Source organism: Hordeum vulgare, chromosome 2H, assembly GCF_904849725.1.
Source record: "Hordeum vulgare subsp. vulgare chromosome 2H, MorexV3_pseudomolecules_assembly, whole genome shotgun sequence".
Lineage (NCBI taxonomy): Eukaryota > Viridiplantae > Streptophyta > Magnoliopsida > Poales > Poaceae > Hordeum > Hordeum vulgare.
The window spans coordinates 505,412,697-505,484,785 of record NC_058519.1 but is presented as its reverse complement, the minus strand read 5'-3'; the positions used below and the strand labels follow the sequence as shown (position 1 = coordinate 505,484,785).

The following is a 72,089-nucleotide window of genomic DNA, read 5'->3' as shown; positions in this document are numbered from 1 at the left end:
GGGGGAGAACATTCAATGAACCTTACAAAATATATAAGGGGGAGAAAAGACAAATTCCAGGAACCCTTACAAAAGAGAGAAGTAACCACAATCCTCTATTTTCTCTCAATGAGCCCTTACCCTCTAATCTTTTTTTTGGTAATCAATGCCAAAGGGGGAATATCATCAAAGCTTCCATTCAGTGATCCTATTTATAGGGGAGAGATGCTATAAAATAAATTTCAAGAATCTTGTACAAAAGAGGGAGCAACAACACTAAGGGGAGATACTTGTATCAAACCCTACACATTAAGGGAGAGAGAGACAAATACCATTTTAATTGACTCTATTGGTTTGAACTTATTTTCCCCAGCTACCCCCAATATCTACATGCTATGATTGAGGGGTAGAGGAAATTTTACATACTCACTTTTAGGGGAGAAAAAGAAAGTTCTTGTTCCTTGGAGACATATTCTTTCATCAAATCCTATCGTTACTATGTCTTCAATTTCTTGGTACTTTTGAATTTCTTTGCATCTTTACAATAGGGTACTCTTGTGTTATCTAACATTTGTTTTCCCAAGTGTACTCCTATGTCAAGACACTCAAGATCCTCAAGGTAAGTATATGCATCATATCCTTGTTCATGATGACCTTCTTGCACATACTGTTTGCAAGAGGGAGTCGTAAACATGGAGTCCTTCATTCACATATGTTTGATGCATATAGCCAAGATTCCTATGACTTGTCTTGTACTTCTACCTTGTGTGTGCCCATGCATTCCAAAGCAATTATCCTTTAAAGGGATTGCACACATTTAGGGAGAGCTTGTACTAGTCATATTTCCTTCAAAGCTGTCATATCCTTATGAGTACCTTTATTTGAAGCTTTGATTGTATGTTGTCATCAATTACCAAAAAGGGGGAGATTGAAAGCACATATGCTCCCTTGGTGATTTTTATAATTCAAGACAACATACATTGTCTCTTGGCCTAACACTTTTACCTAGATATTTCAGAAAAAATCCATAGAGAGCATTGGCTAAAGGTTTATGTGGAGACACCCTTGGATGCAAGAAAGGAATAATATTGGCTCTAGCTTCAAGGTGGAGAACTCGTCATTTTCTATTTGTGAGAAATCACTTTTGAGTCCATAGGAAAATCAATACTATTAAAAGGGGGTGAGGTAGTAAAATGAACTGATTGCTCAAATGCTCAAAGTTAGCCACCAAAAAACTCAGACATTTTCCCGCATATCCACTCTATCAAGTTCCACATACACAAATTGGGTGTCACCAACATTCCCATATCGGGACCCACCAAGTTTGATCCTCAGATAGAATCATAGCCATTCCCACCAAATCTGTGCAACCAAAACTGCATCGGTGCTACCGAGTTCAGTGTGACCAACATTCTGTTGCCAAAATACACAAAATCGGAATTTCTGAGTTTGAGTATCGGTGCAACCGAGTTTGGCCATATGACCGTTAGTCACCTTTTCGGTGCCACCAAGTTCTATATATCGGTCTCACCGAGATTCAAAAGTTCACACTTTTAGTACTTATCGGTACCATCCAGTTTCCAACTTTGGTGTCACCGAGTTTGCTCTTTTTTGTGTAAAGGTTGGATTTTGGTTGCTGCCTATATATAACCCTTAACCCACCTCTCATTCATGGGAAAAGCACTCAGAACACACACACGCTTCATTTCAAGATCCATTTTCTAAGAGATAACCACCTACTCATGTGTTGAGACCAAGGTATTCCAATCCAATCATTTGAAACTTGATCTCTAGCCTCCCCAAACTGCTTTCCACCAAATCAACCTCTCCTACCCATGCATATTCTGTGAGAGAGTGATTTGTGTTGAGGAGACTATATTTAGAAGCACGAGAGCAAGGAGTTCATTGATCTACCACATTTATTACCTTTTGGAGGGTGGTGCCTCCTAGATTGGTTAGGTGTCGCTTGGGAGCCTCCTACTTCGTGTTGTAGAGTTGAACCAAGATGTTTACAAGGGCAAGGAGATCACCTACTTCGTGAAGATCTACCGTGAGTAAGGCTAGTCGTGTGTGGACGTAAGCCGTGGTGGGATAGACAAGGCCGCTTCTTTGTGGACCCTCCGTGGGTGGTGTTGGAGCATATATCTCCATATGTGGTTTTGGTACTTGATGACAATTCCTATGGACTAATGGTTGCCTTAAGTTACATTTATAGGATTTGTCCATAGGCACTTCTTGAAGTCCATCTGTTGGGTTCAAGGAGTTTATATGATGACCAAGATGGTATTCAAGGTATTATCCAAAGAATGGTCATAGAGACACATGGTTGATCAAGATCTCAGACAAAGAGTAAATCAAGATGATCAACACACAAAGCGTACAAGATGTACCAAGAGGGATCAAGTGATCCCATGGTATGGATTTGTCCATAGGCACTTCTTGAAGTCCATCTGTTGGGTTCAAGGAGTTTATATGATGACCAAGATGGTATTCAAGGTATTATCCAAAGAATGGTCATAGAGACACATGGTTGATCAAGATCTCAGACAAAGAGTAAATCAAGATGATCAACACACAAAGCGTACAAGATGTACCGAGAGGGATCAAGTGATCCCATGGTATGGTAAGCATTGTCCATTACGTGTTTGTGTACTAACCCATGGTCTTCGTGAGAGTTCTATGTGGGGGTTAGGTGTGTTTCCATGGGCTTGCGTCAAAGGTAAGATCTCATACAACCCATGGAGTATGACGTCAAGTTGTGATCGTCATCAAGATTGCGATATGCAAGTTCAAGTGGATCAGCACGAAGATAGCATGCTTGAAGCTTGCCGTCCATTGTGGTGGCAATGGACTTGTGAAGATATGCTGAAGAGTGGCTCACCCATAGTGAGTATGGGGGAGCAATCAACTAGTCTTCATCAAGCCAACACAATCAAGAAAGGTGGTCCATCTTGAGGAAGCCAAGATCATCATCATCTAGCTCAAGAGGACGAGGTGCAAGGTATAGGTTTGCCCTTGATAGGTTTTTTGGTTAGGATAGATTGCTGTTCTATCAAGGGGGGCTCTCAAGTGAGTAGCTTGATCGTATCGTTCGTTGAGAGCTCAAACCATTTGCATCCTTGCATCATACTTCTTGGTTCTTGTTTGGTGTTTCTCTTTGTGAGTTTTAGAGCTTATGGTCATCTTCGTGACAAGCTCGAGTTCATCGAAAACGGAGTCCATATGCATCTACTATGATGTTTTCGATGTTGGAGTTTTTTCCGGTTCTTCATTCATAGAGATCTCACATCTCTATATCTTTGGCATATTCATAACCGCGTGGTCTTAAGATTCGGAGCTTTTGCCGGTTCTTCATTCATCGAGATCTTTTGCCGGTTCTTCATTCATAGAGATCTCACATCTCTATATCGATTCGGAGCTCGTATGCGAAAGTTATGGCTGTTTCAGTGGCGAGCGGTAGTACCGCTGGACCAAGCGGTAGTACCGCTAGAGTTGGCGGTAGTACCGCTGGCCCTAGCGGTAGTACCGCTGGCTCGCGGTAGTACCGCTCCAGGAGCTTAGTACCGCCTGCCTAGCGGTTGTTCGTGGACGGACCTTTTTGCGAAGACTTTCTTGGCGGTGGTAGTGCCTTTGCACTACCAGGGGCCCAGCGGTAGTACCGCTGGGGCCAGCGGTAGTACCGCTAGCTGGCGGTAGTACCGCTGGAGTGCCAGCGGTAGTACCGCTGCAGCCAGCGGTAGTACCGCTGGAGCTCGGGCAGAGAGTGGGGGTAACGTTCTGATTCTTTCCCCCACTATATAAAGGGGGTCTTCTTCCCCCTTGGCCTTATCCATCCGTTGAGCTCTTGTTCTATCTCCATTGTTGACATTCTTAGAGCTTGATTACTCTCTATCCCTCCAATGATTCTTGCTTGTTCTTGAGGGAAAAGAGAGAGGAGATCTAGATCTACATCGCCACCAATCACTCTCTCCTCTATGTGAGGGGAACCCCTTGGATCTTGATCTTGGAGTTCTTTGTGAGCTCCTTGTTCTTCCTCTCATATTTCTCCATAGCTTTCGTTGTTGTGGAGGGATTTGAGTGTGAGGGACTTGACCACTTCGTGTGTTCTTGCCATTGCATTAGTTGCATCGGTTTGAGTTCTCCACGGTGATACGTGGAAGTGAGAAGTTGAGAAGCTTACTACCTTTGGTACTTAGTACCCTTGATATTGTTCTTCGTGGATGCTTTGGCGTCCTAGAAGCTTGGTGGTGTCTCGGAGCTCAATCATTGTGGTGTGAAGCTCCGGGAAGCGTCGGGGTCTCCAATTAGGTTGTGGAGATTGCCCCGAGCAATTTGTACGGGTACCGGTAACCGCCCCCAAGGGTTGCCACGTGTACGGGTTCGGTGACCGCCCCCAAGGGTTGCCACGTGTACGGGTTCGGTGACCGCCCCCAAGGGTTGCCATTTGTACGGGTTCGGTGACCGCCCTCAAGGGTCCCTTAGTGGAATCACGGCATCTTGCATTGTGCGAGGGCGTGAGGAGATTACGGTGGCCTTAGTGGCATCTTGGGGAGCATTGTGCCTCCACACCGCTCTAACGGAGATTAGCATCCGCAAGGGTGTGAACTTCGGGATACATCATCGTCTCCCCGTGCCTCGGTTATCTCTTACCCGAACCCTTTACTTATGCACTTTACTTTGTGATAGACATATTGTTTATTGTAATATATCTTGCTATCACTTAGTTGTTTATCTTGCTTAGCATAAGTTGTTGGTGCACATAGGTGAGCCTAGTTGTTTGTAGGTTTTGTGCTTGACATATTAAACATTAGTTTTATTCCGCATCTGTTCAAGCCTAAACCTTAACTATTTTAAAGCGCCTATTCACCCCCCCCCCTCTAGGCGACATCCACGTCCTTTTCAGGTGGAGCCCTCTGTGGACTCTCGCAGTCGTTACCCTCCATGGGTTGAAGTCTCCACTAACATGGACGTACGATAGCGCCACCTATCGGAACCATGCCAAAAATCGTCGTGTCAACCTCATGCATTTGATCTCCCTACCTTACGCCTCTACATTACACTTGCATGTTTTACTTTCCTCCGCTATACTCTTAGAACTGCATGTGTAGGGTGACATAGACTTGTTACAACTGCTAGATTTCTGCCCTCCTAGAAATCAGGTTAGGCTAGAATTTTTTATCTTGACAAGTAATGTATTCACTCCCCCTCTAGACACATATTATACCGATCCTTCACCATTCTTTTAGTTCAAATAAATACGGTACTATGAGAAAGTGCACTAATTGTAGATCCATTAACAACATAAATGTGAGATATCGACAGTCTATACCTAGGTTCGATGACATGCTTCATGAACTGTGTGGTTCCAGCATATTTTCTAAAATTGATTTGCGAAGTGGATACCACCAAATAAGAATAAGAGAGGATGATGAATGGAAAAATGCATTCAAAACAAAATTTGGCTTGTATGATTGGTTGGTTGTGCCTTTTGGATTCGCTAGTGCATGTCATACTTTCATGAGATTGATGAGTCATCCGCTTAGGTCCTTCATTGGAAACTTTGTATGGGTTTACTTTGACGACATGTTGATTTACAACAAAACTTTGGAGGATCATGTTGGACATATAAAATGTGTGATTCATGTCCTACAAGAGGAAAGGTTTTATGCTAATGTGGAAAAGTGCACATTTTGCACAAATAAGGTTGTGTTTCTTGGCTTTGTTATTTGACGTAAAGATGTGGAGGTTGATGAGAAAAACATCAAGGTTATTTGTGAATGGATGCATCCACAAAATGTGAACCAAGTACATAGCTTCCTCAGACTTGAAGAGAAGTTCAGCACCATTGTTGCACCAATGAATGAGTTAATGAAGAACGTCACTCCATTCAAATGGGGTGATGCTCAAGACAAGTCCCTCCAAGAACTGAAGATGAGGTTATCATCAGCCTCATTGCTTTTGCTTCCTGATATTTGTAAGACATTTGCAATTAAAAAGATAAAATATCTCCACCCAAATATACCACACAATCAGCAAGAGTGGATTAGTGAATTGTGTGAGTGCACTCGATGTGAGGTTGAGGTCACCCAACATGAGATTAGAGAGATGAGTGAGCCATAACATATTATACCAAATGACCGAAGTGAGAGGATTAGTGAGCTGTGTAAGTCCACCAAATGTGAGCTTGAGGTGTTTCCACACAATACCAAAGAGATGAGTGATCCAACCCATAAAAGGGGAGAGGATAATTCAATTACTAACCATTCACAAAGCTCTCTTTCTTTTAAGTATGTGCAGATGCAAAAATCATACTTATTTGCCCTCCTACCAAGATGGGGGGATGAGATCCATGAACAAGTATGGCGCACGTGGTGTACCATCAAACAAACATCATGTGGGGTAAGTGACCTTCAAAGAGGCATGGAAGTACTCACAAAGGTAAAAGAAAAGAGATCATTCATATTGAAACACCTAGATGTATGCACTTATGAACTCCTGAAGCATTGGCGTGATGAAACCAGGGAAGGGATATTTTCGATGTCATCCATCCAACACTACCCTTTTGTTAGTAATAACAAAACCATCAAGAAGCCAACAAATTTAAAAACTGGATATGTTGATTCAACTTTTCCTTGGCCAAGACATTTTTATATTACCCTAGTGATATTATTTTGTATGCCGAAGGAAGTCAGGGGCAACTTTTCTTCAAGAGAGGGAGGATGATATGAACATGGATGTGCCTAATTATAAGTCTGTTCTCCATGGAAATGTTAGTTGGAAGGAATTACTAAGTCGAACCAAATATTTGAAGTTCGCAAAGGTGAAAGCTAAACTTATGCATTTGACAAAATATTCGCATTGCTTCTTTTTATTGGCCTATTTTATTTTGTGTGATGACCAGCTAGAGTCGAGGACGACTCGATTTAGGAAGGGTGGGATGATGATGACATGAAAACCATTGAACCCTTGGAGTCGAGGATGACTCCTTTTCAAGAGGGGGAGAATGATGAGGACATGACAACCATTGATACACCCCCTGTAATCAAATGAGAAATGATAATAATTTGTGTCAAAGAAGTATATTACCAGGTGAACGCTAACTTAAGTCCATACTATTATCTTGAACACATGGCAGCACTTTCATCTCCTTTGTTGTTGGTTGAACTCACGTGTAATATCAAAGAAGGTCAAACACTTTCAGTCTGCGAAAAAATTATTTTATGGCGATGAAACAAAGTTAGGAGTTCATGAGGAAATAAGTTGTTTGTTCAAGAAACATTGTTCTGTTTCTGACGAAACAATGTTTTGCACAAGTTTGGCTACCCCAACTTGCGAAACATTTCCAGAACTCGAGTTTGCTACTGAAGGAAACATTGTTCGACTGAACAATGTTTGGTCAAGAACTGCCAACCACCTCCTACCATATATTTCCAGAAGCTACCTCATTAAGCCTTGAAGCCATTTAGTCAAAACAAAGTTGGTTTCGTTTCCCACCTAAGCTAGTTCCCAAAGCTAGTTTGCTTTCACATCTATCAAGGGGGTTGTCCCTAAAAAATAGGCTAGATCTTCCCTTCTTTGAGGACATTTTCCATTTCTATCAAAAACCAAAGACATAGACTCCTCCTTAGACTAGAGAGCTCTTGTTATCCTTACTCTTGTGATTCCTTGAGAAGTTGCTCCTAATTCTTGCTACACGATTAGATCGTGTTGTGTGGGTTAGAGTTAGTGGTTTCCTTCCGGATTGCACCAATACCGTGCTCCACGAATTGAGCATGGTTGTGTGCGTTAGTACTGGGGGTTGTGGATCAGCGAATGTTCGGATTGCACGGTTCGGTGAGCATCCTCCTCGTCGGGTCATAATCTCTTATCTTCTGTTTTTGACTGCTTGCAGCTAGTTCTCCCATCCATTTATCGATCCTATGTCGTGAAGGTCGGACCTCCCCTTGTACAGCCTCTACTCCATAGGTTGTGTCGTATCACGGCAAGATTGTGCGAATTACGAGCGTGCCCGCACGAGCCCAGCCACGAGCCTCCTCCTTGATAGTCAAGGAGAAGCTAGGGATGAACGGCCTATCATTGTCAAAGACGCATGCGTTGCACCTATTTCCAGAGCCATCAAGCAGTGAGGAGGACAAGCGAAGCGAAGCCGCGGCGCAAGCAAAGCAGTGTGCCCATAGAGGAGGAAGCGAGTGAGTTGATGAAGGGGATGACCTCGGATGGGATGGTAAATGGGAGGCGACACAAACTAAGGATCTCATGCCAAACCTGCCTGGAGAACGGGCATCCGGTGAGCAGGTGTGGCATTGTCTCTAGTGCCTCGTCGTAGTGGGAACACGTCGACTCATGTGGTAGGCCACGACAGGCGAGGCGCTCAGCGGTCCAACACCGATCCCTAAGAGCAAGCCACAATAATATCTTGACACAAAGAGGTGCCTAGGTTCTCCATGTTAATCGCCAATGAGGCGCCTCGATGGAACCATGGAAGAGGGCTTGGTAACGGGAGCTCGCGGCGTAGACGCCAGACGGGGTCCACCCCCACCAGATCGAGTCACGTAGGTCTGACAGCGCTATGTGTCGCATTCGTCGCCAAAGATGGACGTAGGGAAGCAGGACAACGGGGCCAAGAGAGCCAAAGACTTACCACAGCGAGGAGTGGTGGGATAAGGGTTCACGAATGCTGGTGAGATTGTGTTGGCGTAAAGGTACCTTCTTCAAAACCAGAGGGGCGACCTCCTCGATAGACTTGTCGTCTAGCCAATGATCCACCCAGAACCTGCAGGTACGACCATCTCCAAGTGTCCAAGACATGAAGGCCCTAAAGATAGCCTAGACATCGGGGAAAGTTGGCATGCGGAGGTGATGCCATGGTCTTGAGGGGTTCGTAGCTTGCATCCACATCCATCTAGTCCCCAGGGCGATGCCGGCACGCTGGAAGTCTAGGATGCCAATGTCGCGAAGGGCGTGGGGCGTCAAACCATGGCCTAGTTGACGAGACAGTGCCCTATATGGGCCTCCTTCCCCCCATGCCAAAGTAAGGAGCGGACAAGGTGGTTGAGCTGCCTCGGGATGTGTCGGGTAAGGGCCATGGCCAAAAGAATGTGGAGTGGCATGGTGCCGAGGACGTGGAGAGCAAGAGTCGGCCTCCCATCCCTCGACAATATGGATGCCCACCAGGGCAACAACGTCTGCTTGAGCTTGTCGATGTAGGGATCTAGCACACAGGACGAGACATTCCTCATGGAGAGTGGCAGGACAAGATACTTCGTGGGGAAGTCCACCACCGGGCACTCCAGGTCACAAAGGATGGCGGCACAATCATCGGTGGAGCACTGAATAGGGGAGGTTGAACACTTTCTCAAAAATAGTGTGCAGGCCGAAGGAAACACGTAGACCCGAAGAAGCTCACGCACAACTGCAAGTTTCTACTCCTCGGGGTGGCAAAACATGACCACATCATCAGCATAGAGGGAGATGCTAGTGGCCATATGGCGCGGCATTAGTCGCTGGAGGACATCATCAGTGATAGCACGCTGAAGGAAACTGTTGAGGATGTCAATCGCGAGCATGAATAGCATGGGGGAAATGGGCTCGCCCTAGCGAAGCCCTTTTCGATGCACCACGGGTGGTCCGACATTGCCATAGCGGAGGATCCGCATACTTGTCGTGCCCATAAAGATGGACAACCACCCTCTCCAAGTGGCCCAAAGCCGAGGTGGCATGGGACATCGAGGAGGAAAGGCCAGGACAGCGAGTGGAAAGCGCGAGCGATGTCGAGCTTGGTCATAACGTGAGCAATCTTGAGATTGTGAAGGCATCTTGCCATCTGCTTGACTAGGAGGAAGTTGTCCTGGATGCATCTGCGAGCGATGAACACGCTTTGGTTCGTTGAATTCATCTCGCTGAGATGCGGCATGAGGCGCAAGGACAACACTTTCGCCACAAGCTTGGCGATGAGGTGTATAAGGCTGATGGGTTCATACGTCTCCAATGTGTCTATAATTTTTTATTGTTCCATGCTATTATATTATCTGTTTTGGATGTTTTATATTCATTAATATGTTGTTTTATATTATTTTAGGGACCAACCTATTAATCTAGAGCCTAGTGCCAGTTTCTGTTTTTTCCACATTTTTGAGTATTGCAGATAAGGAATATTAAACAGAATCCAAACGGAGTAAAATCTCTGAAATGATTTTTCTTGGACCAAAAGAAACCCAGAAGAGTTGGAGTAGGGGGCAGGGCACCTGCCGGGAGGCCACAATCCTGTAGGGCGTGCCCTAGGGGGTGGGTCGCGCCCCATGGCTTGTGGATCCCCTGTAGGTGTGCTAACCCTATTCTTCGGCCTATAAATTCTCAAATATTCCCGTATCGCAAGAAGGAGCCACCGAAAATACTTTTCCGCCACCGAGAGCCTATATTCCCGTGAGATCCAATCTGTGAGCCTTTTTCGTTAATATCCCGGAGAGGGAATTGATCACGGAGGGAATCTACATCAACTCCATTGCCCCTCCGATGATGCGTGAGTAGTTCACCACAGACCTACGGGTCCATAGGTAGTAGCTAGATGGCTTCTTCTCTCTCTTTGATCTTCAATACCATGTTGAAAGTGCGTTATATCGACTAGAGGGGGTGAATAGGCGATTTTTAGAGTTTCATTGCTGAGGAAATTCCTCAATGATGAATTAAGTGCAGCGGAAATAGCACAGGATCATATGTGCAAAAACTACTACAACAGATTACTAAGTGAAGATTGTGAGAATCGGTTTGCATAGTGAGTAGGTATAAAGAACGCGGGTGAAGATTAGCTCGAGAGAAGAATTTGAGGTTGAGGAAATTCAGAGAAAGTCTTCAGACAAATTCTTCAAACAACACAAATGAAAGTCTTCAACATACAATTTTGAAGAAACGAAAGAGTTGAAGAAATAGAACTCGTATCACGATGAAGACAGTTGTTGATGACTCAGTTCCAACTGATGTGACAGTCGTACGTCTGGTTTGGAGTGGCTTGGTATTGAAACCAAGGGACACACAGTCCCTACCGTATTATCCTTGAGCTAAGGACACACAGTCCTCGCCCAACACTAGTGGTAAGTCTTCAGGGCAGACTTCCGAACCCTCACAAACTCGGTCACCCGGCGATTCACAACTAACTGTTGGATGCTCTAGACCATGACGCCTAACCGTCTCGAGGATGCACAGTCCTCAAACATAAAAGGCTTCAGTTCCACACAGGAACAAATTCTTCAGTGATGCTCAATCACTTGGTTTTTGGTTTGTGGTTTGGTGTTTGGGGTATTTCCTCACTTGATGATTTACTCTCGACGACTCTCGGGAATTTGGGTTGCACTAAATGACAAGTGTTGGTTTCTCTCGGAGCAGCCAACCACCTAGTGGTTGTGGGGGCGGCTATTTATAGCCTGGGAGCATACCGACATGATTTGACATAAATGCCCTTAAATAATGTGACCGTTGGTGTGGATAAGATAAGTGAGGTGGCGCGTGTTGCAGCAACGGTCGGAACTTTCAACTGTGAAAGTCCTCATGTCTTTCATATTCCTCACTTGAGGCTTTTGTAGGTTTAGGCTTGGGTTGAGCATCATGAGGAAATTCATTTCGTAGTATTACTTCGAACCCCTTTAACAGTATGGTGTTCCTATGACTCAAGAGTAAAAAAAAAACTTAACAGAAAGAGTAAGTCTTCACGCAGTTTTTTTTCAAGACACACCGAATTCCTCATCTTCAATATCTTCATGAGGAATATCAATTTCATCGCAATTTCTTCGCGACCAAAGTCTTCAAGATTAGCCCAATTTCTTCAGCCGAAGACATACATTTTTAGGGGTCGATATTCATCGTATAACTCAAACTCCTGAGCGACTTATAGAGCCTATGTACACTTACAAACATATTAGTCAATTAACTTATAAGTCTTCAAACCACCAAAATCAATAAGGGCACTAGATGCACTTATAATCTCCCCCTTTTTGGTGGTTGATGAAAATTAGGTTAAGTTTTCAATGGGGATAAATATATGAAGTGTAAAAACTGAGTTTGAGGAATTTGAAATCAAGATACCGAGAGACTCCCCCTGAAGCTATGCATATTTTGAGGGATTTGCTTTGTACAGCAGATGCACATTGATGATTTATATCATGGAGACCTCCCCCTGTATCTTGTAAATCATGCATACATTTGACATATAACATGAGGAATTGAAAATGCATGATGAAAAATGGTGTCTGATGAATTTCAGCATGCCTGCATTAATAGACTTTGAGGAATGAGCATGCGAAGAAAAACGTTCAAAAGAGTCAGAGCACCATCGGGCTTAAGTTACAACTCATTATATCAAAACACCTCAGAAGAACCAAGAGTTTGTAACTTAATAATGTTTATAAGCCCCAAACTAAAACCTGTTTGAAGACTAACTCTCAGATTTCTCCCCCTTTGTCATCAAGTGACGAAAAGGGACAAAACTGAGGACTAACGCCCTTTGAAGAAATTCACTTCTTGGCTGACGAAGATGCTTGAGGATTCTTGGGGACACGCTTCTTCCTTGGACCAGTTGTTGTGCCTTCTGGTTCTTCATCAGATTCATCTGTGCGAAATGAAGAAAATGAACTGTCCTCCAAGTCAGGAACTGGAATGGGCTTGAATTTCTTCGATGGAGGCCATGACCAGTCAAAGTCGTGAGTAAACTCCATTTCCTCAAATTCCTCTTGAGTCTTCAGATGAGCCAAGGTGGCCCAGGTTCGATCAAACACCTCATGAAGATAATAGTGATTTTTCTAGCTCTCTGTTATTCATCACTCTGGGGGCAGTTGGGCTTGGTGGATCTTGGGTAGCACTGTCATCATATGAAGAATATGACTCTGCTTTGCGAAACTGGCCATCAAGGGGCCGATTTCCTTCATCAATCACATATTTGCCTTTGCCTTGAACAGGCTCAAATGATTTCTTGATGACTCTGATTGGCGGCAGATATCCGATGTGATTCGGAAAATCAGCTTGGTAGTTGATGCCTGACCTGTTTCTGATGAATCTCATGATCCACGGTGCATAAATCTTCATTTCAAAAGGCGACAGGGCATTATCAGCCAAAGTCCTCAAGAAGAAATCATGAAGGTTCATTGGTATGCCATGGATGACATTGAAAAGGATATTCTTCATGATGCCTACGACATCTTCTTCATCATCGTGCCCTTTGATAGGAGCAATGACATTGGACAGGATTCTGTAGACTGTTCTTGGTTCATACTTCAAGTCTTGCACCAGAAAGCGAGTCCTGTAGGCAGGAGTTCGTTGATGCGTGGAGTAATAGTAGTAGATGCAGAATCGTTTCGGTCTACTTGACACGGATGTGATGGCTATATGCATAATCATTGCCTTGGATATCTTCATAGTTATTCTCTTTTCTATCAATTGCTCGACAGTAATTTGTTCACCCACCGTATTATTTTTCCTTTATGAGAGAAGCCTCTAGTGGAACCTATGGGCCCCGGGTCTATTTTCCATATTATACTTTCAGATCTATAAACCAAAAATACCAAAAATATCTTGTTGCAATTTATTTACTTTTGTTTCCGCAATCTTTTATATCTATCTCTATCAGATCTCATCCTTGCAAATAACTCTCAAGGGATTGACAACCCCTTTTTCGCGTTGGGTGCAAGTGTTTGATTGTTTGTGTAGGTACTACGATTGGGGCCTTGCTTGTTACTCCTACTGGATTGATACCTTGGTTCTCAACAAACTGAGCGAAATACTTATCTACTTTGCTGCATCACCCTTTCCTCTTCAAGGGAAAACCAAAGCAAGCTCAAGAAGTAGCATGGGTCGATAGTCAGAGATCCTGATATAAACGGCACATGCAATACACACGTGACTACGCTACCGATAAAGAACACCGGAGGAACTAAACACACCCCGTGCTAAGACCTAGCACACCTAAGCTCCACAACAACGCCCCCAAGAGGGAAAATGGCGCAGAGCGTCGTCGTTGCCTAGTCCACACTGGACAAAGGTCTTCACCTGAAGCCCCGACATGAAGAGAAGAACCACCACGACATCTTCAAGAATAATGTGGCACCCTCGGGTATCGCCGTCATCGGCACCAAGGCACAAAGATATCGCTCGGTAACTCATTCGTATCACTACGAGGTCGTTGAGCGAAGTGTGACGATGCTACAACTCGAGATCCGGATCATCATGTCGCCCCTCCGAGAAAGAGGACATGTCTGAGCTATCGGTCGCAACACCTCTCGTCCCCCTACAACCTGGGAGGAGAGCCACCATCACCGCAATGGATCCCGTCGGGGAGCAATCATGCAAACCACCATTCGGAGCCGTTGCCCCGACATCCATGTCACCAGATAGTGTATGTCGCTCACCGCACAATGCACTTAACTAGGGTAGGAGAACATACGGCACTTCATCTACTTCTAGCCCAGCATCAGACCCCAAATCTAGGTAGGCGCCTCCACCGTAGAAGGAACCCACACCTGCGTCCCTAGCCAATAACGGTGGACTGGAGGGGACACAACTCTAAGACTACCGACGGCCACCGACATGCTAGCCCCGGGCCCTTGGCGAGGCAAGCTAACACGATGCCATGTTCATGGTCTCCAACACCAATCTACGCATCGACGCAACACTACCACGACCACCCTCATCGAGCACCATAATCGCGAGGACTTCCCGGGCCGAGCCCGACCACTCCTACCCGAAGCATATGCTCCGGTCCGCCATGGCCCTGACCTGACCTGCCCAAGCATGAACCCTAGATTCGAGCCTACCACCGACACAAATCCAGGAAAGGAATGTGCCACCGCCACCCCGCGCTGTTGGGGAACGTCGCATGGGAAACAAAAAATTTCCTACGTGCACGAAGACCTATCATGGTGATGTACATCTACGAGAGGGGATGTGTGATCTACGTACCCTTGTAGACCGTACAGCAGAAGCGTTAGTGAATGCGGTTGATGTAGTGGAACGTCCTCACATCCCTTGATCCGCCCCGCGAACCGTCCCGCGATCAGTCCCACGATCTAGTGCCGAACGGACGGCACCTCCGCGTTCAGCACACGTACAACTCGACGATGATCTCGGCCTTCTTGATCCAGCAAGAGAGACGGAGAGGTAGAAGAGTTCTCTGGCAGCGTGACGACGCTCCGGAGGTTGGTGATGATCTTGTCTCAGCAGGGCTCCGCCCGAGCTCCGCAGAAACGCGATCTAGAGGAAAAACCGTGGAGGTATGTGGTCGGGCTGCCGTGGAAAAGTCGTCTCAAATCAGCCCTAAAACCTCCGTATATATAGGGGGAAGAGGGGGAGCCTTGCCTTGGGGCTCAAGGAGCCCCAAGGGGGTCGGCCGAGCCAAGGGGGGAAGGTCTCCCCCCCCCCAAACCGAGTCCAACTTGGTTTGGTGGGTGGAGTCCTTCTTCCCTTTCCCACCTCCTCCTCTTTTTTCTTTTCTCTTTGATTTTCTTCCTATGGCGCATAGGGGCCTTCTTGGGCTGTCCCACCAGCCCACTAAGGGCTGGTGTGCCACCCCCAAGGCCTATGGGCTTCCCCGGGGTGGGTTGCCCCCCCCCCCCCCGGTGAACTCCCGGAACCCATTCGTCATTCCCGGTAACTCCGAAAACCTTCCGGTAATCAAATGAGGTCATCCTATATATCAATCTTCGTTTCCGGACCATTCTAGAAACCCTCGTGACGTCCGTGATCTCATCCTGGACTCCGAACAACATTCGGTAACCAACCATATAACTCAAATACGCATAAAACAACGTCGAACCTTAAGTGTGCAGACCCTGCGGGTTCGAGAACTATGTAGACATGACCCGAGAGACTCCTCGGTCAATATCCAATAGCGGGACCTGGATGCCCATATTGGATCCTACATATTCTACGAAGATCTTATCGTTTGAACCTCAGTGCCAAGGATTCATATAATCCCGTATGTCATTCCCTTTGTCCTTCGGTATGTTACTTGCCCGAGATGCGATCGTCAGTATCTGCATACCTATTTCAATCTCATTTACCGGCAAGTCTCTTTACTCGTTCCGTAATACAAGATCCCGCAACTTACACTAAGTCACATTGCTTGCAAGCCTTGTGTGTGATGTTGTATTACCGAGTGGGCCCCGAGATACCTCTCCGTCACACGGAGTGACAAATCCCAATCTTGATCCATACTAACTCAACGAACACCTTCGGAGATACCTGTAGAGCATCTTTATAGTCACCCAGTTACGTTGCAACGTTTGATACACACAAAGTATTCCTCCGGTGTTAGTGAGTTATATGATCTCATGGTCATAGGAACAAATACTTTACACGCAGAAAAACAGTAGCAACAAAATGACACGATCAACATGCTTCGTCTATTAGTTTGTGTCTAGTCCATCACGTGATTCTCCTAATGACGTGATACAGTTATCAAGCAACAACACCTTGTTCATAATCAGAAGACACTGACTATATTTGATCAACTGGCTAGCCAACTAGAGGCTTGCTAGGGACAGTGTTTTGTCTATGTATCCACACATGTAAATGAGTCTTCATTTAATACAATTATAGGATGGATAATAAACGATTATCTTGATACAGGAATTATAATAATAACTATATTTATTATTGCCTCTAGGGCATAATTCCAACAGTCTCCCACTTGCACTAGAGTCAATAATCTAGCCCTCACATCATCATGCGAATTACATTGTAATAAATCTAATACCCATACAGTTCTGGTGTTGATCATGCTTTGGCCGTGGAAGAGGTTTAGTCAGCGGGTCTGCTACATTCAGATCCGTGTGCACTTTGCATATATTTACGTCCTCCCCTTTGACGTAGTCGCGGATGAGGTTGAAGCGTCGTTTGATGTGTCTGGACTTCTTGTGAAACCGTGGTTCCTTTGCTAAGGCAATGGCACCCGTGTTGTCCCAGAACAAGGTTATTGGATTCAGTGTGCTTGGCACCACTCCAAGATCCGTCATGAACTGCTTCATCCAGACACCCTCCTTAGCCGCCTCCAAGGCAGCCATGTACTCCGCTTCACATGTAGAATCTGCTATGACGCTTTGCTTGGAACTGCACCAGCTTACCGCACCCCCATTAAGAATAAATATGTATCCGGTTTGCGACTTAGAGTCGTCCGGATCTGTGTCACAGCTTGCATCGACGTAACCTTTTACGGCGAGCTCTTCGTCACCTCCATACACGAGAAACATCTCCTTAGTCCTTTTCAGGTACTTCAGGATATTCTTGACCGCCGTCCAGTGATCCACTCCTGGATTACTCTGGAACCTACCTGCCATACTTATGGCCACGCTAACGTCCGGTCTAGTGCACAGCATTGCATACATGATAGAACCTATGGCTGAAGCATAGGGGACGGAGCGCATGTGCTCTCTATCCTCATCAGTTGCTGGGCACTGAGTCTTACTCAATCTCGTACCTTGTAAAACTGGCAAGAACCCTTTCTTGGACTGTTCCATTTTGAACCTCTTCAAAACTTTATCAAGGTATGTGCTTTGTTAAAGGCCTATCAGGCGTTTTGATCTATCCCTATAGATCTTAATGCCTAGAATGTAAGCAGCTTCTCCTAGGTCCTTCATAGAGAAACTTTTATTCAAGTAATCCTTTATGCTCTCCAAAAACTCTACGTTGTTTCCAATCAACAATATGTCATCCACATATAATATTAGAAACGCCACAGAGCTCCCACTCACTTTCTTGTAAATACAAGATTCTCCAACCACTTGTATAAACCCAAATGCTTTGATCACCTCATCAAAGCGTTTGTTCCAACTCCGAGATGCTTGCACCAGTCCATAAATGGATCACTAGAGCTTGCACACTTTGTTAGCATTCTTAGGATCGACAAAACCTTCGGGTTGCATCATATACAATTCTTCCTTAAGGAAACCGTTAAGGAACGCCGTTTTGACATCCATCTGCCAGATTTCATAATCGAAAAATGCAGCTATTGCTAACATGATTCTGACGGACTTAAGCATCGCTACGGGTGAGAATGTCTCATCGTAGTCAACTCCTTGAACTTGTGAAAAACCCTTTGCCACAAGTCGAGCTTTATAAACGGTCACATTGCTGTCAGCGTCCGTCTTCCTCTTAAAGATCCATTTGTTCTGAATAGCCTTGCGGCCCTCAAGCAGTACTTCCAAAGTCCACACTTTGTTCTCATACATGGATCCTATCTCGGACTTCATGGCTTCTAGCCATTTGTTGGAATCTGGGCCCACCATTGCTTCATCATAATTTGCAGGTTCATTGTTGTCCAACAACATGATTGATAAGACGGGATTACCGTACCACTCTGGAGCAGCACGTGGTCTCGTCGACCTGCGTGGTTCGACAGAAACTTGAACCGGAGTGTCATGATCATCATCATTAACTTCCTCCTCAACCGGCGTCGCAACGACAGAGGTTTCCCCTTGCCCTGCGCCACCATCCAGAGGGATGAGAGGTTCGAAAACCTCGTCAAGTTCTATCTTCCTCCCACTCAATTCTCTCGAGAGAAACTCCTTCTCGAGAAAAGCTCCGTTTTTAGCAACAAACACTTTGCCCTCGGATTTGAGATAGAAGGTGTACCCAACTGTCTCTTTTGGGTAACCTATGAAGACGCACTTTTCCGCTTTGGGTTCCAGCTTTTCAGGCTGAAGCTTTTTGACATAAGCATCACATCCCCAAACTTTAAGAAACGACAACTTTGGCCTTTTGCCATACCACAGTTCGTATGGTGTCGTCTCAACGGATTTTGATGGTGCCCTATCTAAAGTGAATGCAGCTGTTTCTAATGCATAACCCCAAAACGATAACGGCAAATCGGTAACAGACATCATAGATCGCACCATCTCTAATAAAGCACGATTACGACGTTCGGACACACCATTACGCTGTGGTGTTCCAGGCGGTGTCAACTGTGAAACAATTCCACATTGTCTTAAGTGAGCACCAAACTCGAAACTCAGATATTCACCCCCACGATCAGACCGTAGGAACTTGATCTTCTTGTTACGATGATTTTCAACTTCACTCTGAAATTGCTTGAACTTTTCAAATGTTTCAGACTTGTGCTTCATTAAGTAGACATAACCACATCTGCTCAAATCGTCAGTGAAGGTGAGAAAATAACGATATCCGCCGCGTGCCTCTACGCTCATCGGACCACACACATCGGTATGTATGATTTCCAACAAGTCACTTGCACGCTCCATTGTTCCGGAGAACGGAGTTTTAGTCATCTTGCCCATGAGGCATGGTTCGCATGTGTCAAGTGAATCAAAGTCAAGTGACTCCAAAAGTCCATCGGCATGGAGTTTCTTCATGCGCTTTACACCAATATGACCTAAGCGGCAGTGCCACAAAAATATGGCACTATCATTGTTAACTCTAACTCTTTTGGTCTCAATGTTATGTATGTGTGTATCGCTATCAAGATTCAATATGAACAATCCTCTCACATTGGGTGCATGACCATAAAAGATGTTACTCATAGAAATAGAACAACCATTATTCTCTGACTTAAAAGAGTAACCGTCTCGCAATAAACAAGATCCAGATATAATGTTCATGCTCAACGCAGGCACTAAATAACAATGATTCAAGTTCATAACTAATCCTGATGGTAACTGAAGTGAAACTGTGCCGACGGCGATTGCATCAACCTTGGAACCATTTCCTATGCGCATCGTCACTTCATCTTTCGCCAGCCTTCGTCTATTTCGCAGTTCCTGTTTCGAGTTGCAAATATGAGCAACAGAACCGGTATCGAATACCCAGGCACTACTACGAGAGCCGGTTAAGTACACATCAATAACATGTATATCAAATATACCTGATTTTTCTTTGGCCGCCTTCTAATCTGCCAGATACTTGGGGCAATTGCGCTTCCAGTGACCCATACCCTTGCAATAGTAACACTTTGTTTCAGGCTTAGGTCCAGCTTTGGGTTTCTTCGTCGGATTGGCAACAGGCTTGCCGCTCTTCTTTGAATTTCCCTTCTTGCCTTTTCCGTTTCTCTTGAAACTAGTGGTCTTATTCACCATCAACACTTGATGCTCTTTACGGAGTTCAGACTCTGCGACTTTTAGCATCGCAAACAACTCGCCGGGTGACTTGTTCATCCCTTGCATGTTGTAGTTCAACACAAAGCCTTTATAGCTTGGCGGCAGTGATTGAAGGATTCTGTCAGTGATAGCCTCTTGCGGGAGTTCAATCCCGAGCTCAGCTAGACGGTTTGAGTACCCAGACATTTTGAGCACATGTTCACTGACACACGAGTTCTCCTCCATCTTGCAAGCATAGAATTTATCGGAGGTCTCAAACCTCTCGATCCGGGCGTTCTTCTGAAAGATAACCTTCAACTCCTGGAACATCTCAAATGCTCCATGACGCTCAAAGCGGCGTTGAAGTCCCGGTTCTAAGCCATACAAGACTGCACATTGAACTACTGAGTAGTCCTCCTTACGTGCTAACCAAGCGTTCTTAACATCCTGATCAGCCGTAGCGGGTGGTTCATCTCCTAGCGCAGCATTAAGGACATAATCCTTCTTCCCAGCTTGTAAGATTAGCTTAAGATTACGAGCCCAGTCTACAAAGTTGCTTCCATCATCTTTCAACTTAGCTTTCTCTAGGAACGTATTAAAATTCAGGGTGACTGTCGCGTGAGCCATGATCTACAACACTAATATATTCAAAGTGGACTTAGACTATGTTCAAGATAATTAGAGTTTAACTTAATCAAATTATTTGCTAAACTCCCACTCAAAAAGTACATCTCTCTAGTCATTTGACTGGTTCATGATCCACTTACACTAGCTCAAGTCCGATCATCACGTGAGTTGAGCATAGTTTCAGTGGTAAGCATCCCTATGCTAATCATATCATCTATATGATTCATGATCGACCTTTCGGTCTCATGTGTTCCAAGGCCATGTCTGCACATGCTAGGCTCGTCAAGCTTAACCCGAGTGTTCCGCGTGCGCAACTGTTTTGCACCCGTTGTATGTGAACGTTGAGTCTATCACACCCGATCATCACGTGGTGTCTCGAAACGACGAACTGTAGCAACGGTGCACAGTCGGGGAGAACACAATTTCGTCTTGAAATTTTAGTGAGAGATCACCTCATAATGCTACCGTCGTTCTAAGCAAAATAAGGTGCATAAAAGGATTAACATCACATGCAATTCATAAGTGACATGATATGGCCATCATCACGTGCTCCTTGATCTCCATCACCAAAGCACCGGAACGATCTTCTTGTCACCGGCGCCACACCATGATCTCCATCAACGTGTCGCCATCGGGGTTGTCGTGCTACTCATGCTATTACTACTAAAGCTACATCCTAGCAAAATAGTAAACGCATCTGCAAGCACAAACGTTAGTATAAAGACAACCCTATGGCTCCTGCCGGTTGCCGTACCATCGACGTGCAAGTCGATATTATCTATTACAACATGATCATCTCATACATCCAATATATCACATCACATCGTTGGCCATATCACATCACAAGCATACCCCGCAAAAACAAGTTAGACGTCCTCTAATTTTGTTGTTCCATATTTTACGTGGTGACCATGGGTATCTAGTAGGATCGCATCTTACTTACGCAAACACCACAACGGAGATATATGAGTTGCTATTTAACCTCATCCAAGGACCTCCTCGGTCAAATCCGATTCAACTAAAGTTGGAGAAACTGACACTTGCCAGTCATCTTTGAGCAACGGGGTTACTCGTAGCGATGAAACCAGTCTCTCATAAGCGTACGAGTAATGTCGGTCCAAGCCGCTTCAATCCAACAATACCGCGGAATCAAGAAAAGACTAAGGAGGGCAGCAAAACGCACATCACCGCCCACAAAAACTTTTGTGTTCTACTCGAGAAGACATCTACGCATGAACCTAGCTCATGATGCCACTGTTGGGGAACGTCGCATGGGAAACAAAAAATTTCCTACGCGCACGAAGACCTATCATGGTGATGTCCATCTACGAGAGGGGATGTGTGATCTACGTACCCTTGTAGACCGTACAGCAGAAGCGTTAGTGAACGCGGTTGATGTAGTGGAACGTCCTCACGTCCCTCGATCCGCCCCGCGAACCGTCCCGTGATCAGTCCCACGATCTAGTGCCGAACGGACGGCACCTCCGCGTTCAGCACACGTACAGCTCGACGATGATCTCGGCCTTCTTGATCCAGCAAGAGAGACGGAGAGGTAGAAGAGTTCTCCGGCAGCGTGACGGCGCTTCGGAGGTTGGTGATGATCTTGTCTCAGCAGGGCTCCGCCCGAGCTCCGCAGAAATGTGATCTAGAGGAAAAACCGTGGAGGTATGTGGTCGGGCTGCCGTGGAAAAGTCGTCTCAAATCAGCCCTAAAACCTCCGTATATATAGGGGGGAGAGGGGGAGCCTTGCCTTGGGGATCAAGGAGCCCCAAGGGGGTCGGCCGAGCCAAGGGGGGAAGGTCTCCCCCCCCCAAACCGAGTCCAACTTGGTTTGGTGGGTGGAGTCCTTCTTCCCTTTCCCACCTCCTCCTTTTTTTCTTTTCTCTTTGATTTTCTTCCTATGGCGCATAGGGCCTTCTTGGGCTGTCCCACCAGCCCACTAAGGGCTGGTGTGCCACCCCCAAGGCCTATGGGCTTCCCCGGGATGGGTTGCCCCCCCCCCCCCCCGGTGAACTCCCGGAACCCATTCGTCATTCCCGGTAACTCCGAAAACCTTCCGGTAAGCAAATGAGGTCATCCTATATATCAATCTTTGTTTCCGGACCATTCCGGAAACCCTCGTGACGTCCGTGATCTCATCCTGGACTCCGAACAACATTCGGTAACCAACCATATAACTCAAATACGCATAAAACAACGTCGAACCTTAAGTGTGCAGACCCTGCGGGTTCGAGAACTATGTAGACATGACCCGAGAGACTCCTCGGTCAAAATCCAATAGCGGGACCTGGATGCCCATATTGGATCCTACATATTCTACGAAGATCTTATCGTTTGAACCTCGGTGCCAAGGATTCATATAATCCCGTATGTCATTCCCTTTGTCCTTCGGTATGTTACTTGCCCGAGATTCGATCGTCAGTATCCGCATACCTATTTCAAACTCGTTTACCGGCAAGTCTCTTTACTCGTTCCGTAATAGAATATCCCGCAACTTACACTAAGTCACATTGCTTGCAAGGCTTGTGTGTGATGTTGTATTACCGAGTGGGCCCCGAGATACCTCTCCGTCACACGGAGTGACAAATCCCAGTCTTGATCCATACTAACTCAACGAACACCTTCGGAGATACCTGTAGAGCATCTTTATAGTCACCCAGTTACGTTGCGACGTTTGATACACACAAAGTATTCCTCCGGTGTTAGTGAGTTATATGATCTCATGGTCATAGGAACAAATACTTGACACGCAGAAAAACAGTAGCAACAAAATGACACGATCAACATGCTACGTCTATTAGTTTGGGTCTAGTCCATCACGTGATTCTCCTAATGATGTGATCCAGTTATCAAGCAACAACACCTTGTTCATAATCAAAAGACACTGACTATCTTTGATCAACTGGCTAGCCAACTAGAGGCTTTCTAGGGACAGTGTTTTGTCTATGTATCCACACATGTAAATGAGTCTTCATTTAATACAATTATAGCATGGATAATAAACGATTATCTTGATACAGGAATTATAATAATAACTATATTTATTATTGCCTCTAGGGCATAATTCCAACACGCGCCGCCTGCAAATTTGCAACTACCACGCCGCCCCAGCATCACAGGCCTACACCGCCCCTGCCCGACATGAGGCGCCACCACCCAGGCAGGACAGAGGCCACAAGCTCTTGCCACCACACCCACGAGGGGAACCGAGGCAGCCAGCCAAGGCCACTTGGGCCCGCGCTGCCTATCGGTCAAGACGATTGTCGCGGCCAGGCATGCACCACCCTCCACGCCATTCCCGGCCCATGACGCGAGTCAGGCCACCCGCGCCAGATCGGCCGAATCTGGCCGTGCGTCCACCCACACGCCACCACCCTAGACGGGAGCCATCGCAACCGCTGGGCCTACGGTAGCCCAGCGCCGGATCCAACAGGCAGAGGACAGGAAAGGGCCTTGCAGCCGCCACCCCCACCAGGCTTTGCCTATCAGTGCATGTCGACGGTAGCGAGGAAGGCGGAGCTGACCGGCCAGTGGCTAGGTTGCCCCTGATGACACGTGTGTCGCATGAGGGGAGGAAGTCGTCATAGAATAAATACAACATCCATAAGCGGAGCATGTACAACTGTACAACAAGTACTCCCTTCGTTCACAAATATAAGATGTCCTGGCTTTCTAAAATAATATGTACATGTTTCAGTGTATTTGTTCACTCATTTCAATGTCACACCCCTAGCTTAATTTTGCCTTGTCATTGCATTTCATGCATGCATTCTTAAACACATTTGAATTTGAAATGGGGAGTTATCAAGCCTCACGAATCATTCTTGACAAAAATGACCAAGTTAAAATTGCCTCAAATATCTCTAAGAAAATGTTCTTGTTGTTCTGTGAAAATATTGGCAGGAGTAAAAACTTAAACCAATATTTTTCGGATTATAGATGTATTTATCTTGGGCCTTTGAGTTATATCAATAAGTATTGCATTGGGTTTATAAATGCTATAAATAATTTTATAGATCCAATAATTTTGAAAGTTGGTAAGTGGTTCTAAATATTTTTTAGCAAACCACCTAAATATTTACATAATGTTTTAAATTTATTTGGTATTTTTGCTAAATCAAACAAATAAAAGAAAATAGAAAACATAAACAATAAATAGAAAAGAGAGGGAGAAGAATTACCTCGCGCTTACCTGTGCAACCCAACAGAACCGGCCCAGCCCACCACAACCTCCCGTGGTCGTTGTCTTCCCTGAGCAGCTCCGCAACAGCAGCACGGCGACCGCGGCGACCTCCTGCTTGCCATGCAGGAGGCGCCCCCGAGCCTATCTTCGTGCCCATGAGACGCCCCGCAACCTCCCTCACTCTCTGCTCCCTCTGGACCTCTCCACCTCTCGATCTCTAGGATCACCGAGACCCACCGGAGAGTGTCGGCGTCGCAACCGTGGCCATCATCGCCCCCTCGCCGCGCTTCCATGTCCATATGACCGGTCATGCTCCGCCTCATCTTCATGCCCAAGGAAACAAGACGGGAAGCCCTTCATCGTCGTCATCGTCGCTATTCTCATCTCAGGCCACCGAACCTTTTTCCCGTCGATTTTCCATCGCCTGAGCCTCCCCGACCGCGTTGAGTACTCCGATGACACCGCTGTGAGCACCCACGTTTATCCCCCACCTCCTCTCACCGCGTTCGCCCTCTAGGTCATAGCTCCGCCATGGCCGAGAGCTCAAGGTCGTCGCGTTTGTCACCGACGTAGCTCCGGTGACATTTGGGTCCCGTGCGCGTGCCCGTTGGGATCGTATGCGAGTGTGCTCGTAGTTGCCCTCCCGTGCGCCACAACACCAAAACCGCCGAGTCCCGAGCTCCGGTCGTCGCTGAGCTCGTCGCTGGGGTCAATTCCGACTGCCCCATGACCAAACGTCGCATCCACTAGATGTGGGCGAGTGAGGGCTCCATTCAGGTACCCTCAATGCGCAAAATTGTTGCCCCTAGCTCAACTCCGGCAAGTCGCCGCCACTCTGTTTCGTTGTCGCTGACCAGCTCCGGTGTGCTGACGTGGCCCCGTAATTAGGGGCTAACCCCCCTGCTAATTTTTTCCTAAACCACACGCTTACAGTGGCCCCTCCAAGCGGGTCAAACCTTAGTCAGCATGGGATTAATCCCCACTTAGCCTCTGGGTCACTGACAAGTGGGCCCCACTAGTCAGGTTTGACCTGGACCCAGCTTGTTGACCTACTCACAGCACCTAGACGCAATGCTGATGCAATAAACCCTTTTATGGATTAAATCTAATTCTAATAATTCCAAAAAATGTTAGAAACTTTGAAAAATCATAGAAATTCAATCATAACTCACATTAAAATAAATTATCTATGAAAAATTATCAGAAAAATCCAAGGAATCTATTTATACCATGTTCGTGCATGTTTGAACAAGTTAACATCACCAAGTAGGGAGAGTGATGATTAGGACAATTTGATAAAATATTGTTGGAGTTGGAATTTGGTATATAATTTAAATCCACTTCAGTTAATGTGACTAACTATTGCACTAGGTCAATTCAACGCTTTAACATGTCATAGCATGCATCATTTGTTGCACTGCATTGAATGTGCTCCTTTTTTGTTTTGTCGGTTTTGTTCCTCCTCGGTAGACGATGGTTGTGACGTTGTGGTCGTTAACACCAATAAAGACTCATTGATATCTTCAGAACTGTCACGCAAGCAACCCCCCCCCCCCTTGAGTATTCTGATATAGTCCCACTCTCTCGCTCCTGCTCTCTTTTAAATGCATTAGGACAACAACGATTCAATAATTACTTATCCTCGGTAGTTGAACCCATTCCCTTTGCATGACCTGTCCTTGTCACGGTAAATAGTTAAAACCACTTAGCATGAGTAGCAACTTCTTGAGCCTTGTTGTGCTTACTCATCCATGCTTTCTTACTATGCATGCTATACTTAGAGTTGTGTCGGGTATGATCCATTTGGGTGATGAATTGGAATGATAGTGTCCTAATGATGAATTGGAATGATTATGTTGTGATATGGCTCATAGCAACTGGGTTTCGTGCTTATCAGAGCCTACGTTGTTGTTACACGGACATGTGCGGGTCAGGTGCTCGAGCATGTGGTGCATAGCGCATGTGGCCCGTCGTGGCACATGGCATGACACATGTGCCAGACTAGACGCAGATACATGTTCCACGAGGGAACATTGTTGATGGGACTAGGACATCGGTTCCTCTGAGTGTGGGTGAATGAATCCGATTTGGTAAAGATAGCGATGAGAGGCCATGTAGGAGTACATGGTGGGTTGTCTCGTTGGGACTGTCCTTAAGAATAGAGTTATGTGTATGTTATCCAAGACAACTACTACCACACATTGGGCCCTAAAATATGACCCCGTTTGACTTATTAATCATTTTGATCTCTGTCCAGGAGTTGCAACTAGTTTCTGGATTTGTAGGAAAAGTGTTGGCGGTCGTGTTTATCTCTTCCCGACGGGGTAGGCTTTAGTGCGGTAGATACACAGTGGCACGGTGTACCAAGTGGCACCCGAATGGTGGGCTTATGGAACCCTGCACACATCGTTTGAGGCTGTAGAGGAAACTTTGGCCGGACTTCTGTGCGAATTAGTCTCAAATAGGCGATAAAATTGGACTAGGGTCTTGTGTGGTTAACGTCGTGGTCTACATCCACGTCGGGCTTCCGCTTGAAGGTTGTCGAGATACATGACGTGTATATGACGCAAAATGGTGGAAACATGTGTGAAGAAGTACACCCATGCAGGGTTATGAATCTGTTCGAATAGTCGCGTCCTCGGATATGGACCACTTGCAAAGCTTATGTGGTACATAGACAACTTGAATGGATACTCTAAAATGCACAAGATAAGTGTGAGTGATATGGATGGCCTTTTCGTAGGGAGACGGGAGTGGGTCCATGGTGGTGTATTGATTTGGTGAATATGTGGACTCGTGTGCGCTATGCCACCTCAATGATATTGCTTGTAGTCGTAATACATATTAGCCAAAGTCAAAGTTGGCTTGGTGCAATAAACTCCACAATCCCCTTTGTTGAAAATGATGCATATGTAGATAGTTCAGATGTAAGTCTTGTTGAGTATCTTTGTACTCGCGGTTGCTTAATTATGTTTTTGCAGAGGAGACTTTAGTATCGCTATTGGTTTTCTACGTGAAGTTTGATGTTGACCGAATTAGCTTGGGAATCCCAGAAAGAGGTCTGGCTCCTTTGGTAGGGTCATTTTAGATTTTCACGCTCCTTCTGCCACTTTTAGTAGATGTTTGTACCTAGACATGTTATGCTTCCGCTTGATGCTTGTATGGCTTGAGTGTTGGGTCATGTGACCCATCTTTGTAATATCACACTATGTTGACTCTTATGAGTCTTTAATAAATGCTTGAGTCGTAGAGTTGTGTTGTGATGTCATGTTGTATCTACACATATCGTGCATATTGTGTGAATGTTTTGGAATGCATTGGATGTGTGGGATTCCACACCAAGTTGTGTGCCTTTAGTAGCCTTCTTTACGGTGAAATGCCTCTTTGTGCTTCCACTAAGCCTTGGTAGTTTGCTACTGCTCTGGACACATTGTTTGGCCGGCGTGTATCCTTCTTTGTTGTTGTGTCTGTCCCCACGGGGAAATATCACGCGGTGTAATGGAGTCCACGTAGCTTGCTATGACTCGTCTACACACGCTGATGACCGATACCTGCATTGTTGGGTTACGCATACATGTCCGTGTACGGTTGTGCCAATTGGGTCCATAACTAGTCATGTGGACCCGGGTTCTCTGACATATGATTGCTAACGATACATTCATATACGTGAGACAAAAGACGCAAACCGTCCCGGCCAAGGTAAGGTGGCAGCCGTGGAGTTTACGATGTGTGAGGCCGCAAAGTGATGTGATGTGTTACATGCTGGATTAGTATGGCTTAGGATCAGGGTCCCGACAGCTTTGGTATCAGAGCTTGACTGCGTGTAGGATAACCAAGCCAAACTGGTCGATGTTGAGTCTAACAACTCTTTAGTTATATAAGGGAATTGATTTTGGAAGGGAATGTAAGACTCTTTTTACTCCTTTCCTTGTGTCATTCTAATTCTGAGTCACCCTCTTCTTTATTCTACGGGATTTCAGAAATAAGCTTTCTCATCTAGTATCTATCAGGATGACGATTTACTATGTTGGATGCCTATCGGAAACTTGTCTTCCTTGATCGATGTCTCCATAAGAATTCAGTTGTTATGTTGTCAGTTTCTTGCAGGTTGCCTCATATTTCATGCCCGTACAGCCGTTATGATGTCCAAGTTATCCAAGGTTTATAAATAATCTAATGCATTTTCAATCCTCTCATCCCGAGTTAATGTCTTTTGACCACACAAAGCACACTAATTATTGTGTTGAGGTACTCTAATACCTCGACGTATTTGTTGAAGTGTTAGGTAACCATGTTATCTCAGAAACCACCCAATAGTATAGTTGTGATTGTGTTTTCAGTGTGATAACTCTCGCCATCGTTATTAAAAGCATCCTCTAATGTTACTTAGTCAGTAAGTATTCTATTCCGGGGTTCTTGAACCCGAGAATCATTCAGCTCACTCCTGTTGATAGAGTTTGCTCATTCCTTTAGGATGTTTAGTAACTTTGTAATAGACTTCAAGGTTCGTGGTATATCGTTCTTCCAATACCATGAAATACCATGGCAGAAGTTCTTCGTCAACTAAATGATCACAATATGAGTGCTCGTGATGAGTTCTCTATTCCATAATTATGACTCTGCTAATCCTTCCTTCTTGCATGGGTTATCCGGCAGAATTATGTTGAACTCGTTCGACATGCTAATCTATGCATCTACAACTCAGAAAAATTGTGTGCTCTTGAGTTGCCCCTCTTCAGTTGTATTCTGACCTTCACCTATCAGTGGATAGTCAAGGGTAGCTGATCATTCGTGTTCATCGATGATTTTTATTCTTGTGGTCCATCAAGCCATTCTATTCCAGAATGACTAGGAGAAGCAAACTCCAGTACCTCATCCATACTGAGGATTGGGAAAAGCAGTTGTATTCCGCAGATCAAAATGTCAATTCAGCTTTTGTTCTGTTTCACCCTGAAGTATTACCCTCTTTATGTCATGAATGTCATGAGAATTGCACAACCTCTTACGAATTCTTGATACAGTGGTACTTTTCAGTATCATTATTCATTCCTCATGTATCTGTGTGGTTGTAACCGGAATATCGACAAGTGAATCATGATGTGTGAAATCAATACTCCTAGCAACCGTGTTGCTTAGAAGTTAATGGACAATAAATTCATTCTTAGTGTGTTGGTTATTGAATCACCACTCTAAGATTGATCGTGCGACCTAGTCCATACTTCCTGGTGCGCTCTTCGATCAGTGAGTTAGGATTGTATCAAATCCTTGCTCTTTTGATACCCTCGTCTTTCCCTGAAAAGCAAGATTGTTCTCGAGCTTAATAACATATCGGTGGTTCGTGATTTTCCAAATATCTTCTCGGAAGTATTACCAGGTTGTTACTTGACCGTTATGTTGAGCTTGTGATCAACTTGGTTTTCCTATAAACCACCTCTTCTCCAAGAATCTGGGTTGGATACCCGTGAGCTAATTGGTTAAGCTAAACAACAACTTCGAGAGTTGGAAGATAAAAGCTTTGCCTAACTGTCGGTGCTTACTCACAACATATGCCATGGGTAGGCTAAAGATGGTGGGAACCGAAGTGACACCAATGGGTGCTAGGGACGACGTTGGTACAAGCATGGAATGCACGATGTACCCAGGTTCGGGGCTCTCCGTAGAGATAATACCCCTAGTCCTGTCGGAATGTATAATGCACAAGTGAGGCTACAATGTGCTCCTGGAGCTGTTCTACGGAGGAGGAAGAAGGAGCAGCCGGCTCGCGTCTACCTCTCCTCTATGAGTGTGTGTATGAAGGATTGACCAACCCTTTGCATGGAGGGGGTCGGGGTGTTTATAGACGAACCCACCAACCTACAATAAGGATAAAAGTACATGAGTGGGACCCGGCTGGCAGCCTCGCTGGCTGGCCAATGGGTCCACGGTGGTCTTGTCTTGTTGCTGGAGGGGCCCGCCGGCTGCGAGGTCCCATCTGGCTATGGGACCCGCCGGCTAGCCAATGAGTCTCTCGCGTAGAGCTGACGCAGGACACGTGTTTGTACGTCCGGCGTCGTCTTGCGAGATTCGTCATGGGTGGCCAGTACGGCCGTCTCCATTGTTCCCACGCCGAGTGTGGTAATGGAGTGGGAGTCTGACGGGCCGATACTATACACGATGATGGATCGGAGCCGGGGTAGGTCAGCGGCATGGCCGCCGACGCTGTACGTGTCGTGCGCCCCAAACCTGTACTTGTGCTGACGAGTATGCAGCTTTGATCGTAGGGTCCCGTCATGACCTACGATCTGATGTGACTTGGGCTCCCTGGCCAGCCAGCGGCCTCGTAGGAGTACATGGTGAATGAATCCGATTTGGTAAAGGTAGCAATGAGAGGCCATGTAGGAGTACATGGTGGGTTGTCTCATTGGAATCGTCCTTAAGACCTGAGTTTTATGTATGTTATCCAAGACAACTACTACCACACAATGGGCCCTGAAATATGACCCCGCTCGACTTATTAATCGCCTTAATCTTTGTCCAGTAGTTGCAACTAGTTTCTCGTGTTTGTAAGAAACGTGTTGGCGACCGTGTTTAGTTGTGCCCAACGGGGTAGGCTTCAATGCGGTAGATACACAGTGGCACAGTGTACCAAGTGGCACCCGGATGGTGGGCTTGTGGAACCCTGTGCACATCGTTTGAGGCCATAGAGGAAACTTTGGTCGGACTTCCTTGCGGGTTAGTCTCAAATAGGCGATGAACCTGGACTAGGGTCTTGTGTGGTTAACGGTCGTGGTCTATATCCATGTCGGGCTTCCGCTTGAAGGTTGCCGAGATACATGACGTGCATATGACGCTAAGTGGTGGAAACATGTGTGAAGGAGTAGACCCCTGCAGTGTTATGAATCTGTTCGAATAGTCTCGTCCTCGGATATGGACTACTTGGAAAGCTTATATGGTACATAAACAACTTGAAATGGATACTCTAAAATGCGCAAGATAAGTGTGACTGTTGTATATGTCCTTCTCGTAGGGAGACGGGAGTGGATCCATAGTGGTGTATTGATTTGGTGAATATGTGGCCTCGTGTGCGCTATCCAACCTCAAAGATACTGCTTGTAGTTGTAGTACAGGTTAGCCAAGAGTCAAAGCTGGCTTGCTCCAATGAACTCCACAATCCCCTTTGTTGAAAATGATGCATATGTAGATAGTTCTGGTGTAAGTCTTGATGGGTACTTTCGTACTCACGGATGCTTAATTATGTTTTTTTGTAGAGGAGACTTTAGTCTCGCTATTGGTTTTCTAGACGAAGTTCGATGTTGACCGGGTTAGCTTGGGAATCCGAGACAGAGGTCTGGCTTCTTTTGGTAGGGTCATTGTAGATTTTCAAGCCCCTTCAGCCACTTTTAGTAGATGTCTATACCCTGACATGCTATGCTTCCGCTTGATGCTTGTATGATTTGAGTGTTGGGTCATGTGACACCTCTTTGTAATATCACACTATGTTGACTCTTATGAGTCTTTAATAAATGTTTGAGTTGTAGAGTTGTGTTGTGATGTCATGTTGTATGTACATATATCGTGCATATTGTGTGTATGTTTGGATTCAATACTTAGTTGTGTGCCTTTAGTGACCTTTACGGGAAATGCCTCTTTGTGCTTCCATTGAGCCTTGATAGCTTGCTATTGCTCTGAATAAATTGATTGACCGGCATGTATTCTTTTTTGCTGTTGTGTTTGTTTCCATGGAAAAATGTCACACGGTGTAATGGAGTTCATGTAACTTGCCACGACTCGTCTACACACACTGATGACCGACACCTGCATTGTTGGGTTATGTATGCATGTCCCTGTACGGTTGTGCCACTTGGATCCATAACTAGTCATGTCGACTCGACTTCTCTGGCATATGATTGCCAGCGACACATTCATATACGTGAGCCAAAAGACGCAAACGGTCCCAGCCAAGATAAGGTGGCAGCCGTGCAGTTTACCTTGCGTAAGGCCGTAAAATGATGTGATATATTACATGCTAGTTTCGTATGGCTTAGGATCAGGTCCCGACATTCAATTTGTATTTGATCTGTACTGAAATTTCCAAAACATCTCACATCTATGGACTCCAGAAGAGTTTAGAACAAGAATGTGATTTTGTGCAACCGGGATATAAACCACTCCCCCGTGTTTTGGAGGTATGTTACCACGTGAAACAGTCCCAATAAACGGTGTGTGAGGACGAGCAGAGGACAAAGAGAGAGTCCCATTCTACTTTCTTGATATTCGCCGTAACATATATACTCCCTTCGTTCAAAAATATTTGTCGTAGGAATGAATGTATCTAGATGTAGATTAGTTTTAGATACATTTATTTTTATCAATTTGTACGACAAGTAATTTCGGACGGAGGGAGTAATAACACCCAAGGGATAACAACGTCCTGGTGCTTTTATTCAGTCCAGCCGTGTACATCAAGTTGTAACTTGTAACTCATGTATGTGGAGACCTAGTATACTCATCACCACATCGCGCTTGCTCCCCGGTCGCTCCCGCGGGTGACCACCGGCAGCGTCACACCCACCGCCACCGCCTCCCCTCGCTATCGCCGGACGGTGTTGCCGGGCAAACCTCGTGTGGCTCGACGACGGCGGGGTTCCTTCCTCCTCCTGCTTGGAGACGTGCGGCACGAGTCGTGCCCTTCAATAGGAGCTCGGGCAACGCGCATGCCGGCTCAAGACATCACGGCGTGGCAACGCAAGAGGGACACGGATCCTCGCACGCCGTCGTGCCGCTGGCTTCCTATCCGGGGCATGGGCGCGGATCTGCGCGGGGGAGCTTTCCTGGGTCCGCGGGCGCGGCGGGCGAGCTGATGTGTGACAAGGGCGTGGGATGCGGCAGGAGTGCAGGGGTCTGGCGCGTGTGGTGGCTCGCGGGGCGCGGTCGATCTACGATCCGGGACGGCGACAGCGCAAGGGGGCGGTGCAGATGCACAGCCACGGTGCGGGGTGGCCCAGCCAACGCGGATCTGCCGGTTGTGGCGCGCTTCACGGCGTGGGGAGGTGGGCGTTGTCGCTCGGTGTGCGGGATGGCGCTGACGGGCGCGGGGAGGCGCGAGTAGGGCGACATGGCGTAGCTACGTTAGGGAGGCCACGGATCTGGCGGTGAGGCAGTCGTACGAGGTGGTGGTGGTCTAGCTGCGCAGGGGGGCTCTGCGGGCGCGCGCAGGTCGCGTCGTGGGCGCAAATCTGGTGCTTCGGAGCGGGTCGAAGGCCCAAGATGGCGCGGTGAGGTGGCCTGTTGTGACATGGTGAAGGACTGACGTGGTGCTGGTGCTCAGGCGGCGTTGCTGCCCTGACTGAGCTCATGGTGGAGGGGCTTGAGCGACCTATACGACGCTCGAGCGGTGGCTTCGGCCGTGAGGGGCGCAGCTGGGGTGTGTCTGCGTGGTCTATCATCGCGTGGACGCCCCTCCGGGGTGCGCAGATCGAAGCCCCATGGCGATGAGAATGCGCGCTCCGACGACGTGTGATGCGGATCTGGTCTTCGGCCGTCGGTGATCCCTGCGAGGTGCGGTTGGCTAGAGCGGGTCTTGGTGCTTCTTCCTCGATGGGCAGCTTCGATGGTGGTGATGTTTGATAGGCTTGATGTGGGATGATGTGCGGTCAAGGTGGTGTGGAGCTTGGTGAAAACAATGTCTTGGCTTCGTGTCGTGACCAGCGATGACGGTGGTTGTGGTCGTCGTTGACCTTCATGAAAGCATCGCTACTTTGTTCTTCCATCCCTCGTGCGCGGATATAGCCATTTAGGCCTCTGCAGGGAAAACCTTGATCTATGATCGGACAATGACGACACCTTGATGTCGTATTCCCTCTTGAAGGCTTTGTCTTCGGAACTTAGCGTCGACGAGCGGGACCTGTGGATGACAGTTGATGGCTAGTGTGGCGTCCAATTTTTTGTGGGAACGACAATGATGGAAGCAATGTCAGCAATGGTTGCAGTAGTCGGCTCTTCTTCAACGTGTCTATGATTTTGCCTCAATTTGTTTGCTACTATAAAATCAAAGTTGCAGCGACAGAACCCTGTGATACACAATGACTGGTTGCATATCTTAAGCGTGCACTACAGTGTGGGTTGGGTTGACGAATGACGATGAGGCCTGTAGGGAAGGAATGATGACGCATGCGTGCTGTCTCGCCGAGACCCTCTTTGAATTGGTGTGGGAGGGCTTTTTTATGCGTCACTCAACAGTTGTAACGATTTTCGTCCAGTTTTCCATAATTAACTGGGCAATCTGATTTTAGCTTGTTTTTTCTAATTAACTGAGCAACTCTTTTCTTCTTAATGAATGCAGGATGGCTGTCATTTTGAAAGAAAAAACATGTATATGTTCGTGTCCTTTGGTAAGGCTGTAACAGATCCAAAGGTTTCATGGACGCATTTAGTGGCGGCACCACGACAAACTTGAACAACCAAACCCACTGACATGGGATCAGGCACGTGGTTGGTCATATGCAGACGTGGTGTGGGATGAGCTTTCCTGGATTCATGATGTTGTTGGGATCCAGCGTGGCCTTTATCCTTTTCATCGTCCTCAGTGACTCCATCCCCAGCTCCTTCTCTAGGTACTGCCAATGCACAAACCAAAGCACTTGTGTCACTTGTCACTCATGGGTGGTTGAGTTGTTGATGACTCATGTAGAAATTCGAAACAAATCACGGCATTGATAAGATAAAAGGTCATAGGTCACCTGCCTTCATTTTCCCTGTGCCAACACCATGCTCTCCTGTGCATGTACCTGTTGGTGTCCCAGTCGTCATTAATTAATCACATGTTCCATATAATAGTACAAAAAGTATTAAAAAATCAATTTTTTATGGTGTAAGATGTTTCTATGTGTGAACTCCCTGCAAATTTTTGTGTAGTTGAACATTTGAGTAGCCCGCGGCAAAAAAGACAAATTTCGGATGTCTGAGAAACTTTTAAAAATCACACTATTCATGTTTGACTTTGTCTTTTCCGCCGCGAGCTCCTCGAATATCCAAACTTCACAAAAATTTGCAGGGAGTTCACACATAAGAACATCTTGCACCACGAAAAAATTTAGATTTTTTTAAACATTTTTTGTAGTCCAAAACACGGTAGTGTTCACCGGGTTCATATGAGCCCAGGTTCAGAAATGAATTACCGGTAGTGGAATCTCTAAAAAGACTTATATTTAAAAACAGAGGAAGTACCTTCCATAGACAGAGCAGTATGAACCATGAAATGGTTTAGTCTCTCTGCTTCCCTTCGCTGCTCCTCCTGACTTGGATCAAATAGGATAATTGTGTGGAAATTTCCATCACCGGCATGGGCGATAACCAAACTGAAAACATACAAGTCAGAGAGAAGTCGTCCTGGATAATTAAAAGGATAGCATACTGTACTGTCGTGCTGGAGCTACGGTAACAGTCACATACTACTTCATGCAGAGTTCCAATTTTCAAACTGCCCTACTCTCTTATAAATATAAATGTAATACTCCCTCCGTTCGGAATTACTTGTCGCACAAATGGATGAAAATGGATGTATCTAGAACTAAAATACATCTAGATACATCCATTCACATGACAAGTATTTCCGGACGGAGGAAGTATTCCATGGCTTTCCTAGCTATAACACATAACAAAAATGAAAAAAAATACTAGGTACTGCATAAGGGAGATATGTACCAAGTCAATGGTGACGCATCAAGTAGTTGCTTAGATACAGATATGCATTCTGCAAGTCTAGACAATGGAACACAAACGTCCTGCATGAACAACAATTGGGGTGGCATTAGAATTTACAAGACTTGATGCAGCTCATCCACTGAAAACCGACAGATAATATAGGGCCACAATGATCATAACGAAATATATTCTCAGTTATGTAAAGGTAATCTCTTCTCTTTGTTTGAATCAACATATGGCTTTTTTGTCCCTTAGTGGTAAATGTAGATCTTGTCAGCTTCATAACAAAATTTATCTCATATGCTCACATAGATCAGCCAATGGTCATTATGATCATTGTAGCCTTATTATCATTGTATCTGCATCAAGCCGTGTAAATTTCTTGATGAATGTGAACTAAAATTAGATTGCATTTTGGCCCATACTTTTGCCAAATGATGATTACGTTGGGGCATGTTGACAAATGCCAAGATTCACAACTAAGAGCATCTCCAGCCGTTAGGCGCCCCTAGGGGCCGAAATACCGCTGCCTGGGGGCCAACCGGCGAAAAGAACGGCTTGGGGGGACTTGGGTTCCCAGCCACGCCCCCACCCAGGCGGCCATATGAGGAGAGAGACATAGAGAGAGGAAAGATACCCTTTTTGCATGCACATGGTGGGCCTAGCAGAAAAAGAGAGAGAGAGGCTGGCCGATGGGGTTGTGCATGCAAAAATAGCGCCGGTCGCCCCCAAACGCCGCCCGGGGGCTGGGTTTGGCCTGGGATCGCCGGGGCTAGTTTTGGCCAAATCCGGCGCAAAACGACGTTCTAGGGGTGTGACTGGGCGATTTTTTTAGCGCCGACGATTAGAAAGGCGCTTGGGAGGGCGTTTTGGGGGCGCGGTTGGAGATGCTCTAAGGAGGCAAACATAATGACATATGATGCATGCCACTAGAGAATAGCTATCTTTAACCAACCAAATAGGTCATGATTGTAGTGATATCAAATACTGAGCAAGCAATCAAACCGTTATCATAGCTTCATGATCAGGTTTCATGGCAAAACCAGCCCAAAGTGCCTCCTTCCTGATCTGCGCATAAAGGGAAATGCAATTAAAATATGCTTCAAGACCAAATATCCTATATATTGTAGTAGTACTATTGTCAGAAACCAGGGAACATAATGTCATACTGTATGACACTGGTATTGCATGGCCTGTGCAAAATCATGCAGCACAAAGAAACATCCGCAGATTAGCTCTACAAGTTCAGATGACTGACCTTCCACAGTTCCTCTTTAGCATTGGACTCCTCCACAAAAACAAAATCAGAACCATGGTGCTCTGCAGCAATCTTTTGAACCAACAGTGTTTGTTCAAGTGCATATGCCTCTGAATAGTTGCAATGAAAAGAGATTAACAAAGAAAAGGAAAATCAGTCAGTTCTTGATGTGTAAGCTGAAGAAATGTTAGCACTGAAATACATCTAGATACATCCATTTGAACGGCAAGTAATATGGATCGGAGGGAGTACTAGAACTCAGAACTGCCACCATAGATGCATAATACAATATAAATGGCTTAAAAGTGCAAGTTAGGTTACCTGTCCCTATGAATTCAAACATCAAGGTCGGCACTTCAGGCAAGCTTTTACCGTTTGCCATGTTTATTGCCCTTATCTGAACCTCATCCAACAATTCCACTCTCGAGACCTAACCAAGCAGAAAAAGATAAGTGTCAGTAACTAACTAGACAACAACAACCTTACTGAATTTTGGTTACCCGCTGATACATCTCAACAAATGTAACTTCTACTCAAGCATTTCAACTGAAGTCAACCTAACACCTACAATAGTTCACGAAAAACATCTAACACCCAGCGACGGCCACTTAATGTGCAGCGGAGAAATCATGTCACATGAACAAATAAGAGCATGGAGATATGAACATTCACTCCATATGGAACAAAGGATATCGATTATTTCATATCTGACTTGCAATTTTTTCAAATGTCATAACAATGACAGAAAAACGGAATGACACGGACAAACCTGTATGCCAGAATGCATTGTTGCAATAGCAACATCAGCAGCATCCTTAACAGTTTGAAAATTGCACATAGCAACCTGAATATAAAGAGCATTTAGGAGGAATGAGTTCATAGGTAAAATGAAGACGCAGAAAGAACTACCGACGAATAAGGTAGCATCCTATGCATGTCCATTACTCTTTCAAAACTTCAAATGTTGAAAATGGTACATGGTTTGCTACTAGAAATGGCAAAACAAGATGATTGTCGTGGCGCATGAACATCATACAGGTGTATTCTGAGAATAACCGTTTTGTGGTTTATATTTTACAACTGTCGAAGGCTTTGTGGTTTATATTTTATAACTGTCGAAGGCGGGTCGCCTCACCTGGGGGCTGGTGTTACGGACCTAAGCAGGGCCGTGACCAGCCTAAGGATACGCTGGTTGTGGAGGATGTGCACTGAACCCCTCCACCTGGGAGAGGCCTCGACCTGCAATTCTCCCGCGATGAGCGCGAGGTGTTCGCCGCATCCACTAGGATGGTGGTTGGTGGCGGAACCTCAGCCTTATTCTGGGGGGATCGCTGGCTCGATGGCCTTGCCATTTCTGAGATTGCACCTGAGCTCCTAAAGTTGGTCTCGGGGTGCATCAGGAAGCGCCGGACCACCAGCAATGCCTTGGCTGGCCACCGTTGGATCTCGGATATCAGAGCGGCCCTGAGCCCGTTGGCACTCTGGCAGAACATCAAGGTCTGATGGTTGGTGTGCCAGATGCAGCTTACCACCTTGCTGGATGTCCTCCAATGGCGCTGGACCCTGGACTCCCCATACTCCTCCAAGAGCTGCTACAATATCTTGTTCCAGGGGGCGGTCGGTTCAAATTCGTGGAAGCTTAACTGAAAGGCTTAGGCCCCACCTAGGGTCAAGTTCTTCGTGTGGCTTGCCTGCCAGGACCGTTGTTGGACTGCTGAGAGCCTAGCACGCCGAGGCCTTCAGCGTGCACCGTGTTGCGTGCTCTGTGATCAGTCGGAAGAGACAATGGCTCATCTCCTCACTAGCTGCTCCTTCTCGCGCGTGGTGTGGCACGAGGTTCTTTCCTGGTTGCGTTCGACAGCAAGACACCCAGATGCGGAGGATGACTTCGTGGATTGGTGGCATCAAATGGGCCACTCGGTCCCGGCCTCTTGCTCCAAAGGGCACATCCATGGCCATGTTGGTGGCATGGTGCATCTGGAAGCATTGCAACGCCATTATCTTTGACAATGCTCCCCTTAGCTTGCCTTCCCTCGTTGGTACAATCCAACAGGAAGCCAGACAATGGGTGTCGGCGGGCATGAGAGGCCTTCAGGTTGTGCTACAGGGTTGAGGTGGAGCTTAGGGACTAGGGCGTCATGTTGTAACTCTGGGTGTGACCTTCTTTGGGCTTGTACAAACACTTTCCTTCTGTCAATGCATCAAAACGCAAAGCTTCTGCATTTTCACGCTAAAAAACACTTGCCAAATTTTATATCATAGAACATTAAGCCAATAAACATTTTTTAAGGAACATAGGGAGAACATCACATAGAAAGGTTCCGGGTAATGTAATTGCCGAGTACAGGATAAGATAGACGGTTAAAAGAAAATATCTTGCGTTCATTCAAATGGTGCTTCCATTCTTAAGATAAACATTTTTTTAGGAACATAGGGTTCACATAGAAAGGTTCCGGATAATGTAATTGCCGAGTAAAGGATAAGATAGACCGTTAAAAGAAAATATCATGTGTTCATACAAATGTTGTTTCCATTCTTAAGATGCAAGATAACAGTTTAAGTCATAGTAATATGGCATGAAGAATGGTGTGTCTTTACAGGATGTGCTACATAAAGAGTATATCCTAAAGAGAGAAACAGGTTGAGTTGTTAAAACTTAAGAGTGAACATTCAAGTATACAAAGTGCAGTAAGAATTGTTAGCAAAACATTTTTCGACAGCGAATAAATCAAAACAGAAGACCTACCACGGAATGAGATGGAAGCTTTTGAAGTCGTAAAGTCACTTCTGTAATTACCCCTAAAGTCCCTTCACTTCCAATGATCAACCGAGTTAGGTCATATCTGACATTCAACATGGTGGAAAGTAAAAAAAGTTGTCAATACTAATGGCAGCAACAGATGTATAAGCTCATATATATATAATATGTAAGACATTATGGGAAAAACAAGCAAAGCAGCGCAGCTAAGATTCACTCCCGAAGAAATGAAGGCTTTTAATCTTAAGAAACAGGAGCAGTTCTTGTATACCCAGCTGCACTCTTTCGAGCCCGAGAACCGGTCTTGACAACGTCGCCATCTGGTAGAACAGCCTGAAATACCATAAGAGATTACTACTTGTATGTGAAGTCAAATGTATAAGGGAAAAAAATGAGGATTGCAAAAGGACCTGAAGATTGATTACATTGTCCCGCATAGTTCCATACCTACAAACTAAGAAGCAAATTCATCAAAGCCATTTAACATTAGTATCATCAGAATATAACAGATAAACAGGTGAATGGTGCACGTTATGGTTGTCCTTCCTCTTTGTGAGGATGGGGTTCCAGGTGCACTGTAGAAGCCAAAAAGTGGCCTCAAATTATGTGGAGAATTACCTCACGGCTAATGAACCAGAACATCGTGTAGCGCACATTCCACCAATAGTGGCTCCAGGTCCTGTAAATCAGACCAATATAGATAAGCTACGCCACTAAGCTAGTGCAAAAGCAAGCAACCACTGATGCTAAGTGCAACTATTGAGTACTACAAACATGTAAAATTATCTCCCTAGGTCAGAAGGTACATAACACCTAAATGTCTGGAGGGTGCAATTACACTGTTCAACTGCAGTCGAATTGCATTGAAAATAATTTCATATTAGGTTATGTCAATCTGGATTTTGCGCCTAAATGTCTGAAAGATGCAATTACACTACACAAATCAATCGCAAACAAAGCTGTTCAACTGTAGTCGAGTTACACTGAATATGGAAGGGCAAAGGCTGTAGTTGAGTTACACTGAATATAAAAGGGCAAAGGGGGGAGGACATAGGAAAGAAGGGCATAATGAAAGGTTTTTCTTCTTTTGACAAGATTGATCTGTTTGGATCTTGGTCCATGATGGCCTTCTTATGGATTTTGACGATGGATCAATCTGGATTTTACATGGTGGGATCTGGGGAAGGATATGAGGCAAGTCTTACCCTTGCACAGTGCAATGCAGAGAGGTTGTGTCGAACCCAGGACCTCTTGGCACAAGTGGGGAGTACTTCACCACTGCGCCAGGACTGTCCTTCGTCGGTTGAAAAGGTAAATGAACAGGAAAAGAAATGAAGGGAAAAGGAAACAAGGAGCTTGCCTGGGTCAAGAGGGAAAAAGAGACCATGGGGTTTCAGGTATTCATTCAGCTCAATCCATCCAACTCCTGGTTCAACTACAACATCCATATCCTCAACATGCAGGGCTTTGATTTTCTGCAATGAATTTATGATACATTTAAATATACAGTGTGAAATTAACAGATCCTATCCTGCATGTATAGCTCACTGCTAAGAAAGTGCTTGCCTGCTTGGTATAACAAAATATAGTAAAACGGATGAGCCAAGTACTCTAGCACTTCTTAGGCATTAGATTAAGATTTCAATTCATTCAAATGAGTCCATCTACATCACTGTTAATATCATAATTACATGGCTGTTGATTATAAAACTTAATATTTACCTTCATTGAAGACATGTCAATGCAAACGCCACCATGAGGTGCCAACGTATGGCCCTCAATTGATGTAGCCCCACCATATGGTACAATTGGCACCTGATTCCAAGAACAGGAAGAAAGAAACACCACTTAGTGTTACTGAAATGGAAAGTACCAATTCCTTCCACAAACTCTCACAGGAAACCCATAAAGAAGCTAAATAACTCGTAGACCAAGAATATAACAGGCTGTTTGAAAATCAATTTCTGACGGACTTGTCAAATGGAGTTTGAAAACCCTCCCGCCCCTGGGGGCGACCTGGGCGCCCCCCGCCCCTCTCCTCGCCGTTGCCCTTTTCTTGGGCTGATTTGGCGAAGGAGGTCGACGAGGAGGAGGACACCATGGAGGCGTCGCCCCGGTCTCCGCGACTTTTCCCCGGACGTCTCGCGTTGCCGCCGCTGGCCCTGGCGGTGCTCCCAGGGGTGGGAGTGCCTCACGGCCGGCGCGGTCGGCCTTTCGTGCTCGCTGCGGTGGCGCACGGGAGGCCAAGACCAGGCCTTTGCCACGCTCGAGCTGCCGTCGCCAGCTCCAAAGCTGGGGTGTCCTGGGGCGGGCTGATAAAGGCCCGGACGGTCGCCCGTGGATACACATGCCGGTGCCGGCGACCCCATGCGTTACCTCGCCGGCTGTTGGCCGCCCTGCTCCCGCCGCCCGCCGCCGCCGGGCCTCCCCCTCCCGGCCCCGATGACGCGCCGCTCCAGCTTCCACCCTTTCATAGTCGTGCCCTCCCCCCGCCCCCACGTTGGCCCCTTCTGCCCCCTTCCGGCTGCTCCGCCGTGCAGGCCCCGTCGGCGACCCGGCGTTGCCTCCGCGGCGCCCGACGGCGCTCGTCCGGGACGGGGTGTCCTGGGCGGCTGTTGTGGCTGGAGCGGGCCCTAGGGTTCCCTCGGCCCAACCTGGGGAGGTCCGGCCCGTCAAGGCCCAGGCGCCCTCTCTGCCCCAATCCCCCCAGTAGGTTGTGGGCCTGACCCCAAGTCGTCGGCCCAACGAGGTTGGGTCTGGCTGCCTGTAGGGTCCCCTACAGCCGACAGCCAACCAGCTCCTGGACTCGCTCCTCCTACCTCCACTCGACGTCGCCGCCCCCTCCCGTCGCGACCCACCCGAAGACGACTTCGACCGAAGCCCCTTCCCTCCCTCCCTCGCCCCCCACGCGACGTCGACTGGCTACGCCCAAAGCGTCGGCTGGACGACCTGGACGGACGCTCCTCCTCTCGGCCTTCCCCGGACGGGCCCGTCGTGAGGCTGAGTTGCGGCGGCACCTGCAGCAACCATCAGCCTCCTCTCGGACCGACCGTAGGTCGCCCCCGCGCTATGACGACCGGCGCTCTCCCCTGCGGGACGGCCGGCGCTCGCTCGACCGCGGCCGCTCCCCGTTGCGGGCTGGGTATCGTTCCCCGGCTCGGGAGTCTCGCTGGTCCCCTGCTCGTGATGACCAGACGGCTCGCCGCTCACTCTCCCCCGCCAGGCGCCGCGGCCGGTCAATTTCGCCCGCCAAGCAACAACCCGCGATCGATGCCTCCCCCACGCGACGCTACATTCCCCGCGTTCCCAGCACAGCTCCCTTCCGCCGAAGGGCCCCAACAAGGGCGGGGTCGGCAGGGGGCCAAGAAGAAGCGCAAGGGCCCCCTCCGCAACTCTGCCCCTACCGCCCCGATGGTTGAGGGGACGGCCGTGACCTCGGGGGATGGTCCTCCGTGCTTCAACTGCGGCATCCCCGGACACTTGCAGGTGGCATGCCCTAACCCGCCGAGATGCTACCTGTGCAAGGACGCCGGTCACCCCGCCGTCCTCTGCCCTGACCGGCCGATGTCCGAGGAGCTGATGGTGTATGGCCATGGCATCGAGGGGTTGGTCTTCTTCCACATGGAGATCCCCGACGAGCCACCCCCGATGCCCTCCCTCTCGGCCATTGTCACGGTGTTGGGCAATGGCATGGCCTCTCCCGAGATGATTGAAGCGGAGCTCAACCATCTCTGTCGTTGCTAGTGGGATTGGCAGGTCACCGCGACAGCTGGCCACCAGTTCTCCGTGATCTTCCCCGACATCGCCAGTCACGGCCTCTGCACCCGGAGTGACGAGATCACTCTGGCCCTCAACAAGCTCATGGTCGACATCTCTGGGCCGAAGCTTGACCCGAAGGAGGTCGCGGTCCTCGACACGGCCTGGATCTTGATCGCGGGCCTCCCCGACATCACCCGCTCCGATCGGGTCATCCGCAACATGGCGCGGATCCTGGGCAAGGTGGTAGTGGTCGATGAGCTCTCCCTCCGCAAGGAGGATGATGTCCGTGCCAAGATGAAGTGCCTCGACTCCAGCAAGCTCCGGGCCACTGTCTGTGTCTTCTTCAACGACCTAGGGTACGCCCTCAAGATTCGGCCGGAACCACCCAACCACATCGGGCGCCTCGATCCCGGTACGATGGGAACGACGATGGGGGCGGCGATGGTGGTGGGGGTCAGGAGGACCACTCCGGTCGTGGCCGACATCACCGCTCTGACGATGAGGAGGACTTCACCGACCGCAGCCGATCGCTTTCTCAAGACCCCCCCCCCTCTCGCCAGCTTCGGGGATCCTTTGGAGGGGGCGTCACACACATGGTGGATCCCCTCCTGTTGTCGGCCGGCCCTTCTTCCTCGGGCGGCAGTGATGCCTCGGGCGCCAGCATGCTAGTGGCTTCCGCGGAGTCACCTCGCTCCCCAGCCTCGCCCTCACTCTTCGATGCTCCTAACGTCGCCCCCTCCGGTCCCTCCTCTTCTGTCCCAGTTTCGGGTGCGGGGCCTGAGCCGCCCCTGTCCACCCCTGGGATGACTGGTGGGCAGGATGTGCTCGTGGGGAGTGGACCGGTCAAGCAGGCTCCGTCCATGGCTAGCGTCTTCCCCTCCATTGATCCGTCCCCATGCCTCCTGCAGACCGCCGCGCCGCTCCCGCTCCTGGATCCGGACGTGCTTCCCCCGGTCCAGGACCCGGCGCTGCACAGCCCTATGCTGACCCCGCCGCCCAACCTGGCCCCTCCTCCACCGATGGTCGGGTCCGGGTGGGGCTGTGGAGGTGACCACACCGGTGGCCGCCCACCCTGACCCCCCCCCCACCCGGGACTGTTGCGTACTCCAGACGGGGGCGACCGGCGTCAACTTCGGTGGCCTCCAGGTGCAGCGACAGGATCGACGCCGCTCGCCCAGTGGGCCGCCCGGCCCCATCCATCTCCGAGCGGGCAGAGATCCGGGCTGCGGCCAGGAACCTCGAGCCAGGTACACCCGTGCTTCCTACGTTTTCATCTTCATGGTCGTTCTCCGCTCTTGAATTAGCCCCTATAGGCCGCCTCGCTAGGGTGGCAACCGATTATGTGATTACCTTCAGGAGGGAAGTGGGTCCCCCCTTACAGCAGATTGAGGCCATTAAGGCCCGTGAGCTCCTCGACGGCAAACTTGCGGAGTCACGCGCCCGCCTCCGCCGAGCCCCCGCTCTGGTGTCCTCTCGCCCCCCTGCCGCTGGCGCAGCTGGGGCATAAATTTGCGGTCGCGCGTGATCCCGCACTGCGGCACTCCATGCCCAAAGTGCCTCCCTTGTCCTAGGGTCAAGCAGCCCCTCCATGGTTGCTTGATGCGGGCTCTTTTCTGGAACATGCGCGGTTTCGGCCAAGATGGCCGACGCCGCCAACTCATTGAGTACATGCGCGATGAACAAATTGACATTGTTGTCGTCCAAGAGACTATGCGGGCGGACTTCTCCCTACCAAGAGTTGGAACACTTGAGTGCTCACCTCTTTGCTTGGCACTGGCTCCCTTCTAGTGGGACCACTGGCCATTCCGGTGGCATCCTTCTAGGTGTGAAGGATGCCACCTATGAAATAGGTAGCATGGACCGAGGTGAGTTCTATGTTAGTATGGAGATCTATGAGCAGGCCATCAACTTCAAGTGGGAGATTGTGGTGGTCTATGGCCCGGCTGATCACCGTCGCTCCGCGGCCTTCCTTCAGGAGCTCCATAGAAAGATCTCCTCTGCCCCTCTCCCGGTGGTGGTGGGCGGTGATTTCAACCTCATCCACTGTGTTGAAGACAAGAGCAATAATCGGGTGAACTTCCCTCGCATGCAGCTCTTCAATGACTGCATCGCGAATCTCAGCCTGAGAGAGCTCGATCATGTTGGCACCAGATTCACCTGGACCAACCGCCAGGCCGACCCGACGATGTCTGTCCTGGACCGGATCTTTGTGGATCCGTATGGGAGCTCAAATGCCCCCTTGCCTTCCCTCTGGGCCATTACCCGCATTGGCTCGGATCACGTTCCCCTTCTGCTCTCTTCGGAGAACGATAGACCTCCTCCTCCACCGAGATTTCGGTTCGAGGCCTTTTGGCTTAATCAGGCCGGCTTTGCTGATGCGGTGCGCGCGCGCTGGGTGGCAGCGCGTGACTCCCCGCACCGCTCAGTCTCCGCCGTTGACTCCTGGCAGTTCTGTGCTAAGCTTGCCCGCCAGTTTATGAAGGGTTGGGGTGCCAACTTGGGTCGCAATCTCCGTGAGCGGAAAAGGAGGCTCCTCGAATCCATCCAGGCCCTAGACCTTCGGGCAGACTCTTCAGGCCTGGCTACTGACGAGTGGATCCTTCAATACGACCTTGAGGACCAGCTGACGATGATCTACTCGGATGAGGAGGCTTTCTGGCGCCAGCGTGGAACCCGGCGCTAGGTTTTGCGGGGTGATGCCAACACGGCCTACTTCCAGGCCATTGCGAACAGCCGCCGTCGCCGCAACTCCATCCCCCTCCTCTGGGATGGGGAGACCCTCCTCCAGCGCCCTGCTGAGATTCGCGCCCACGTGGACGGCTTCTTCAAAGCCCTATTCTCGCCCTCCCCTCGGGGAGGGCTGTCCATGGCCCCATCCTTCTGGGATATACACCATCGGGTCTCCGACTTGGAGAACGCGACGCTCACTGCCCCATTCTCTAAGGACGGGGTCTAGGCGGCCATCAAGGGTATGAACCCTGCTTCCGCTCCTGGCCCTGATGGCCTCCCGATGAAGTTCTTCCTAACCTTCTGGGATGTGATCAAGCCGGAGGTGATGGCCCTATTCGAAGAATTCTATGTGGGATCCATTGACCTCTCCCGCCTCAACTATGGGAACATTACCCTTATTCCCAAGGTGGCGGGGGCCTCCGACATCCGCCAGTTCCGGCCGATCACGGTGATCAACGTGATCTTTCGTATCCTGGCTAAGGGGTATGCCAATAGGGTGACCCTATTAGCTGACCGCATCATTCATCCTAACCAATCGGCCTTCATTCAAGGCCGATTTATCCTAGATGGGGTCTTGGTCTTCCATGAGATCCTGCACGAGGTGCACACTAGGCGGCTGCGTGTGGTCTTCTTGAAGATCGACTTCCACAAGGCCTATGATACCGTCTCCTGGGCCTTCCTTCAGGAAGTGCTCCTCAGGAAGAGCTTTGATGATCGATGGGTTACCCGAGTGTGACAGCCCGAGACCGACGTTCCAGAAGATTCCCCCTTTATTTCCGTTTCCGTCGTGTGATTAGTTTTATTTGTTGCATCATCATTTAGTTTGCATCGTCGCATCATGCATGGCATCATGTCATCTTTGTTTTGTCGGTGTTGCTTGTTGCTCCGTGTTGTTGGGTGTCAGTGACTTGTGAGTGGTGTTGTCTTGTTGGAGTGATGAGAGTGGGTGCGTGAGAGCCACCTCAAACCCTGTTGCACCGCGGATCTAAAACCTTCTATCCCCTCCTCTCCCCTCTTATTTCGTTTTTGTGGTTTTGCTGAAGTTTCCGTTTAAACCCCTATTTAAAAGGGTTCGTCTTCTTTTTAATAAAAGTCCTTTTATTAAATGTGGGGGCAACCTTGGGTTTTTCTTTTATTTCTCCTCTTGTTTTATTTTAAAACAGTCTCATTTCCTTTTCTTCTTTAAAGAGCTTTTATTTTACCCTTTAAATAAAAGAGGTTTTATTTTATTCTCTTGTCAAAAGGGGTTTAAATTTTATTCTTTTGTGAACTTTTATTTTAATTCTTAAAAAAAAAGGTTTCATTTTTATTTGTTTTAAAAAAGTGCCCAATCTATTTTATAGTTGGGGCATAATTTTTGTTTCAAGAAGTCAAAAGCCTTTATTTTATTTTATTTTATTTTTGTTTAAACCTTTTTCCTTTTGATTTAGTTTCCTGTTTTTTTTAAAAAAAAGAGGAAAAAACCAAAACTAGCAGGGAGAGGGAGCCCAGCCGGCCAGGCCCAAGGCCCAGCCAGCCCCCCTCCCGGTAGCCCTAGCGAGAGGAGCCGTTCCCCTCGTCCTCCCGATCCATCTCCCCCCGCGCCGTCGTTCTTCCCCAGCAGCCTGGCCTCGTTCCCTCGTCCCCTCCTCCCGCGTCTTCCCCCGCGCGCGGCCCCGATCGTCGCTTCCAGCTCCCGGCCGGCCCGAGGCCTCGCCGGCGCCGCCCCGCCGCTGTGCCTCGGCCCCGCAGCAGCTCCCCTCCTCAGCCCATCGACTCGGTGCGCCGCCCGCCGAGGTTCCCTGCAGCTGCTCCGCCCTAGCCGTTCCCTGCGCCGCCAGCAGCTCGCCGCTTCGCCTCCTTGGCCTCTCCTCCGCCGCGCTGCTCGCCCCGCAGGCCGCCTCCTCTGCCGTGGCCGTCTCCCGCGCCTCGCGATTCGTCCCGCCGTCGGCTTAGCCCCTGCAGCTGCTCGCCCAGTCCCGAGGTGCCCGAGCCCCCTGCCGCGCCATGCTGACTTGCTGTTGCGCGCCGATGTTGCTGCCTGATGTGCTTGTATGCGTGGTCGATGTTGTTGCCGCTGCTTGTCCCTGTTGCTTTGCTGTTGTTGTAGCTGCTTGCTAGCTGCTGCTAGTAGGTGCCTGCTAGCTGTTGTGCCATGGCTTGCTAGTTGTTGTGCTAGCTGCTGCTTAGTTGCTGCTGTTAGATGCTTAGTTGTTGTGCCGTGCCTTGCGTGCCGTTGCTCTTGCTGCTAGCTGTTACTGCTAGCTTGCTGTAGCAGCCGTTTGCTAGTTGCTGTTGCGTAGTAGCTGTTGCTGCTCTTGCTTTTGCCTGCTTGCGTTTTGCCTGCCGAGCCGATTGCTAGATAGCTGCTAGGTTGCTTGTTGTTAGATGCTAGTGCTAGTAGCTGTAGGTAGTTTGCTGCGTTGCTAGTTGTTGTAGTTGCTGTTGTGTCGCGTGCCGTCGCCGCGTGCACCATCCCCGCCGCCGTGGAACCGTCAGATCGCGAGTACAACGACGTCCTCGACGACCCCGGGAACGAGTTCGACTTCCTCGCCGACGCCGAAGACCGTGTACCGACGACAAGAGAACGACTACCGTCGACGAGACCCGAGTTCCACGACGACAACTACTTCCACGACTTCCACGACGTCCGCTACGAACCGATCCGCTTCGAATCGCATGCTTCGAAGGTATACCGATGGAACGCGTCGTGAACCGAACGCATAAGATGTATGAGTTGAACCGTATGTATGTGCCTATATATGTTTTCCCGTTGCACGTTGTCTACCTTTTCGTCGTGCCCCCGACACATGGGAACCCGGTAGCGGGATCACCCCATTCTTTATTTAACGTTCCCGCACACGCTTCCTGTACGTTGGCACGATATCTCGACGAGCTATCAGGATAGGAACGTTGCCGTGGCATCGTTTTCGATTTGCCGCCATGGTCCCCTTTCGCTCGCCGTGGCGACACTTGTTTCTGTCTCTTCTTGCCGTGGTGTTGATGAACTCGCATGCATGACGCATTCATGGCATATACATCTTGTGTTGCATGCCTCTTGTGCCGTAGCTCCGTTCTTTGCTCCGCGCGTTAAGCGACTAGGATGTCATGTAGGATCACCGCTTCACCCCTTGCCATGTTAACAACAATTTAATATTGTTGTGTAAATAATCGGGAGTGAATTAAATAATTAATCGTGGAGTTTCGTCGGTATGCAACTCGTTGCATATCGAGCTTCATTTAATGTGTAGTGTTTGCGTGAGGTGAATTGCCATGCCATCCCTTGCATCATTGATATGTTCATGCATCATATTAGGTTGTGCATCATGTTGTGCATCGTGTGGTGAATATCTGTGTTGATGTTTGTTTCCGGTTTGCTCCGTCTCGATAGAGTTCCGCAAGCGTGTCGGAATGTGAGGACCCGTTCAACTACGTTGGTTCGACTGCTTCTCGGAGTTGTTCTTCTTCCAAGCGGGATCTCACGCAAGATGACCATTTCCCCAGATACCATTACTATCATTGCCATGCTAGTTTATCGCTTCTATCGATTATGTCTCCTTGCCTACCACATGTTTCCATATCAGCCTCTCAACCATGCCATGATAACCTTCAACCTGTTCGACCTAGCCAACCACTGATTGGCTATGTTACCGCTTGCTTATCCATGTTGTTAGCGTTGCTAGTTGCAGGTGCAGATGCTTCCATGTGGTAACATGGGTTCCTTGTCATATCACCATATTTAAATGCTATTTAATTTAATGCACCTATATACTTGGTAAAAGGTGGAAGGCTCGGCCTTTCTAGCCTGGTGTTTTGTTCCACCTTTGCCCCCTTAGTTTCGGCTACCGGTGTTATGTTCCATAAACGAGCGCTCCTAACACGATCGGGGTTGTTAAAAGCTGGTCTGGCAAGGCCCAACTTTGGTACTACATTTGCCTAATAACTAATTAACTGCATAGGGAGTAATTAACCCAAGGATAATTTAATCAACCCCCGAACCACTCCTCATGAGTGTTGGTCTAAAACAGAGCAGCTTATTAACGCTACCCGGGGCAACTCGGCGTTTGGCATGGAACGAGGTACGCGACTCCTATCGGGATCGTCGACACGTCGGGCGGCCTTGCTGGATTAGTTTTACCCTTGACGAGATATCTTGTGCATCGGGATTCCGGTGATGCTTTGGGTAATCTCAGAGTTGAGGTTTTCCACTAGGGAATCCGACGAGATCGCAAGCTTCGTGACCGAGGATTTCTATGCGGCTTGTGGTAATTTGTGATGGACTAGTTGGAGCACCCCTGCAGGGTTAAATCTTTTCGGAAAGCCGTGCCCGCGGTTATGTGGCAACATGGAAACTTTGTTTAACACTGGTTCTAGATAACTTGAAGTTAACTTAATTAAAATATGCCAACTGTGTGTGTAACCGTGACTGTCTCTTTCGTGAGTTCCTTCTCCGATCGAGGACACGGTGGGGTTATGTCTGACGTAGGTAGGTGTTCTGGATCATTCATTTGATCATCTGTAGTTCACGTCCGCTATGCGTAGATCTTCCCCCTCTTTATTCTTGTACTCGTAAGTGTAGCCACCAAATATATGCTTAGCCGCTGCTGGAACCTCAGCACTTAACCATTCCTCGCCCATTAAGCTTTGCTAGTCTCGATACCTTTGGAAATGAGATTGCTGAGTCCCCTGTGGCTCACAGATTACTACAACACCAGTTGCAGGTACATAGTTGCAGGTACATGTAAAGGTTACTCGACGCGAGCGCTTTGATTGTTCATTTGGAGTTGCTTCTTCTTCTTCTTCTTCATCGATCTAGGATGGGTTCCAGGCCGGCAGCCTGGGATAGCAAGGATGGACGTCGTTCTTCTTTTGTCGTTTGTTTTCGTCCGTAGTCGGACCCTCCTCTTACTCTTGATGAATATGTAATGTACTGATGTGACTCTGATGTAGCTTGTGGCGAGTGTAAGCCAATTCTATATAAATACCTCTTCTTTTCAGTACATGTACTTGTAACGATATCCATTCTTGCGACACGACGAGATGCGCTTCTATCCCTGACGAGGCCGTCGTGCCAAATTAAGGATAGGGTCGCATCTTGGGCGTGACACCGAGTTATGCAGATGGTCTCGTCTAGTCGGACCGCGGTTAACATCAACGGGGAGGCTGGGTCGTACTTCCCCACCCTTTGTAGGGTTAGACAAAGGGGTCCCTTCTCCCCCTTCTTGTTCAACATGATGGTCGACGCCCTTGCCACCATCCTCGATAAGGCGGTCAGCCATATTCATGCAGTTGTTACTCATCTCGTAGGAGGGGGAGGGTTCTCCCTCCTGCAATATGCTGATGATACTATTATCATGGTGGAAGGCTCCGAGGATGACATTATCAACCTCAAATTCCTCCTCCTGTGCTTTCAGCAGATGTCGAGGCTCAAGATCAACTTCGACAAGAGCGAAGTGATGATCCTTGGCTACTCTCCCGACAAGGCCCAACTCATTGCCGACCGCCTCAACTGCCAACTTGGGTACTTCCCCTCCTCCTACCTCGGGGTACCCATTAGTGACTCGCGCCTCTCCGTCGCAAACTTGCGGTCTACAGTGACTAAGCTCCAACACCAGATATAACCGTGGCAAGGAAGGTGGTTGTCCAAGGCGGCCAGGACCGTGCTCATCAATTCCTCCCTGTCCAGCCTTCTCATATTCTTGATGAGCTTCTCAGTCTCCATGAACCCTGCATCACGAGATTGCCAAGTACTATCTAGATTTTACTGGGCTGGCGAGGGCGATAAGCAGAAATACCACATGGTCAACTGGACCTACATCTGCAAGCCTCGTGACCAGGGAGGTCTGGGGATTATGTCGTCGAAGCGCATGAACATCACCTTGCTGACCAAGTGGTTGTGGAGGATCACCAATGGTGACGGTGGCCTCTGGTTGGACATCATAGGAACAAGTACCTTCGGGGCCAGCTGATGGCCTTCTGCCAACGCTCCAGAGGCTCTCAGTTCTGGCAATCGGTCATCCAACTGCTCCCTGTCCTACGCATTGGATCCTCCATCTCGATTGGATCCGGTCCGATACGTTGTTTTGGTATGATCGATGGGCTGGTGACTCACCGTTCGTTGTCCGCTTCCCAGACTTATTCTCCATCACGGTGGAGCCTAGGACTTCGGTCGAGGTCGCCCTTATGGATTTAGGGCGCCTCGCGTTCCGCCGTCCCTTCGGTCCCCCGAGATCGCTGCCTGGGATGAGATGCTGGAGTGCATCGCCCTCCACATGCCCGATGTCGACATTGCCACGGACCGCATGTCTTGGCGCCTGGAACCCTCGGGTCGCTTCTCCTCTAGGTCTTTGTACTAGGCCATCGCCCCGTCGACTGTCCCAGAGGCCCTCACTGTTGTGTGGGCCATTAAGTTACCACTCAAAATCAGAATCTTCCTGTGGCAATGGATTAAGAGTCGGGTACCTTCAGGGGTGGAGGTGCTCAAACGCAATGGCCCTGGAGATGGGATCTGCCCCCTGTGCGACATGATGGAGGACTCGAATCACATCTTCTTCACTTGCGTCACAGCACAATTCCTCTGGAATTGCTTTCGCGACGCCGTCGATGGTCGCTGGTGCCATACCAATGTCCCTGACCTCTTCGTGGAGATCCAGTCCACCCCCTCGTCGGCCCGGCACATTAGGTGGCTAACCATCAGGGTGCTCACGTGGACTCTCTGGACTGTCCGCAACAAGCTTGTGATTCAACGTGTGCCAGCCTCGGCGACAGGTGTAACGATGGGGGAAAAGCCCTTACCAGCTTGCGGGGCAACGACATCGACGGCACATTCACGCCGTTTCCCATGTTGGTGGCGATGTCTTCATCTCCTACATGTCGTCTGAAGTTCTTGGTATTCTCTGTGAGCATCTCGAACATTCCCAGGCGATGTCATTGGGTAGCCCCTCTTGTCGTCTCTCTTGCTGTGTGTGCCCTTCCTATGCACTCCACCTTCAGCAATAACCACCCTCGTGTGGGGATGATTTCATTAACGGCATTCTCTTTGATCATGCCACTTCACCATCATAGTTATTTCTTGACGCGTCCATGGGAATAAGAGCCTCCCTCCGGCGGTGAACTCGCGGATCCCCCTCGTGCATGCTCGTCGAGCCAGATCCTTTCCTGTGATCCTCTTTACTCCTTCCAGGGCATTGACCACCCTTCCCCAGTGTCGGATGGCTTGGTCTTGGTAATGGCACAACTCCTTGATGTGGCCACCCATGGTCTACCCCTGTCAGTGGTTCCGGTGTTATCTTGGTGGTGCTTCCACATGAGTTCCTTGAAGTTTGCCGCTGTGCTGTCTGCTGGCATGATGTGCTGCCTTGATAGCCTCTCTCTGCTCCTAGTGCACCATGTATGTTGTTATGCCTTAGCTTCTGCTGCATCACAGCCATCTATATTCTTCTGATGTTTAGGCGATTGATCCTTGCGCTGTGTTGTAACTTTGTACTTGGTGTTTTTTAGTGTTTTCTATGTTCTTGCCTCCGCAAGATGTATTGCCCCTCAGGCCGGTAAGGTTTTCGATCCGGTTTCTCACATAAACTAGATCATGGTTTTCGACCCAGTTTCCCACGTGAACTGGCTCATTTCTTTTGAATTGAGATCAATATTTAAAAAAATGAACAGCTAGCTGGCTCAGTCATGGAAATGGGTTATTGTCGAAACCAGAAGTATAGGATACAGAAACCAAATCAGCAACTCTTGCAAAACAGGGAGCGTATGATGTTCCTTTAGGCTAATGATGAATGGAAGAGTAACATACCTTGTACTTATTACAAGTCATCACAATCTTGCGTACCTCATCTTGGGACCTGCAAATCAGTAATGGAGGCATTACAATACATGTAACAAGCTTGGCATACAAATCCACGAAACGGATTTATCAGTGTGTGCCGGGTGAGATCACTTTGGGAAGACGACGACGTCGGGCAAGTTGACTGCCTTGTGGAAGCTATTCTGCGGCGTCCCGTGGAAGCTCCTCTCCTCATAATCCACCGTCAGGTTCTCCTGCAAAACAGCAACCCACCTAGTCAGTGAGCATGTCGTGGGTTGAATTAATCAACGTACAGCACAAACAACAAACACAAGGTACGCAGCATCGCCGGCCGCAGGCACAAAGGTAGGGGGCAGCGCGGAACTCGAATTCACTTACCCCGAGGAAGGACGCGAGTTCTTCTATGAACTCCTGTGGCACGCGCTTGCGCTCCCCACGCACCACCAGCTCGGTGCTGTCCTTCCCACCGACCCTGGGCGAAATCAACAGACAAGCACAAGGCGCTGTCAGCTCAGATGCGAGAAGCGACGGAACAGTCGATCGAGCGACTAGTTTGGATCGGATGGGCATGCACGTACCGGTGGTCTGGGCCGGCATCGCAGAGACCGACGGAAGCGATGGTTCCGCCTGCGGCTGCGGCGGCGAGGAAGGAGAGGAAGGCGGGAAGGCCGCGGTTGGAGTTGGGGGAGGACGGGTCCCGGGGCTGCGGGAGGGGCTGGGTGGAGAGAGGGAGGCGGAGGGCGGAGAACGGGAGGAGCACGCGGCGGGGCCGGGAGAGGCGGAAGAGGGAGGCGGCCATGGATGGCGGCAGGCGGGATCCTGGACCACGTGCTCGTGAGGATCGCCGGTATCGGCCGGAATAACAACCGGCGAATCGAGGAGCTCAAGACTTGGAACCTAGCAGGAGTGGGAGCGGTTGGGCATGCCACTCGCGTGATTGGGTTCGTCGTTTTTTTTTTAAGAATATGCCAAGAATGTATTAGGAGTTGGCCATGCCACTCGCGTGTTCGCATCCCGGTGTGTGACTTGTAAATATTGATTTCTCTTTTTCTATAAAAATATGGTACGTTATTGACATATTCTTAGAAAAACGACGAACCCAATCCGAATCCAGCCCGTGAGACACCGGCCTAAGCGAAAAGTCATGTGGGCTCGTGCTGTCAGCGACAGACGGACCTATTTTCGTCGTTTTCTCTCCATTTCCCTTCATTTCTTCATTGCTTCCCCTTCTCCCCCGCTGCTCCCGCCATTCTCCTCCCGCTCGCGCCATCCAGTCGCCATGCCATCGAAGAAGTATTCCGTCCCTCGCCCAGCTGCTGCTGCCGATTCCATCCAGCCGAAACAGAGGAAGCCGAGGGCGCCGATTGTAAGACCGTCGGGCGTGTCGAACGCCGAGTGGAGGGCGGATGGTATTCTGCCCCTCGCCCCGCTGCCGCTGTCGATTCCACCCAGCCGAAGCAGAGGAAGCCAAGGGCACCGATGGCAAGACCGTCGGGCGTGTCGAACGCCGAGTGAAGGGCGGATGTCCAGCACCGGGAGGCGGTCACAGTCGACCGGCGGAACAGGCTCATCACCAAGAGGGCCAAGGACGCGGCCGCGGCGGTGGCCGAGTGGGAGGCGTCTCGCGCGGGGATGATAAATTCGCTTGGCCACTACTGTTGGGGAATGTTACATGGGAAACAAAAAAATTCCTACGCACATGAAGACCTATCATGGTGATGATCATCTACGAGAGGAAGATTGGATCCACATACCCTTGTAGATCGCTAAGCGGAAGCGTTAATAAACGCGGTTGATGTGGTGGTACGTCTTCACGATCCGTCCCACGAACCGTCCCACGATCCATTCCACAAACCGTCTCGTGATCCGTCCCGATCAAGTGCCGAACGGACGGCACCTCCGCGTTCCGCACACGTATAGCTCGATGACGATCTCTGCCTTCTTCATCCAGCAAGAGAGACGGGGATGTAGATGAGTTCCTCGGCAGCACGACGGCGCTCTGGTGGTGGTGATCTATTCCTGCAGGGCTCCACCCAAGCTCCGCAGAAAACTGATCTAGAGAAAGAACTACGAAGTAGAGGTTTAGGGTTGCACGCGGCAAAGTTGTGTGTCAAAAAACCCTAAACATCTAGTATATATAGCACGAGGGAGGAGGCAGTCTTGGCGTCATGATACGTCTCCAACATATCTATTATTTTTTATGGTTCCATGTTATTATCTCGTCAACTTTGGATGTTTTATATGTATGAATATGCTATTTTATATCTTTTTAGAACTAACCAATTAACTCAGTGCCTAGTGCCAATTTCTGTTTTTTCCGTGTTTTTGACCCTTTTTCAGACGGATTCCAAATGGAATAAAACTTTGCGATGATTTTTTTTGGACCAAAAGAGACCCCCGAAGGTTTGGAAAAAGGCCAGAAGAGCCACGATGGAGTCACAAGCCCGGGAGGCGCGACCCCCCCCTAGGCCGCACCTACCAGGCTTGTGACCTCCTCGTGGGCCCAACCGACGTAATTCCACCGCCATAAATTCCTATAAATTCAGAAACCCCCAAAAAGAAACCTAGCTTAGGAGTTCCGCCGCCGCAAGCCTTTGTAGCCACCAAAAACCAATCTGGAGCCCGTTCCGGCACCCTGCCGGAGGGGGAATCCATCTCCGGTGGCCATCTTCATCATCCCGACGATCTCCATGACGAGGAGGGAGTAGTTCTCCCTCGGGGCTGAGGGTATGTACCAGTAGCTATGTGTTTGATCTCTCTCTCTCGTGTTCTTGAGGTGTCATGATCTCGATGTACCACAGGCTTAGTTACTATAGTTGGATCTTATGATGTTCTTCCCCCTCTCCCTTCTTGTAATAAATTGAGTTTTTCCTTTGGAGTTATCTTATCGGATTGAGTCTTTGAGAACACTTGATGTATGTCTTGCACGTGTCTATCTGTCGTGATCAACTTGCGGGTTTGTGACATTGGGAACCTATGCATATGGGTTGGCACACGTTTGGATATTCATGTGAGTACTCGATGTATGTTTTGGTGATCAACTTGCGGTTTTCGTGACATTGGGAACCTATGCATATGGGTTGGCACACGTTTTGACTCTCCGGTAGAAACTTCGGGGCACTCTTTGAAGTTCTATGTGTTGGTTGAATAGATGATTCTGAGATTGTGTGATGCATATCGTATAATCATGCCCACGGATACTTGAGGTGACAATGGAGTATCTAGGTAACATTAGGGTCTTGGTTGATATGTATCTTAAGGTGTTATTCTAGTACGAACTCTATGATGGATCGAACGGAAATAATAGCTTCGTGTTATTTTACTACGGACTCTTGAATAGATCGATCAGAATGAATAACTTTGTGGTGGTTTCGTACCCGACAATAATCTCTTCGTTTGTTCTCCGCTATTAGTGACTTTGGAGTGACTCTTTGTTGCATGTTGAGGGCTAGTTATATGATCCAATTATGTTATCATTGTTGAGAGAACTTCACTAATGAAAGTATGAAACCTAGGCCTTGTTTCCACGCATTGCAATACCATTCGTGCTCGCTTTTACTATTAGTTACCTTGCTGTTTTTGTAATTTCAGATTACAAAAACCTATATCTACCATCCATATTGCACTTGTATCACCATCTCTTCGCCGAAATAGTGCACCTATACAACTTACCATTGTATTGGGTGTGTTGGGGACACAAGAGACTCTTTGTTACTTGGTTGCAGGGTTGCTTGAGAGAGACCATCTTCATGCTACGCCTCCCGCGGATTGATAAACCTTAGGTCACCCACTTGAGGGGAAATTGCTACTGTCCTACAAACCTCTGCACTTGGAGGCCCAACAACGTCTACAAGGAGAAGGTTGCGTAGTAGACATCAAGCTCTTTTCTCGCGCCGTTGCCGGGGAGGCTAGGTAAGCGGCACTAACATCCCATCAACGAAGCTCTTTTCTGGCGCCGTTGACGGGGAGGTTAGCACTTGAAGGTATATCTTTAGATCTCGCAATCGAATCTTTTGTTTCTTGTTCTTTCTCTAGAAAACTACAGAAAAAATGGAATTGAGGATGCCTCATATGCTCCATCTTTTCAATGTCTTTCGTGAGCATGATGGGAAGGAAAATTGTGCTCAGGTGCTGAAAGAAGAATTACACAGAATGCTTGGCATAGAATATGTGAATGATGAGCATGATTTCAATGTTGTTAGCATGAATTCTTTGAATACCCATGATGCTAATGATATGCAAAGCCACAAGCTTGGGGATGCTATATTTGATGAAGATGATCTTTTTAGTTCTTCCACTTTGAATGATCAAAATCATTTTGATGAAAGCATGCCCCCTATCTATGATGATTATTGTGAGGATACTTATGCTATAAAGAAGAGGGACGATAAAACTTGTCATACTCTCGATAACCCCTTTTCTAAACCTTGCTTTTTCATTGTGGACACAATTTGTAGTGCTCAAGTCTTTTACGGTACTCCCACTACTATTCTTGAGAATAGATTTCCTTATGGGGAGAGTAGTAAAATTCCTATGCTTGTAGATCATGGAAATAAAGCCTTAGGTGATGGTTATATTGTTGAATTCATTCATGATGCTACTGAAAATTACTATGAGAGAGGATCATATGCTTCTACTTATTGCAATAGTATTAAGCTTCCTCTCCATGTGTTGAAATTTTTGAAGCTATGCTTGTTTTGCCTTCCTATGCTAGTTGATTCTTGCTCCAACAAGTTGTTTGTTCACAAAATCCCTATGCATAGGAAGTGGTTAGACTTAAATGTGCTAGCCATATGCTCCATGATGCTCTCGTTGTGCTTCAATCCTTATCTTTTATGTGAGCATCATTGAAATCATCATGCCTAGCTAAGGGCGTTAAACAATAGCGCTTGTTGGGAGGCAACCCAATGAATTTATATTTGCTTTTTGCTTTATGTTTTTTTGCGTCCACACCATCATAATTCTGTTATGATTGTGTCTTTTGTGTTTCTTTTTGTGTTGGAGCCAAGTAAAACCTTTATGACTAGTTTGGTGATGGTTGTTTGATCCTACTGGAAAAAGACAGAAACTTTTCGCTCACGAAATGATTTTTCATTTTTATCCAGAAAGAGTTTTTGAGTTTGTTCTTTTTTTCTGCTGGTTGATATGCCAATTTCCCAAACTGTCGTAATTTTTCACAAGTTTTGGAGGTGCAGAAGTATGGTTCTCATTCAGATCATTACAGACTGTTCTGTTTTTGACAGATTCTGTTTTCAATAGATAGTTTGCTTGTTTTGGTGTTTCCATAGATTATTTTGAGTAATATAAATTGTGGAAATAGTAAGATACATTATCCATTGTGTGAAAATAATTATGAGTCTTGTTTTGACAGTACCCAAGTGATTGATTTGCTCGTTATCATACTAACCCATCTCACGAAGTTCCGTTAAGTTTTGTGTTGTGAAGTTTTCAAGTTTTGGGTAGAGTTTTGATGGACTATGGAACAAGGAGTGGCAAGAGCCTAAGATTGGGGATGCCCAAGGCCTCCCAAGCCATATTCAAGGATACCAAAAAGCCTAAGCTTGGGGATGCCCCGGGAAGGCATCCCCTCTTTCGTCTTCAATCCATCTGTAACTTTACTTGGGGCTATATTTTTATTCACCACATGATATGTGTTTTACTTGGAGCGTCATTTTATTTTGTTAGAATAAGGTACTTAGGATCTGAAATTCTTAGGTGGGAGAGTCTCCACATAGCCAAATAGTTGTTCAACTACTCATTGAGCTTCACTTATATCTTTTGGAGTAGTTTGTCTTTTGCTCTAGTGCTTCACTTATATCTTTGTAGAGCATTGCAATGGTTCTATTTTATAGAACTAGTTGAACTCTCGTTCTTCACTTAGATCATTTTGAGAGTCTTAAACAGCATGGTACCTTGCTTAGGTTATGAATCTAGTCCTAATATGATAGGCATCCAAAGAGGATAAAAACCTTCATATTCATGTGCATTGATTAGTAAGAGAAGTTTGATTCCTCTCAATTGGTTTTGAGATATGGATATGGTAAGATTAGAGTTATGCTAGTAGGGTGTTGTGAATCTAGAAATACTTGTGTTGAACTTAGTGATTCCCGTAGCATGCACGTATGGTGAACCGCTATGTTAGGGAGTCGGAGCATAATTGATTTATTGACTGTCATCCTTTGTGTGGCAGTCGGGATCGCGCGATGGTTAACACCTACCAACCCTTCCCCTAGGAGTATGCGTTTAGCACCTTGTTTTGATTACTAATAAAAACTTTCGCAATAAGTATATGAGTTCTTCATGACTAATGTGAGTCCATGGTATAGATGCACTTTCACCTTCCACCATTGCTAGTGTCTCTAGTACCGCGCAACCTTCGCCGGTGCACAAACCCACCATATACCTTCCTCAAAACAGCCACCATACCTACCTATTATGGCATTTTCATAGCCATTCCGAGATATATTGCCATGCAACTCCCACCGTTCCATCTCATGACATGTGCTGTCACTTTCATATTGCCATTGCATGATCGTAAGATAGTTAGCGAGATGTTTCAACGTCATACGCTAAGCTAGATCGTTGCTCATCCCGGTACACTGCCGGAGGCATTTCATATAGAGTCGTCATTGCTCTAAGTTTTGAGTTGTGAGTAAATAAAAGTGTGATGATCATCATTATTAGAGCATTGTCCCATGTGAGGAAAAAAAGGCCAAAGATGCCCACACAAAAAAAGAGGCCAAAGAGCCCAATCAAAAAAATGAGAGAAAAAGAGAGAAGGGACAATGCTACTATCCTTTTCCACACTTGTGCTTCGAAATAGCACCATGTTCTTCATGATAGAGAGTCTCTTGATTTGACACTTCCATATACTAGTGGGAATTTTCATTATATAACTTGGCTTGTATATTCCAATGGTGGCTTCCTCAAAATTGCCCTAGGTCTTCTTGAGCAAGCAAGTTGGGTGCACACCCACTAGTTTTCCTTTTGAGCTTTCACACACTTATAGATCTTGTGCATCCGTTGTTTGGAAATCTCTACTCATTCACATTGATATTTATTGATGGTCATCTCCATAGCCCATTGGTACGCCGAGTTAATGTGACCATCTCCTCCTTTTTGCCTCACAACCTCCACCACACTCTATTCCACCTATTGTGCTATATCCGTGGCTCACGCTCATGTATTGCGTGAGAGTTGAAAAAGTTTGAGAAAGTAAGAGTGCAAAAACAATTATTTGGCCAATACCGGGGTTGTGCATGATTTAAATTCGTTGTGTGGGGATGATGGAGCATAGCCAGACTATATGATTTTGTACGGATAACTTTCTTTGGCCTTGTTATTTCGAAAGTTCATGATTACTCTGCTAGTATGCTTGAAGTATTATTGTTTCCATGTCAATAGTAAACTATTGTTTTGAATCTTACGGATCTGAACATTCATGCCATAAGAAAGAAGTTACAAAGGACAAATATGCTAGGTAGCATTCCACATCAAAAATTCATTCTTTATCACTTCCCTACTCGAGGACGAGCACGAGTTAAGCTTGGGGATGCTTGATACGTCTCCAACGTATATATAATTTTTATGATTCCATGCTATTATATTGTCAACTTTGGATGTTTTATATGCATGAATATGCTATTTTATATCTTTTTGGGGACTAACATATTAACTCAGTGCCAAGTGCCAATTTCTGTTTTTTTTCGTGTTTTTGACCCTTTTTCAGACGGAGTCCAAATGGAATAAAACTTTGCGATGATTTTTTTGGACCAAAAGAGACACCCGAAGGTTTGGAAAAAGGCCAGAAGAGCCACGAGGGAGTCACAAGCCCGGGAGGTGCGACCACCCCCCTAGGCCGCACCTACCAGGCTTGTGACCTCCTCGTGGGCCCAACCGACGTAATTCCACCGCCATAAATTCCTATAAATTCAGAAACCCCCAAAAAGAAACCTAGCTCGGGAGTTCCGCTGCTGCAATCCTCTGTAGCCACCAAAAACCAATCTGGAGCCCGTTCCGGCACCCTGCCGGAGGGGGAATCCATCTCCGGTGGCCATCTTCATCATCCCGACGATCTCCATGACAAGGAGGGAGTAGTTCTCCCTCGGGGCTGAGGGTATGTACCAGTAGCTATGTGTTTGATCTCTCTCTCTCGTGTTCTTGAGGTGTCATGATCTCGATGTACCACGGGTTTTGCTACTATAGTTGGATCTTATGATGTTCTTCCCCCTCTCCCTTCTTGTAATGAATTGAGTTTTCCCTTTGGAGTTATCTTATCGGATTGAGTCTTTGAGAACACTTGATGTATATCTTGCATGTGTCTATCTGTCGTGATCAACTTGCGGGTTTGTGACATTGGGAACCTATGCATATGGGTTGGCACATGTTTGGATATTCATGTGAGTACTCGATGTATGTTTTGGTGATCAACTTGCGGGTTTCGTGACATTGGGAACCTATGCATATGGGTTGGCACACGTTTTGACTCTCCGGTAGAAACTTCGAGGCACTCTTTGAAGTTCTATGTGTTGGTTGAATAGATGATTCTGAGATTGTGTGATGCATATCGTATAATCATGCCCATGAATACTTGAGGTGACAATGGAGTATCTAGGTGACATTAGGGTCTTGGTTGATATGTATCTTAAGGTGTTATTCTAGTACGAACTCTATGATGGATCGAACGGAAAGAATAACTTCGTGTTATTTTACTACAGACTCTTGAATAGATCGATCACAAAAAATAACTTTGTGGTGGTTTCGTACCCGACAATAATCTTTTCGTTTGTTCTCCGCTATTAGTGACTTTGGAGTGACTCTTTGTTGCATGTCGAGGGCTAGTTATATGATCCAATTCAACAGACACCTTTGGAGATACCTATAGAGCACCTTTATAGTCACCCAGTTACGTTGCGCCGTTTGATACACACAAGGTATTCCTTCGGTGTCCCAGAGTTGCATGATCTCATGGTCATAGGAAGAGATACATTGACATGCAAAAAACAATAGTAATAAACTGACACGGTCATATACTACGTTTATGGTTTGGGTCTTGTCCATCACATCATTCTCCTAATGATGTGATCCCGTTATCAAGTGACAACACTTGTCTATGGTTAGGAAACCTTAACCATCTTTGATCAACGAGCTAGTCAACTAGAGGCTTACTAAGGACAATGTTTTGTCTATGTATCCACACATGTATTTGTGTTTCCTATCAATACAATTATAGCATGGATAATAAACAATTATCATGAATAAAGAAATATAATAATAACTAATTTGTTATTGCCTCTATGTCATATTTCCAACAGTCTCCCACTTGCACTAGAGTCAATAATGTAGTTCACATCACTATGTGATTTTAACGAATACAACACCCATACAGTTCTGGGGTTTGATCATGTCTTGCTTGTGAGAGAGGTTTTAGTCAACGAGTCTGAACCTTTCAGATCTGTGTGTGCTTTACAAATCTCTATGTTATACTGTAGATGCTACTACTACGTGCCATTTGGAACTATCTACAAATGACTCATCCACTATACGAATCCGCTTTACTCCTTAGAGTTATTCAGATTAGTGTCAAAGCTTGCATCGACGTAACCCTTTACGACGAACTCTTTAATCACCTCCATAATCGAGAAAAACTCCTTAGCCCATTAATTACTAAGGATAACTTTGACTGATGTTCAACGATTCAATCCTGGATCACTCTTTGCACCCCTTTACAGACTTATGGCAAGGCACACACCAGGTGCAGTACACAGCATAGCATACTTTAGAGCCTACGGCTAAGGCATAGGGGACGACCTTCGTCCTTTCTCTTTCTTCTGTCGTGGTCGGGCTTTGAGTCTTACTCAAATTCACACCTTACAACACAGCCAAGAACTCCTTCTTTGTCGATCTATTTTGAACTCCTTCAGAAACTTGTCAAGGCATGCATTTCATTGAAAGTTCTATTTAGCATTTCGATCTATCTCTATAGATCTTGATGCTCAATGTTCAATTAGCTCTATCCAGGTTTTCCTTTGAAAAACTCCTTTCAAACAACCCTTTATGCTTTCCAGAAATTCTACATTACTTGTGATCAACAATATGTCAACCACATATACTTATCAGAAATTCTATAGTGCTCGCACTCATTTCTTTGGAAATACAAGTTTCTCACAAACCTTGTATAAACCCAAAAACTTTGATCATCTCATCAAAGTGTATATTCCAACTCCGAGATGCTTGCACCAGTCCATAGAAGGATTGCTGGAGCTTGCATACTTGTTAGCATCCTTAGGATCGACAAAACCTTCTGGTTGTATCACATACAACATTTCCTCAAGGAAACCGTCGAGGAAACAATTTTTTGACATCCTATGTGCAATATTTCATAAATAATGCATCAACTGCTAACATAATTCCAATAGACTTTTAGCATCGCTACGAGTGAGAAAGTATCATCATAGTCAACTCTTTGAACTTGTCGGAAACATCTTTGCGATAAGTCGAGCTTTTCTTAATGGTGACTTTTCACCATCATCGTCTGTCTTCCTTTTCAAGATCCATATGTACTTTAATAGTCGTACGACCAACAAGTAGTTCTTCCAAAGTCTACACTTTGTTTTATACACGAAGCCTCTCTTGGATTTCATGGCCTCCAGCCATTTGTCAGAATCCAGGCCCACCATCGCTTCTCCATAGCTCGCAGGTTCATTGTTGTTCGACAACATGACCTCCAAGACAGGGTTACCGTACCACTCTGTAGCAGTACGCGACCTTGTCGACCTATGAGGTTTGTAGTAACTTGATCCGAAGCTCAATGATCACTATCATCAGTTTCCACTTCAATTGGCGTAGATGTCACAGGAACAACTTCCTGCGCCCTTCTACACACTAGTTGAAGTGACAGTTCAATAACCTCATCAAGTTTCACTACCCTCCCACTCAATTCTTTCGAGAGAAACTTTTCCTCGAGAAAGGACCCGTTTCTAGAAACAAACACTTTGCTTCCGGATCTGAGATAGGAGGTATACCCAGCTATTTTGGGTGTCCTATGAAGATGCATTTATCCGCTTTGGGTTCGAGCTTATCATGCTGAAACTTTTCCACATAAGCATCGCAACCCCAAACTTTTAAGAAACGACAACTTAGGTTTCTCCAAACCATAGTTCATACGATGTCATCTCAACGGAAATACGTGGTGCCCTATTTAAAGTGAATGTGGTTGTCTCTAATGCATAACCCATAAACGATAATGGTAATTCGATAAGAGACATCATAGTATGCACCGTATCAAATAGGGCGCGGCTATGACGTTCGGACACACCATCACACTATGGTGTTCTAGGTGGCTTGAGTTGTGAAACAATTTCAACATTTAACTGTGTACCAAAACTCGCAACTCAAATATTCATCTCTATGATCATATCGTTGACTGTTTATCCTCTTGTCACGACAATCTTCACTTTGAAATAGCTTTGAACTTTTCAATATTTTTTGACTTGTGATTCATCAAGTAAATACTCTTGTATCTACTCAAATCGTCAATGAAGTAAGAACATAACGATATCCACTGCGTGCCTTAGCACTCATCGGACTGCACACATCAAAAATTTATTACTTCCAACAAGTTACTTTCTTGTTCCATCTCACTGGGAAATGAGGCCTTCAGTCATCTTGCCCATGTGGTATGATTTGCGTGTCTCAAGTGATTCAAAATCAAGTGAGTCCAAATGATCCATCTGCATGGAGTTTCTTCATGCGTCTATACCAATAGGTATGGTTTGCATGTCTCAAACGTTTCAAAAAATGAGTGAGTACAAAGATCCATCAGCATGGAGCTTCTTCATGAATTTTATACCAACATGACTCAAGTGGCAGTGCCACAGGTAAGTGGTACTATCATTACTACTTTGTATCTTTTGGCATCAATATTATGAACATGTGTAGCACTACGATCGGGATTCAATAAACCATTGAAGGTAATTATTCAAGCAAACAGAATAACTCTCTTCAAAATGAATAATTGTATTGCAATAAACATGATCCAATCATGTTCATGCTCAACGCAAACACCAAATAAAAATTATTTAGGTTTAACACCAATCCCGATGGTAGAGGGAGCGTGCGATGTTTGATCACATCAACCTTGGAAACACTTCCAACACATATCATCACCTCGCCTTTAGCTAGTCTCCGTTCAATTACATAGCTTTTATTTTGAGTTACTAACACTTAGCAACTGAACCGGTATCTAATACTCTCGTGCTACTAGGAGTACTAGTAAAGTACACATCCATATCTTGTATATCAAATATACTTATGTCAACTTCGCGAGCCTTCTCATCTACCAAGTATCTAGGGTAGTTCCGCCTCAGTGACTGTTCCCCTCATAACAGAAGCACTTAGTCTCGGGTTTGGGTTCAACCTTGGGTTTCTTCATTAGAGCAGCAACTGGTTTGCCGTTTTATGAAGTATCCCTTCTAGCCCTTGCCCTTCTTGAAACTACTGGTTTGACTAACCATCAACAATTGATGCTCCTACTTGATTTATACCTTTCGCAATGTCAAACATTGCGAATAGCTCAAGGATCATCATATGTATCCTTGATATGTTATAGTTCATCACGAAGCTTCTAGTAGCTTGGTGGCAGTGAATTTGGAGAACCATCTCTATCTCATCTGGAAGATCAACTCCCACTTGATTCAAGCGATTGTAGCACTGAGACAATCTGAGCACATGCTCAACGATTGAGCTTTTGTCCCTTACTTTGTAGACAAAGAATCTTGTCGGAGGTCTCATACCTCTTAACAAGGGCACGAGCATGAAATCCCAATTTCATCTCTTGGAACATCTCATATGTTCCGTGACGTTTCAAAACTTCTTTCGGTGCCTCAATTCTAAGTCGTTAAGCATTACGCAATGAACTATCACGTAGTCATCAAAAACGTGTATGTCAGATGTTCGCAACATCCACAGACGACGCTCGAGGTTCAGCACACCGAGCGGTGCATTAAAGGACATAAGCCTTCTGTGCAGCAATGAGGACAATCCTTAGTTTACAGACTCAGTCCGCAAAATTGCTACTATCATTTCTCTAGGAACATATAAAAACAGTAGAGCTACAACGCAAGCTACGACATAATTTGCAAAGACCCTTTTTGACAATGTTCATGATAATTAGTTCAATTAATCATATTACTTAAGAACTCCCACTCAAATAGACATCCCTCTGGTCATTCGAGTGGCGCATGATCCAAATCCACTAACTCAAGTCCGATCGTCACGTGAGTTGAGTATATTTTCAACGGTGAACATATCCATGTTGATCATATCAACTATACGATTCATGCTCGACCTTTCGGTCTCTTGTGTTCCGAGGCCATGTCTATACATGCTAGGCTCGTCAAGTTTAACCCGAGTGTTCTGCGTGTGCAACTGTTTTGCACCCGTTGTATGTGAACGTTGAGTCTATCACACCCGATCATCACGTGGTGTCTCGAAACGACGAACTGTTGCAATAGTGCACAGTCGGGGAGACCACAATTTTCTCTTGATATTTTAGTGAGGGATCAACTTATAATGCTACCGTCATTCTAAGCAAGATAAGGTACATAAAAGGATTAACATCACATGCAATTCATAAGTGACATGATATGGCCATAATCTTGTGCTTCTTGATCTCCATCACCAAAGCACCGGCATGATCTTCATCGTCACCGGCACCCCACCATGATCTCCATCATCATGATCTCCATCATCGTGTCGCCATCGAGGTTGGCATGCTATCTATGCTATTACTACTAAAGCTACAACCTAGCAATATAGTAAACGCATTTGCAAGCACAAACGTTAGTTTAAAGACAACCCTATGGCTCCTGTCGGTTGCCGTAGCATCGACGTGCAAGTCGATATTAACTATTACAACATGATTCATCTCATACATCCAATATATCACATCACGTCGTTGGCCATATCACATCACATGCATACCCTGCAAAAACAAGTTAGACGTCCTCTAATTTGTTGTTGCATGTTTTACGTGGCTGCTATGGGTATGTAGTATGATCACATCTTACTTACGCAAAACCACAATGGTGATGTGCAAATTGCTATTTAACCTCTCTCCAAGGACCGCCTCGGTCAAATCCAATTCAACTAAAGTTGAAGAAACAGACACCCGCCAGTCATCTTTATGCAACAAGTTGCATGTTAGTCGATGAAACCGGTCTCTTGTAAGCATACGAGTAAGGTTGGTCCGGGCCGCTTCAACCCAACAATACCACCGAATCAGGAAAATACTAAGGAGGGAAGCAAATCAAACATCAACGCCCACAAATTTTTTTGTGTTCTACTCGAGATTACATCTACGCATGAACCTAGCTCATGAGGCCACTGTTGGGGAACGTTGCATGGGAAACAAAAAAATTCCTACGCACACAAAGACCTATCATGGTGATGATCATCTACGAGAGGGAGTTCAGATCCAAATACCCTTGTAGATCTCTAAGCGAAAGCGTTAATAAACGCGGTTGATGTGGTGGTACATCTTCAGGATCCGTCCCACGAACCATCCCACGAACTGTCTCGTGATCCGTCCCGATCAAGTGCCAAACAGACGACACCTCCGTGTTCCGCACACGTATAGCTCGATGACGATCTCCGCCTTCTTGATCCAGCAAGAGAGAAGGGGATGTAGATGAGTTCCCCGGCAGCGCGACGACGCTCCGGTGGTGGTGATCTATTCCTGCAGGGCTCCGCCCGAGCTCCGCAGAAAATCGATCCAGAGGAAGAACTACGAAGTAGAGGTTTAGGGTTCCACGTGGCAAAGTTGTGTCCCAAAAAGCCCTAAACCTTTAGTATATATAAGACGAGGGAGGAGGCAGCCTTGTCGCCACAAGGGAATCTCCCTTGGGTCGGCCGAAGTGGAGGAGGGAGGAGTCCTCCTCTAATCCCACTTGGATTAGGACTCCTTCCTTATTTTCCCACCTCTTTTGGATTTTCCACTTTTTCGTCACGGGCTTTCCTTGGATGACTTTGTCAGCCCATTATGCCTTATTGCACATCCAATAAACCCACGTGGACCCCTTGGGGCGTGGTGGGTCCACCCAGTGGGCCCCCGGAACCCATTCATCACTCCCGGTACACTGCCGGCAATGCCCGAAAACCTTCCGGAATCCAAATACCAACTTCCTATATATCAATCTTCGTTTCCGGACCATTCTGAAACTCCTCGTGACGACCGGGATATCATCTGGGACTACGAACAAAACTTCGGTCACGAACACATATAACTCAACTATACTGAAACGTCACCGAACCTTAAGTGTGCAGACCGTGCGGGTTCGAGAACTATGCAGACATGACCAGAGACACTTCTCTAGTCAATAACCAACATCAGAACCTGGATATCCATATTGGCTCCTACATATTGTACGAAGATCTCTATCGGTTGAACCTCTATGTCAAGGATTCATATAGTCCCGTATACTATTCCCTTTGTCCTTCGGTATGTTACTTGCCCGAGATTCGATCGTCGGTATCACCATACCTAGTTCAATATCGTTACCGGCAAGTCTCTTTACTCGTTCCGTAATACAAGATCCCTAACTAACTCCTTAGTCACATTGCTTGCAAGGCTTGTTGTGATGTTGTATTACCGAGTGGGCCCCAAGATACCTCTCCCTCACACAGAGTGACAAATCCCAGTCTTGATCCATGCCAACGCAACAAACACCTTTGGAGATACCTGTAGAGCACCTTTATAGTCACCCAGTTACGTTGCGATGTTTCATACATAGAAGGTATTCCTCGGTGTCCGGGAGTTGCATGATCTCATGGTCATAGGAACAGATACATTGACATGCAGAAAATAGTAGTAATAAACTGACACGATCATATACTACGTTTATGGTTTGGGTGTTATCCATCACATAATTATCCTAATGACGTGATCCCGTTATCAAGTGACAACACTTGTCTATGGTTAGGATAAGGATAGTGTTTTGTCTATGTATCCACACATGTATTTGTGTTTCCAATCAATACAATTATAACATGGATAATAAACGTTTATCATGAACTAAGAAATATAATAATAACTAATTTATTATTGCCTCTAGGGCATATTTCGAACAACTACGCGCAGGACGCATGGGGGGGGGGGTCAACAAAGCATCGTGTCGCCCGCCAACTTCTCGCCGCCGCTGCCGCCCTAGGGGTACGCACCCTTGCCTGGCTACTCTGACGGCGACGCGCATGGAGGTTGAAACCCCAACATCACCTTCCTGCATGGCGTGCTCCATCGTTCCTCCCCCTCCGGCTTCAACTCCGACCCGTGCACTCCCTGCCCCGCGTTCAACGTCGGTCTCAACACCTAGTACAACTACTAGCCGCTGGCGTACTCATCAGCCTCGCATGTGCCGCCTGTGCACCAGGGTGCCCTACCCTTCGTACCCGACTCGGTGCCACAGTTTAGCCACACCGACGCCGATATGGACGAGATCATCACGAGCGTCTTCGTCGCTGTGACATCCTCAGCTTTTGCTACAGTGATCTTGTTGGGGAACATTGCATGGGAAACAAAAAAATCCTACGCACACGAAGACCTATCATGGTGATGTCCATCTACGAGAGGAGATTAGATCTATGTACCCTTGTAGATCGCTAAGCGGGAAGCGTTAAGAAACACGGTTGATGTAGTGGTACAGCTTCGTGATTCAAATCACCGTCGTCCCACGATCCGTTCCGATCTAGCGCCGAACGGACGACACCTCCGCGTTCAGCACACGTACAGCTCGATGACGATCTCGGCCTTTTTGATCCAGCAAGAGAGACAGAAAAGTAAATGAGTTCTTCGGAAGCATGACGCGTTCCGGTGGTGGTGATTATCTACTCCTGCAGGGCTCCGCCCGAGCTCCGCAGAAAGCCGATCTAGAGGTAAAACTACATGGTATAGGTTTGAGTTGAACGTGGCAAAGTTGTGTCACAAAAAGCCTTAAACCACCAATATATATATATAGGAGGAGGGGAGGGGCTAGCCTTGGGGCTCAAGGATCCCCTTGGTGCGTCGGCCGAAGGGAGAGGAGGACTCCTACTCCAATTCGGTTTGGGGAAGGAGGAGTCCTCCTCTTTCTTCCCAGCTCACTCTTTCCTTTTTTTCCTTTGGTATTTTTCCCTTGTGGCGCCATGTCCCTATTGGGCTGGCCTCACCAGCCCACTAAGGGCTGGTTCGCCACCCTAGGGTCACTAGGATCACTCCCGGGTGG

The 72,089-nt window shown here is 47.1% G+C and overlaps 1 protein-coding gene across 3 annotated transcripts; it reads right to left on the bottom strand.

Annotated features, from left to right (window-relative positions):
- Nucleotides 1–35,083: 35,083 nt before the first annotated feature.
- LOC123426876 (D-lactate dehydrogenase [cytochrome], mitochondrial) lies at nt 35,084–55,785 on the bottom strand. Of its 3 annotated transcripts, none has more exons than XM_045110777.1 (18): nt 55,410–55,784; nt 55,210–55,303; nt 54,964–55,064; nt 54,820–54,868; nt 42,276–42,368; nt 41,914–42,028; nt 41,172–41,232; nt 40,964–41,000; nt 40,825–40,886; nt 40,542–40,638; nt 38,565–38,639; nt 38,117–38,225; nt 37,796–37,905; nt 37,543–37,605; nt 36,538–36,617; nt 36,061–36,191; nt 35,574–35,621; nt 35,085–35,450 (listed from the first exon to the last, which is right to left on the bottom strand). In XM_045110777.1, the coding sequence occupies exons 1-18, from the start codon at nt 55,628–55,630 to the stop codon at nt 35,185–35,187; spliced, it is 1,812 nt and encodes a 603-aa protein (XP_044966712.1). In that variant the 5' UTR covers nt 55,631–55,784; the 3' UTR covers nt 35,085–35,184. The 3 variants fall into 3 exon arrangements, with proteins under 3 accessions (XP_044966713.1, XP_044966712.1, XP_044966714.1); XM_045110779.1 differs by having other exon boundaries at nt 35,164–35,450; nt 35,578–35,621; nt 55,410–55,783; XM_045110778.1 differs by lacking the exon at nt 38,565–38,639 and having other exon boundaries at nt 35,084–35,450; nt 55,410–55,785.
- Nucleotides 55,786–72,089: the final 16,304 nt, after the last annotated feature.

Bases quoted from the DNA above. Each gene is read 5' to 3' on its own strand.
- LOC123426876 (XM_045110777.1), bottom strand. From the start codon at position 55,630: ATGGCCGCCTCCCTCTTCCGCCTCTCCCGGCCCCGCCGCGTGCTCCTC. The intron at 54,869-54,963 runs GTGATCTCACCC...ACTGATTTGCAG, and splicing joins GACGTCGTCGTCTTCCCAAA to GTCCCAAGATGAGGTACGCA. The intron at 41,001-41,171 runs GTAATTCTCCAC...CTTAGTTTGTAG, and splicing joins TCTGGTTCATTAGCCGTGAG to GTATGGAACTATGCGGGACA.